This window comes from Vombatus ursinus, unplaced genomic scaffold (genome assembly GCF_900497805.2).
Source record: "Vombatus ursinus unplaced genomic scaffold, bare-nosed wombat genome assembly UNPS02010822.1, whole genome shotgun sequence".
Lineage (NCBI taxonomy): Eukaryota > Metazoa > Chordata > Mammalia > Diprotodontia > Vombatidae > Vombatus > Vombatus ursinus.
The window spans coordinates 1,949,515-2,011,949 of NW_020950600.1; the positions used below are offsets into that span (position 1 = coordinate 1,949,515).

The window sequence follows — 62,435 nt, forward strand, 5'->3', positions numbered from 1 at the left end:
ACACACCTACATACACATTCACACATACACACACACACACACCTACATACACATTCACACATACACACACCTACATACACACTCACACACACTCACACACACCTACATACACATGCACACATACACACACTCTCACACACACCTACATACACATTCACACATACATACACTCTCACACACACCTACATACACACTCACACACACCTACATACACATTCACACATATACACACACATACATATACACACTTATACATGCACACACACACACACACACATTCACAGTCCCAACCACTCTCCTGAGACTCCTCTCTAACATCACCAACAGCCTCTTACTTAATCCAGTGACCTCTTCTTAGCCGTCATCTTTATTGACCTTTTTTCAAGCAAAAACCGCTCTATTTGTGCTCTTCTCAGGATCACAGTATGCATTAAATGAGACTGTAATTAAAGGGCTTTGCTCGCTCCAAATGCCAGCTGTTATGATTGTTATTATTTTCTTGTTATGACTCTCCCCCGCCCCCCTCCTCGAGCCCTCCCTTGTAACCAATAAGGACGGTGCTCATGCTTTTTTTTTTCCCTCTTTCTTTTTCTTTTTTTTTTTAACTTTATTAATTTATTTTGATTCATCAACAATCACTTCCATAAGCTTTTGAGTTTTAAATTTTTCTCCCCCTCTGTCCCCACATCTCTCCCCAAGATGGCGCGCAATCTGATACAGGCTATACATATACATTCCTACTAAACATATTTTCACCTTAGTGATGTAGTAAGTAAGAATTAGAACCAATAGGAGGAACCACCAGAAAGAGGAAACAAAACTCAACAGAAGAAAAAAAATAGCAAATAGTCTGCTTCGATCTGCGTTCAAACTCCATAGTTCTTTCTCCGGATGTGGATGCTCTGGCTTTTCTACACCCATTGCCCACCACCTTTCCGCCTAGAGGGGGAGGCTGGAGCTGGTCTGCCTTTGATTCCATGGCCAAGTCAACCTTTCTATTTATTTACATTGTTGTAGTCATCACAACTGAGGCCACTAGATGGCGCGTGCAGTAGTAGAGTTCTGGGCCTGGAGTTAGGAAGACCTGAGTTCAAATGGAACTTCAGCAAGTCACTGCACCTTTGTCGGCCTCAGTTTCCTGATCTGTAAAATGGGAATAAAACACAGGGTTGTTGTGAGAATCAAACAATATTTGTAAAGCTCTTAGCACAGTGACTGGCACACAGTAGGTACTTAATAAATACTTGTTTTCCCATCCTATCATGTGCATTTTTTCTCTTGCTTCTGCTTAACTTTGATCTGTATTAGATCATACAAGTCTTTCCAAATTTGTCTGAATCCATCATTTCTCATAGAACAAAGATATCCAAGATATTGACCTTTCTATACCATGATTTTTCCAGCCATTCCTCAACATATGAAACCCCAACTTTGTTTCTAATTTTTTGTAATCACAAAAAAGTGCTGCTATAAATATACTGTTTATACGGGACTTGCACCTCTCTCTGTCTCTCTCTCTCTCTTTCTCTCTCCTCCTCTCTCTCTCTCTCCTTTCTCTTCTTCTTTCTCTCTTCTCCTTCTATCCATCTCATATATCTGTCTGTCCATACATCTATACATGCTATCTGTCTGTCTGATTATGTATTTTCTATTTTAAAATCTTTTTGGAGATTGTTGGAGATTGCAGAGTGGAGATTGTCTATTTATTTTAAAATCTTTTTTGGATCTGTACAGTTTAGTAACTTTTTTTGGGGTATAATTCCAAATTCTTTTCCATAATAGCAGGACCATTTCACCTACCTATCTATCTCTCCAACAATCAAAAAGCATTGATTAAGGCCTTATTTGGTACCAGGCACAAAGACAATTCCTGCCCTCAAGGAGCTCACAGCTGAGCTAGGGGAGTGACCAGAGCGCTGGACTTAGAGTCAGTTCAGATTTGAGTTCTAATCTTCCTAGCCTCAGACACACACTAGCTGTGTGGTCCTGGGCAAGTCGCTTAACTCAATTTCCACCTCTATAAAATGGAAATAGAAATAATAGGGATGTTGTTAGGCTCAAGGGACAGAATATGTGTAAAATACTTTGCAAACCATAAAGCACAATATAAATATTAACTATTATTACATAGGGGGCAGCTTGGTTAGGTGGTGTAGTGAGTAGAGTGCTGGGCCTGGAGGCAGGAAGATTCATCTTCCTGAATTCAAATCCAGCTTCAGACACTTCCTAGTTGTGTGACCCTGGGCAGGTCACTTCACCCTGTTTGCCTCAGTTTCCTCATCTGTAAAATGGGCTGGAGGTGGAAATGGCAAAACCGCTCCAGTGTCTCTGCCAAGAAAACCCCATATGGGGGCAAGAAGAGTCGGACACCAGTGAACAAGGGTCTGCGACGATGGGATGGCCATGTGTGCAGAGACAAGGGCCCCAGAGCACTGGGGTAGCGGCCTTCTGGAGAACATATTTCATTCCCTCAGGATCTGCGTGTCTCATAGTTCTCTGCTAGGCCCTAGCCACCCAGCCCAGGGCACTCTGTTGTTGTGACCCCGCCTTCCCCAGGCCCATCGACATCCACCACCACCCTCCCTTGTCTGCTGGGATCCTCAGCCTTGGGCTCTCGCACCTCCACCCCGAGCGAACTGCTGTCTTCTTGTCCCTCCATCCCCGGGCGCCCCACCTGCTGAACTGTTCTCAGGGATCAGAATCCCAGCTCTTCTTGTACCCTATAAGTGTCCACCCTGGGCCTTTCTTAGCCTCTCTCCCTTGGTGACTTCCTCTTTTCCTTTAGCTGCAGGGATCAATTCTACACAGATTACACAGCATCTAAATCTCTGCCCTGGTGCCTCATGGGCTTCCAGCCTCCCATTTCCACCTGCCTCCTGCACTGTCTCCACCTGGCTGTACCCCAGGCATCTCAAACTCAACACGTCCAAAATAGAACTTGCCACCGCTCCCCCCCCCTCCCCCCAAGAATTCCCGTCCCTCCCCTTAGCTTACTTACTTCTGCTGATGGTAACACCATCCCTCCTCCTCCCCTGCCCCATCTCTCCCTACTGAAATCCTTCTTTTCTTTCAGGGTTTTGTTTTCCATGCCACCTCCTCCAGGAAGCTTTACCTGATTCTTCCAGCTGAAACATCCTCGTATTATTCCAACCCAATGAGATGAAAAACATCGTACACAATGGAGGTACAAAAACAAAAGTTAAATGATCCTTGCCATTGGAGGCTCGTACAAGGAGATTGAGGTAAGGGGGACAACCTGTCCATAGATAAATAAATACGAGATAATTTCAGGAGGAAGGGAGAGAACTAACATCAAAGTGGAGGGAGAGGGGGTGGCATTTGGGACTGTTGGGCTGAGCCTTGAAGGAAGATGATGAAGATGTTGTCCTAACAGCTCATGGGCTACTTAGAGTACCTGAAGTAACCAAAGTGGACATTGGATGCCCAACAGAAGAATTCCTATTTTATGTAGAGGCAACAGGGGCCACTGAAAATTTTTGAACAGAAGAGTGATGTGGTCACACCTGTGTTCCAGGAACATTTGTATTTAATTAAATTATTGATTAAATATTATAGAATTACTATATAATGGTATAAGTTATATAAATATTATACAACCAAATATCATGTGATTCAATTAATTAATTAATTAATAGTTAACAGTTGTGTGGAAGCTCAGAGATGGAAAAGCCTGGAATATTGGAGACCAATTAGGAGGCCATGGCCATGGTCCAGCGTCCAGAGAGGCGATGAGGGGCCGGAAGGTGGAGAGTGGCTGGGTGAGTCAAGAGAAGGGAACAGATTTGGAAGGATTCCCTTCCTAGTTAATCAAGCATTTGATCAATCAATCAAGTAATCTACTATGAAGAGACCTTCCTATAACCTCATCACAGTATGCGGACAAGTCATTAATTAATTTGAAAGGACCATAGGACTTTGGGCTGTGACTCCTAGGACAAGTCTTGTGACTGGTTGAGAAGATCAAGTCAAGTGGTAAAGAGAGTGGGAGCTAAAGTCTTCTGAGAGGGTATCACCATTGGAGAGGGTGGAGGGGCTCTTTCTCCTCATCCTTCCCTGACCACTGACCTTGTTATTGGGAAAATGGGACCCATCCAGATTAGAGCAGAGAACATATGGAAGACAAAAACAGTTATCCCTTCCACATCTCAGGGGCTAGGGGTGCAGCACCCCACCACCTGGAAAATCCACGTAAAATGTTCTGCCCTTCCCTTGATATCAGAGAAGTTTGAATTTTTTCTTTTTCTTTTTTGGGGTATTTACAGCACCTTTCTGTAAAATTTGGGTTGAGTATTTGGAGATAGGCTATACTTCTGTAGGTCAATGTTAAGTAAAAATGCTGCAGCTTCTGCAAAACTCCCCCCAGATTCCCATTTCCAGTCATTTTTTATGCCTACCCCAGATACATGAAACTGCGATGAGGAAAGTCGAGATTTGGAAGCGATATATGGGTAGTTTTCCCAAGGGGAAAGGCTATGCTTCACTTCTCTCATCTCTTGCCTGGAAGTTGAGAGGCCTCAGAGCTAATACCCTGAGGGAGGCAAAAGGGAAGAGCCTCCAGGTGTATTCCAGACCGGGCAGCTCTGTTTGCTCTTTGCTGATCTTAAACAAAGGGGTATTCTGATATAGAAGTGCCCAGGCAGCCTGGAGATTTGGGGAAATCCCAAATCCCATCGAAGATCATTCCAGCAGCTGGAGGTGACAGCTGTGGTCACCAGAGTGTTAGTGGCTACAGGAAAAGCGCCCATAGAGGGATGTGGAACTGGATGTGTAACAGATGAAAAATACAAGATGGCAGCCACTTTGGGAAGTGAGACCCCTTGTGGCAGAGAGAAGTGCCCACTATACTGGCTTATGAGACACCCACTCTTGGAACCCAGGAGAGAGTTACACTTCACACCCCCCCGGGGAAATTCAGAGAACTCTAGGAAAGGAGAAAGGGACCCCCAGCAGCCGGGAGCTGTGTGCTGTCTACATGTGCACCTCATGACTTTGGTACTGGGTTTGAGGCCACTCTCCCGAGAAGTGTGTGTGTGCCGTGGAAGTGTGTGCCCCCAGCTTGGGAGGAATGTTTTCATAACTATTGATCTTGCGCTGTTTTCTTAGTAAATCCTTTTTCTAAAAGCGAAGGCAGTTCTCATGGTTCTCCTCACTCCTGTCTGACCACTCCCCCTCTCTCTCCTTTTTTCTGGATCCTCCTCCCAATCATGCCCTCTGACCAAGGTGTCCCTCAGGATTCTGTCCTGGGCCCTCTTCTCTTCTCCCTCCATTAGACTTCACTTGGGGATCTCATCAGCTCCCATGGATTTGATGACCTCTGTGTTGATGATTCCCAAACCTACCTTCCATGCCCCCAATCTTTCTGCTGATCTCTGATGTCACATCTCCAACTGCCTTTCAGACATCTTGAACTGGATGTCCAGCAGACATCTTAAATTCAGTATGTACAAAACAGAACTGATTATCTTTCCCCTGAATACTCCCCTCTCCCACCTTTCCTGTTAGAGGAGAGGGTGGCACCCTGCTCCCGTCCCTCCGATGCACAATCCTGGCGCCGTCCTGGACTCCTCACTCTCTCTCAGCCCCCACGTCCAGGCTGGTGCCAAGGCCTGGCAACATCACCTCTGCAGCATCTCTCTACTGATGCTGCCCCTGCACTGGTCCAGGCCCTGGTCACCTCCCACCTGCATTGTTTCAATAGCTTTCAGGTGTGGGGGGGGGAGGGGAGAGACGTTTCCGTCTGCCTCAGGTCTCTCCCCACTCCAACCCATTCTTCATTCAGCCACCAAACTGAGTTTCCTAAAGGAGGGTCTGACCGCATCACCCTCCCTATTCAATAAACTCTGGTGACTTCCTATTGCCTCCAGGAGCAAATCCAAACTGCTTGGTTTGGCATTCAAAGCCCTTCATTTTATTATTATTATTATTATTTGCTTTTTGGTGAGGCAATCAATCAGGGTTAAGTGACTTGTCCAGGGTCACACACCTAGTAAGTGCCAAGTGTCTGAGGTTGGATTTGAACTCAGGTCTTCCTGACTCCAAGGACGGAGCTCTGTCCACTGCACCACCTACCTGCCCCACAGCCCTTTATAACCTGCTCCTTACTTCCTTTCCAGTCTCCTTATACTTTTCCCTGACATGTTTCCTTTGATTAAGTAATATCGGCCTCCCTGCTGTCCCATAAACAAGACCCTCCATCTCTCAGCCCGACATTCTCTCTGGCTGTCCTCCAGTCCTGTAGCTTTCTCCCTCCTCTGCTCCAATCACTGACCTCCCTAGCTTCCTTTATGTCCCAACTAAAAGCCCACCTTCTCCAGGAAGCCTTCCCCAAACCCTCTTCATTCCAGTGCTTTCCCTCTGTTCATTATCTCCTATCTATCCTGTATATAACTTGCTTTTTATGTATTTGTTTGCTTGTGGTCTCCCCATTAGATTGGAAGTTTTCTGAGGGCAGGGGCTGTCTTCTGCCTCTTTTTGTGTCCCTAGTGCTTAGTTCAATGCCTGGCACATAGTAGTCTCCTTATAAAATGTTTATTGATTGATCGATGCAAGAGCTACAGAGGTAGGATTGATAAGATGTGGTGAGATTCAGTGAAAAAAATTTACATATCCATATATATGTATATATGTATGTGTGTATGTGTGTATGTGTGTGTGTGTGGGGAGAGAGAGAGAGAGAGAGAGAGAGAGAGAGAGAGAGAGAGAGAGGGAGAGAAGCTACTTTATGCAAAGTGAGGCAGGGGGAAATTGAGAAATGGTACAAACTAGTTCGGCCACCCTTCCTGATAGGGTTCTCCCACCCCACAAAATGATAATAGCCAGGCTAGCATTTAAGGTTTACAAGACACTCTGCCAATATTATAATTTAATCCTCAGGACAACCTATAGAGGCTATTGCTATTATTACACCTGTTTTATAGTTAGAGAAACTGAGTCTGAGAGAGGTTAAGTGACTTGCCCGGGGTCATACAGCTAGGAAGCGTCTGAGGTCATATTTGAACTCAGGAAGAGGGTGTTTCTGACTCCAGGCCCAGCATTCTCTCCACTGCTCTACCTAGCAGCCTCATAATACAAAATTCCATAATATTTGCCCTGTGTGTGGAACAGTGGATAGAGCACCAGCCTGGAGTCATTAAGACTCTTCTTTGTGAGTTCAAATCTGGCCTCAGACACTTCCTAGCTATGTGACCCTGGGCAAGTCACTTTACTCCGTTTGCCTCAGTTTCCTCAACTGCAAATGAGCTGGAGAAGGAAATGGCAAATTACTCCAGTGTCTCTGCCAAGAAAACCCCAAATGGGGTCATGAGGAGTCAGACACGACTGAATAACAGCAGATTTTGAGTCTCTCGGAGTAGCAGAAGGTAAATTCCAGCCTACTTTTCTCATCTTATAATGAATCGCTCTCTTTCACCCAGTCTACCATCCAGGTGAATTGACCTTCTTACCATTCCTTGCACAAGGCTTTATCTCCGACCTCCATACCTTTGCATAGGCTGTACCTCATGCCTGGAATGCATCTCCTACTTGCTTCTTCTTAGCTCAGATGTCATCTTCTCCATGAGACCTTTCTTCTTGATTTTGCCTGCTCCCCTCACCTCCCTCCTCAGTCTTTCCCTTGAAATTGCCTTGTACATATTTTGTATACTTATTTATGTGGGTGTTGTCTTCCTGGATAAAAATGTAAGCTTCTTGAGGGCAGGGACTGTTCCCTTTTTGTCTCGGTTCCCAGGGCCCAGGACCTAATAGGTATTTAATACACATTTATGGGTTGTCTAATGTCCCACAGCTAAGGACTCTGAGAGCTGAGACTTGAACCCAGATCTCTTGAAAATGATGGATTTGGAGTCAGAGGACCTAGGGCTGAAATTGAAATTGGCTATTGATGACTGGTACGAGTCCCAACTCCCCAGCAAGTGATCTGGCCTGGTTGGGCCTCCATGTCCTCTTCTGCAGAATAAGGGGATGAGGCTAGCCAGTTTCTAAGGTTCTGTGACTTCCAGCCTAGGGCTGGGGTGGCTGCCCTGCCCGGGCTCCGCCCTGCTTTGTTCAGTCTCTGGCTCCCCTCAGCCCTTGGCAGACCCGCTGTCTGCTGCCCAGCATGACTAAGGGTTGACGTGAGGCCTGATCAGAGGAGCATTGCTGCAGCGCAGATCCAGGGCGGAAGCCAGCTGGCTCAGAGTCCACTGCACCGCCAGGAACCACCCGCCTGGCTTTATGGGCACTGCCCAGGGGAGCCAAGTTCTGGGAAGGCTGTGGCCTGGTGCAGTAGAGGAGCCCAGAAGGGTCCATGGAGGAATTTGGGAGGGGCCAGAGGAGGAAGAGTCAGGCCAAGCAACAGTGGGCACAGCAAGGCCTGTCCTCACCAGGGGCCAGCTGTACGAGCTCAGCCGGGCACTCGCCCCACTGTCTTGGTTTCCTCATTTATGGAGAGAGAAATCACTGTCCCAACCCCACCTCCACCCACCTCCCAAGGACAGAGATGGAATAGGAGGTGGCCTTGTCTGAAATGTGCAGGCTGTGGATGTTTAACTGTCACCCCAAGCAGGGAGGGGCCGCGCACAGGTGTGTCCGAAAGGGCAAACGCCGGACAGCTGCAGAATCAGAGCCACCCAGCCGTGGGCTCCTGGAAGAGTCCCTCCCGCCCGGAAACACATAGACAACCACATCGTAAACACAGGCACCTACACACACAGATGACCCTCGCTCGGCTACACGGCTTCACCCCCTCCCCCAGACCATCATATACAGGTGCCATGAGGCCCAGAAGCACGGAACCCCAGTCTCAGCTGTGTGCATCTCAAGGCCAGTTGTTGGGTCTTTCGGGACCTCCATTACCTCGTTTAAAAACAGGGTAAATGGCATTTTTCAGGTCTCATCACCAGGAACCTCCAATTTATCCTATTCAGAGTTGTTTGCATGGTGTCCCTTCCATTAGACTGTAAGTTCCTTGAGGGCAGGGACTGACTTTTGCCTTTCTTTGCAACCTTAGAACTTAGCAAAGTGTCTGGTATACAGGAGGTGCTTAATAAATGCTGAATCTCAAATGTGGTTCAGTGGTTTGGAGTTAGAGATCCTGGGTTCAAATCCTGTCTCTGCCACTTTCTAGCTGGTGATTTTGGGTGAGGAACTTGACCTCTCTGGGGTTCAATTTCCTTGTTTGTGAAATGAAAGACTGGCACTGAGGTGTAGCACCCTGGGGGAAAAGTATTGGTTTTAAGAGTCAGAGATTATCGTCGTTGAGTCATTTTCAGTTGTGTCTGACTAGGGTTTTCTTGGTAAAGATACTGGAGGGTTTATCTTTTCCTTCTCCAGATCGTTTGACAAATGAAGAAACTTGAGGCAAGCAGGGTTATGTGACTTGCCCAGGGTCACACAGCTAGAAAGTGTCTGAGGCCAGATTTCAAGTCAGGTCTTACTGACTTACTTACTGAAGGGTACTTTACCCACTGAGCCACCTAGCTGCCCCTAGGCTAATTGTTCTTAAAGGTTCCTTCTAGCTTTCCACGTTAATCTATGACAGGGATTCTTCACCTAGGGTCCACAGACCTCTACAAGGTCCACATATAGATTTCAGTGGAGATCCATGAATGTGGAAGGGGGGGGAAATGCATCTTTATTTCAAGATAATTGATTCTATTTTATGCATTAAAATCATTATTCTAAGATCAGAGGTTCATGGGTTCTACCAGGCTGCCCAAGATGTACATGGACCACCCCCCCCCCCGCAAAAAAAAGTTGAGAACCTCTGATTTAGGCTATGAAACGAGGCAGCACTTAGAAAGGACTGACAATTACTGTATGGTCACACGCACACACCCTAGCACACACATATGTCCCACCACACATGACATGCCCTACCATGCATGCACATGCCCTGCCATGCAGGCACATGCCCAATCATACATGCATGTCTTACCATGCATGCACACAAATACCTGCGCATGTCCTACCACACAGTCCTACCATGCATGTACACGTCCTGCCATACATGCACATGCCCTAGCACACATGTACATGCCCTACCATACACACACATACCCTACCATACACGCACACACACACATTGGCACACATAGCCTCACCAAGCTCTCCCCTCTCCAGTCAGCCCCCATCCAATCATCCATACGCCCAGAGACAAAGGTCACAGGTCCTACTTTATTTCATCCGTAGACATTAGTGTTCAGCTTGGTCCTGCACATTTGGATGAAACTGAGCAGAATTAGCAGCAACACAGCCATGACCATGACAGTCTCAATCACGGAGTAGATGTGGACAAACTCAGACCGGGCGGGCGCCACCGGTGTGTTGTGGGTCCGGGTGGGATCAAAGCGCCCCACCAGCTTGCGGCCCACGTAGCATCGGTAAGTGCCAGAAGTGGACACCTGCAGGCGGCTGCCTCCGGAGGGGAGGTCCAGGATCGGGCCTGAGTTGTTGGGAGCCAGCTGCTGCAGCCAGGTTGGGGAGATGTTGTCAGACTCCCAGCTCACTGGCCTACAAGGGAAACACATCATCTGCCTTCCCACTCCTGATGTCTGAGCATCCCCACAGCCAGGGTTACCCCAGGTCTAGCCTCGCTCCCTCCATCTCATACCTGTGAAATTGATTTTCTAATCTAAGCCTAAGACTTTACATGTATATCCCAATTAAGTTTCAGCATTCGAGTCTTCCCAACATTCCTGGATTTCATCAGGGTATCCAGAAAGTCACCCAAGATCACATCAGCTCTGAAACTTATACCTCCTCTGTACCCCCGCCCCCATTCCCTGGGGTCCCTCCCTCCCTCTGATTGGAGAGGGGGGAGGGGGGAGATCTGAGCGCTCCTCCCATATATCCCATTTGAGGAGGGGGCCTAGAGGGCAGTCATTTCAACATTTCCCACAAGCTGCAGGCTGCACTTCTCCAGGACTTCTTCCTTCCCCTTCCCTCCCTGCTTTTCACTTCTTTTGATGCCTTGTCTTCTCACATTAGAATGTAAGCTCCTTGAGGGCAGGGCCTGTCTTCTGCCTTTGTAGCCCTTAGCAAAGTACCTGGTACACAGTAGGTGCTTAATAAATGCTTGTTGACTGACCACAGACTATCTATACAGCTCTTTTGTTAAGATCTGGAGTTTTGTTGGTCACCCCTTCACGATTCTTGTCCTCTGCAGATGGGATAATGTGCTGTCCCTGCCTTCAATCCAAGTCATTGAGAAAAAGAAAACTAAATCACACGGGCCTAAAGATGAGGGAATGCCACTGTCCCTCCATTACACTCCTGGGGTCCCTGCAGGGTCTGAGTGGAGCGAAGTGGAAGGAAGGAAACATACTTTATTTCAAAACAAATCAAAAGATCACAGATGCCTTTCCAGGCCATTGAGTCTAACCCTTTCTCTTTCCAGAGGAGAAAACGGAATCCAGAGCATTGAAGTGATTTGCTTCAGGGCCCACAGCTCCTAAGTGTCTAAGGCGGCATCTGAACCCATACCTTCCTGACTCCAGGTCTAATGCTGTAGTCAACTCAAAAGTCAAACAACCTCACAACTAATCCAGCTTCATTAGCTGAAGGTATGTTGAGTATACAAGATGGTCTAAGGGCTGGGGTGTGTCTCACAGCTAAACACGTTTCTGAACTCTAAAGAAGTTTGTGTTCTCCAGCTGTTTGGAAGGAAGGAGTGGAGACGAGGGGAAAGCTGAGGAAGGAGCAGCCATAAGGCAGTTTAGGGAACCCCAGGGCAGGAAAAAAGTTAGGGTTTGGTGAATAAGTCACCCAGAGTTGAGGTAATTAGTACCTTAGGAAAATAAGGACCAACTCTCAAAGGGAGGTGCCTAGAAGCTGCCTCCTAAGAGGCCGGATTTACCTAAAGGAGGAAAATGCCAGCTGGGGAAGGCACAGAGGTGGTCTGTGGGCGAGAGGACAGTTTGGGGGCAAGGTGCCTGGATCCTGTTACCTGTAGATGGTGGCAAAGGGACAGCTGAGCCAGACAGTGCTGTTTTCTTCCAGCTTGTAAGTCCCATAAAGCACCACGGTGGATTCAGGGCTGTTGTGCTCACAGGGGACAAAGCAGCTTTCGATCTGCAGCTCAGGCCCCCGTTGGAGCTTTTGTGGGCTAAGGTCGGCCAGCCCACAGGGCAGCCCATGGTCCGATCTCGTGGCATAGCAGAGGCCCACGCGCTTCCGTTCCCCCTGAACGCCACAGTGGTCACAAGCCTGCCAGGGCCCCCACCGGGTAAAGAGTGTCCACTGGGTGATATTTCCCACCGTCTGGTTCCTCAGGGGTTGTTGTTCCAGCCCACTGTGGCTGAGATAGAGCTTGGCCCCATCCTGGAAGTCCACGTTGTACACTGCCCTGGTGTTACCTGCCTCATCTTGGCAGCTATAGGTGCCTGATTGGTCTGTGGAGGTGTGTAGTAGATGGAGGTCCCCACTGACCTCTGGGACCACCAGCTTCTTCCTGGGGAAGGGATGGGATAGGGGCTGGAAGAACCAGGTGGAGTCTTTGGTAGGGCAAGATAGAGTGGTTGGGTTGGGGGTGATGAAGGCCAGGCAGGAGTGACCCCCCGGGGGACACCTAAGGGATTCCAAGGCCCCAAGCCCAGGAAAAGAAAGATAGAGAAACACCAAGATGGAAGGCATGGTGGAGTGGGGGTAGTAGAGGAAGCAGGGTGGTCTGGTTATTGTGAAGTCACAGTAATAGAACCTAGGAAGCCTGCCTCCCCTTCCACCAGCCTCTGCTCCCCCCGCCCCTTCCTCCCATGCTCTTCAGATGTAAGTGTCTTATAATCCACAGAAGTGTTAAAGAACACAGCCAAATAACAATAACAATTCATTTCTATTTCAAAGCACATTCCTCCTAGTTATATACATATATAGATAGATGGACATATATATATATATAAAATCTTTTTTTCTTAAATTTATTTAATACTTTATTTTCCCCCAATTACATGTAAAAGCAACTTTTAACATTCATTTTTTAAAACTCTGAATTCCAAATTTTCTCCCCTTCCTCACTCCCCACCCCCCTCATTCAGAAGGCAAGCAATTCTATACAGGTTACACATGTGTAGTCATGCAAAACACATTTCCATATTAATCATGTTTGTGAAAGAAAACATAGACCAAAAAAAAAACCTCAAGAAAAATAATGAAACTTATGCTTCTATCTGTATTCAGACACCATCAGTTCTTTCTCTGGAGATGGATGGCATTTTTCATAAGTCCTTCAGAGTTGTCTTGGATCATTGTATTGCCGAGAAGAGCTAAGTCATTCACAGCTGATCATCTTACAATATTGCTGTTACTTTTTACACAGTGCATTTCACTTTGCATCAGCCCATGCAAATCTTTCAGGGCTTCCAGTCTTTCCAGCATCCTGCTCGTCATTTCTTATAGTGCAATGGTATTCCATCACAATCACATAGCACAATTTGTTCAGCCATTCCCCAGTTGATGGGCATCCTCCCAATTACCAACTCCCTGCCACCAGAAAAGAGCTGCTATAAATATTTATAAGTCCTTTTCCCTTCTTTATGATCTCTTTGGGATGTAGACCTAGTAGTGACATTGCTGGGTATGCACGGTTCTATAGCGCTTTGGGCATAGCGCCAAATTGCTCTCCAGAAGGTTAAATCAGTTCACAACTCTACCAACAGTGCATTAATGTCTCATTTTTCCCACATCTCCTCCAACATTTGTCATTCTCCTTTTCTACCCTGTTAGTCAATCTAATAGGTACAAGGTACTGCCTCAGAATAGTTTCAATTTGCATTATTCCAATCAATAGCGATTTAGAGCACCTTCTCATATGGCTATAGATAGCTTTGATTACTTCATCTGAAAAGTGTTCACATCTTGATTGTTTATCAACTGGAGAACGGCTCCTATTTTTATAAATTTGACTCAGTTCTCTATATATTTGAGAAATGAGGCAGATAGGTAAAATTCAAATCTTAAACAAGTGCTTCTAGGCTACCACAGAGTCCAGGGAGGGGACCACATCCACTCTCTGTTCTGGACCCAAGCATGTGGTTTGACAGGGTTCAGTCCTGGGGAAGCCCAACTCTAATGAGAGAGGACTCCCTTTTCTCACCCTCACTTTCTCCTTCTTTGCCATGCTGTCTCCCATACTGGCAACCCTGGGATGATTTTACTCATATCTACAGCTTCCACAAAAAGAAGGAATCAGAAAAGTACTCAATGCTTTATAAGAATCAGAGATGGGACAGGTAATTTATTCCTGCACACAAAAGGAATGCTAAACACAGGACACATACAAAGGCAAACTTAAACTAGGATTCAGTGACAACTTATAACTAATGTTTCTATCTGCCAGGAGGCTGGCTGATCATCAGATTTCATCAGAACAGCAAGCAGTTAGCACGATTGCTCCTTAGGTGTTCTATGCACTTGTGTTGTGCACTCTTAGTACACGTCTGCTGCAAAAATGGCCAGACTTGGGCCAACTCTCTTTGTAGTGGCTGAGCTCTGCCATGCAGATGTATTCCCTGCCATGAGCTACTGCTGCCACTCTGGTGAATGCCACTGGCACCCGCCATTTTGGGGCCACTGCTACTGCTGCTACAAACCCCTGGACCTCTCAAACTCAAAAGGTTTCCTCCAAGCCCCGGATAGCTTCATGTCCAGTGAAGTCAACAACCATCCTTTATTTAAGCACCTACTATGTGTCAGCACTTTGCTGGGGATTCAAAGGTAAACAATAACAAAACCAACAAAAGTTTCTCCTTTCAAGGAGCTCACATTCTAACAGAGACAACACGCAAACAATTATGTACAAACCAAAAAAATAGGAAGAATAAATTAGTGATGATCAAGAGGACCCAAAGTTAAGAGGGTTCAGGAAAGGCTTCTTGCAGAAGGTGGGATTTTAGCTGGGACTTAAAGGAATCCTGGGAAGCCAGGACACAGAGATGAGCAGGAGAGAGAATTCCGGGCATGAGGGACAGCCAGTGAAAGTTCTCTGTCAGAAGTTGGGAGTGCCTTGTAGGAGGAACAGCTAGGGGGCCAGTATCACTGAATCACAGAGCGTTTGGTTAGGAATAGGGTGTATAAAGACCGGAAAGGAGGGTGGCAGATTATGAAGGGCTTGGAATAGCAAATAGAGGACTTCACATTTGATCTTGGTGATGACAAGAAGTCACTGGAATTTATTAAAAGGAAAAGGAAACAAAATAGAAAAAAGCACCCAGGATTCCGTGCACAAAACTCTCTGAGTGGAAAAATCCTCAAACCCGGTGCCTTTGTGGGCATGGTCACCATGATACCAAGGTGCAGAAAAGTCAGAGATTTCTCGCCTTCATGGGAGGTGCCAAATTTATATGATGTCAGCTAGAGAGTCAAAAGCACTGGTTTTTTAAAAAACATATTTAAAGGACTTATTGCAATTAAGTTACAACATTTTGATCATCAGTATTGTATGGAAGGAAGTATACAGATAAAACAATTACTTTGTTGGAAATAAAATTTGTGTGTGTGGCCAACTGCTGGTTGACTTGTTACTAAAAAGTACAAATGAAATTTTCTGTGTACTTAAGTGCTAAAAGTTACAAGCTTCATTCTCCTTAGTATTACATAAATTAGATTCTATAGTCAAGAACTAATATACATATTATTTCAGACTGAAACCATCATGAGACTAAGGGTGGGGAACCTGTGGCCTCGAGGCCACGTATGGCACTCTAGGTCCTCAAGTGTGGTCCACTTCTGGATTCAGTTAAAGGGCTGCACTTGAGGACCTAGAGGGCCACACGTGGCCTGGAGGCCACAGAGTCCCCATCCCTTATTGAAACCATTAAGTTACCTGCATAATTTGAACTACTCTTTAAAAAGTAAAAACATGTTTAGTATTTTTAAGATAGCCAACAGTTATTTAAGGTACCTGTAGATATTTCTAAAGAAAAAAGTATGGCTAATGAAAAGATGCCGTTTCTTAGTTTTCCTTAGCAAGACCATTGGTGGTAGATCATGTCTTAGTAGCTGTATTTGGAAATGCTGACCTTGAGAAAGAGTACAACCTCCCATTTCCTACTCTAATGAAATGGGAAACGTTCTGTTCTTTTAACTGACATGGCACTGTAGATTCCCTGCTATCACCGTGCATTGGGGAGGAAGTGGAAGGAGGACCAAGAGATCAGGGGCTTGCCGTTTCATGCTAATATGCTAAGTCCTCCCAATGTTGGACCACTACAAAGTACTCATGTGTTTAAACCAAAACCAGGAAGGTCAATTCTGATAATAGCTCCTGTTACATCATAGAAAAAGATATATAGGTGGCGCGGTGGATAGAGCACCGGCCCTGAAGTCAATCTGGCCTCAGACCAAACACTTGACGCTTACTAGCTGTGTGACCCTGGGCAAGTCACTTAACCCCAATTGCCTAAAAAAAAAAAAAAAGATATAGATAAAATAAAATACTATATGCAGGGAGCAAGCATATTATTTTCCTCATTCCACAAAGGAGAAAACGGAGGCCCAGAGGTTAAGTGATTTGCCCAATATCACAGTTAGTGTGAGGAGCAGAATTTCAATTTTTCAGCCCCACCAGGATATCTAAGGGGGAAAGCGATTGGTGCCACAGGAAAGGTCCCAACAAAGGAAAAATATTATAGCCATTCAGACGAGATCAGGACCGGCTTTCGGGAAGAACTAGAATTTCAGTTGAGCTATGAAGGAGGGCCAGAGCTGGGGGATGGAAGAAGGCATTCCTGGCACCCAGAATGGTGTGGGCAGAGCTTAGAAGGGTCCTTAGAGATTATTTAGTCCAAGCGTTTTGTGTTTTTTTCTTTGGTAAGGCAATAGGGGTTAAGTGACTTGCCCATGGCCACACAGCTAGTAAGTGTCATGTGTCTTGAGACTGAATTTGAACTCATGTCCTCCTGACTTCAAGGCCTGAGTTCTATACACTGCACCACCTAGCTGCCCCAGTCCAAGCCTTTTAATTTACAGATGAGGAAACTGAGGCCCATAGAGGTGGGGAGGGGAGTAAAAAAACTCCACCCACCGATGGCAGTGGGACCTTGGGACGAACCTCTAATTTGTCTGGAGGGGAAAGTCTTAGGCCATAGCGATGGAAAAGAGGTCAGCGCCAGATTTCAGAGGGTCTCAATATGGGACCTGGCCTTTGCTCTGGGGAACTAGGCATTCCAGCACCCAGCGCCTCCCCGTCCTCTCATGTTCTTCTTCGCCACATCCACCAGGTGGCAGGAAGAGCCGATCTCCCCTGGGTTCTGCCCCTTTGGACAAGTGAAGCCAGGAAACCTAGGAGAAGAGAGTTATTTATTCCGTGGGCCGGACTTGGCAAGAACTCCTTCGCACCAAAGCTGCCCCTTTAAGAAGCTCAGGTTCCCGGGCAAGGGGCGGAGGGGGAGTGGTGTTGACCTCTGGGAGGGACTCCTGGGAGCTGTACCATGAAACTAGGAATAGAGGGAGGGTACCCAGGAGGATAGTGGCCCACTTACCCTCAGTCCCCGACGGACACATCCAGAGTTTTACTTTGACGAGAATCAGTTAATCTGTTAAATTAATTTAATTAGGCGGAGACTCGAGAGGGAGAAGCCTCTAAGAAAAGTTGTGCGGAGAAAGTTGAGAGTGTTGAACTACTAGTCAAAGGTTTACCCAATCACTGTTTACCCCCATGGGATGCTCATTTGGAATCTCCCGCCCGATCCCTTTCCCTTCGAAGTACCTGGGTCGGTTCATTGTTACTGTAGGGGAAGACGGACAGGTGAGCAGCCAGGTCCCGCCCACCCTCAACAGGTGATTCATTCCTTGTTGTCCTCTTTCTGAGAACTTGAGATCTGTTCTTTCTGACTGAAGGTTAGTGGAAGTAGTAGTGGGGCGCCCTCCCACCTCTTTTCATCCATCAGTCATTTGGTGTCGCCCTCCCTGGGCTCGCACCTGGACCGGTCCATTTCCGGGGCTCCGGAGAGGGTGGGAGGGGTCAACCCCTCAAACCCCACCCTTCCCATGCTGGGTGTACCTGGGCCATTCCATTTTCAAAGTGGGACAAAAACGATTTTGGGGGGTGGGAAGTTAGGGACCCTCCTGAGTCAACTCAGAGGCGAAAGACCAGCCAAATATGGAGAAGCTGGTTTTAATTCCTCTTCTTTTAAATTCTCGCAAAGGGCCGGCAAGGAGGCAGGATGGGCAGGTGAGCCTGCGGTGCTTAAGTGTGCGAATGTGCCTCCCCCCCTCCCATCTCTAGCGATGGTACAGGCCGCCCCCCCGGCCCCGCAGCCCCCTCCCCCGGCGGCGTCCAGTCCCCTCCCATCCCTTCCATCTCCTCCCTTATCCCGCTGTACCTGGGAGTGGACGGCGCCGGAGGCGCACGCACCTTCCATGGCTCCGGCGGCCCCTGTGCCCCACGGGGGGACAAGTGCGCCCCCAACACCCCCAGGACTAGACCCACGACGGTGGAGTGCGCAGCCCCTGCTCTGGCTGCTGCTCCTGCTGACCCCCTGGTGCTCAGGTATCCGGCCGTGGGGCTGGGATTGTTGGGGCTGGCTGCCCGGGCCAAGGCCCCCTCCCCCATCGGTCTCCCAGGCCCTCCCCTTCCCACTCTCGGCCCAAGACGACCGATACCCGCTGTCCTCAGGGGACTTCCCGGGCGGGCGGGGCGGCGGGAGCAGGGAGCGGCCCGCCTCCACCGGGAGGCAGGAAGCGAAACTTCCCGCAGCTCCTGCCTTTCTGGGACAATGGGCAGGGGCGGGGAAGGGGAGCGATGCCCCTCGGGGCTGCAGGGTCTGGGCTTGGGGGAGGGGGAAGCGAGGCGGGTCGGCCGGACGATCGCTCGCTCGCTCCGTAGAGTTCCCTTCTTAGGGAGGCACACGGACTCAAGTGGGATAGAGGGTTACTGTAGCAGCAGGTGCGTGCGGGCTCTAGTGGGAAGTGCGGGCACTTGGCCGAGCCGGGCTGGGTGCGGTTCGTTGAGGAAGGGACAGCCTGGAGCCCCCAGGGTAGGAACAGCTACCACCTCTGCTCTCTCAGTCACCCGACGCTTTGCAAACTCGAGGAAAGCGCTTTCCTTCCGACACTGCTGGGAGGTGGAAGTCGCAGGACGAATCAATCAGCAAGTGTTTGGGATCGTGGGGTTAGAGCCGGTAGTTACTAGGGAGGCCATCTGGGCTAGTCCTCTCCTGGAAATGAGACCACTGCGGCCCGGGGAGGTTAAGTCACTTGGCCAGAGCCAGGGCTAGGGTTCGAGGACCAGATCCTCTGGCACTCTCCAGCATTTTTTTTCCTACCATCTCCTAATTTTGCAGGTATTATCATCCCTGTCTTTTACAGATGAGGAAACGGAGGCCAGAGCTCACAAGATTTTAGAGATAGGAAGAACCTTAGAGGTTATCCAGTTGGCACTTAATAAGTGCTTGCTGATGGAGAAAACAGAGCCAGAGGAGGTCAGGCAGTGATTGTCCCAAGGCCACAGAGGCGGCAGGTTGCCTCCAGATTCAATTCAATGTGCATTACTTTAGTGAAAGTGGCTCAAATAAGTATTCTCTCTCCAGCAACCTACCACTTGCTTCTCTTGGAGGTTGAAGTGACCTGCCCAGGGTGACTGCACGTGGGTATCCCCTCCAACACTGCTATCCCTAAATTAGAATCACAGGATTTTAGTGCTGGAAGGACCTCCTTGGCTATCCAAGGCCCCCAGCCTCTGTCTGAAGGCTTCCAGTGAGAGGGAAGCTCCCCTCCCTGCTCAAGCAGTCAGTGCCACTTGGGGACAGCTCTGTGGGAGGAAGATGTTTCAGTCGTTAGCCCAACTCTCACTCTTTGCTCCAAGTCCAGGCTCTCCTGTGACAGCCCTTCACACTTGGAAGGCAGTTCTTAGCTGTCCCCTGAGTTTTTGCTTCACCCCCAGTGCTTTCAACTGCCTTGCCTGTGAACTGAGTTCAAGGCCCTTCTCCATCTTGGTCCCCCTCCCCCTCTAGGTGTGCTCTGCCTTTCCAAAGTCCTTCCAATTCTTGTACTCAATGACAGCAACCATACTAATAGCATTGATACTGAGCCTGAAAGTTTGCAAAGTGCTTTACGTCTACTAGTGTGTTTGGTTCTGGGAGGGAGATGTTGTTATTAATCGAATCCCATCCCCATCCGTGCCTGGGCATCCTGTGAAACTCTTGTCCAGGTCTTTCCATAAGTTTGCACAGGGGAACCATCTGACCTTCAGGGGTCCTGCTCTGCTTTTTGGGGGGGGCGCTGAAGCCCACATCCAGTAAATCTTAGTGACATCTAAGACCTTGCCCTTTGACCATGTCATAGTGATTTGCTGATAAACCAGTTGAGAGTCAGGACTGGGTTCCAGTCACTAGTCCAATATTCCATGTTGTGTGACTTTAGGCAATTCATTACTTGGTGCCTCAGTTTCCTCCTCTGTAAAAAGCTAATAATCCCTTGCCTTGCATGTCTTACAAGGGTGGTTTTGAGGATCAAACGAGATAATGAATGTGGAAACATACTGAATAGATGTGAAGGATGATGATTAGCATGGTTGACTGACCGTCTTCCATTCCTCGCTGACCCCTGACTTCTCTCCTTGACCTCCCAGCTCCTGTTGGTTGCATCCAGGTCACGGTGTCCAACCCCTTTCATGTGGTGATCCTCTTCCAGCCGGTGACCCTTCCCTGCTCCTACCAGGTGTCAGCAGTGCCCAGCGCCCCCATCGTCCTCTGGAAGTATAAGTCCTTCTGCCGGAATCGCATTGCCGATGCTTTCTCCCCAGCCAGCGCAGACAACCAGCTCAACGCCCAGCTTGCTGCTGGCAACCCAGGCTACAACCCCTATGTGGAGTGTCAGGACAGCACCCGAACAGTGAGGGTAGTGGCCACAAAGCAGGGGAACGCCGTGACTCTAGGCGAATTTTACCAAGGGCGACGGATCACCATCACTGGGGGTGTGTAAGATGGAGGAGGGTGAGGATATGGGAGGAAGAAGAGGCAGGGGGTTGGGGGGGAACTTCTATATACTAAACAGGAAGGGACTTTAGTATAAACCCCACCCCGAACACACACACTTTTGTTACTGTGGAGGAAGGGAGGGCCTGGGATTTGTTGTGGCTCCTGGGTAGAGCCAGTCCCCCAGCTGAGTTTGCCTCTAGGGCTCAGGCTGTAGTGTCCTCTGAGCTCCATATTCACCCTGTGCCTCATACAAAGCTGCTCAGTAAATGTTTGTTGAATGAATTAATGAATGAAAGCTTGTCTGTTGGCTCTGCCGCCAACTGCTGGGTGGCCTTATTTGACCTTGTTAGGACTGTCCATTCAGCCCCACAGGTCCTCGAGTCCCTGGTGGGTCACCCCCCCCCCCATCCCCCTTGTGTACTTGCTCAAAGGTGCACTTGTGTGCACACACACACACACACACACACACACACACACACACACACACCCACCCACCCACCCACCCACCCACCCACCCACCTACCTCTTGGGTTTTCTTAGAGGGGGTGGGATAGAATCCTGGCTAAGAACACCTGAAAGTGACAAAGTAATGCCCTGCCTGGAGGGGGTGCAGTGTGAATGCTGTGGATCAGGCTGTAGAGGTGAGGTCAGAGTTCTTGCCCTGGGTTGTGTAATGGGCCCCTCAGGCAGGCAGACTAGTGAAGCCAGTGGTCCCCTTCTCAGAATAAAACACTGAGGATGGATGAATGAGGAAACCAATTATATTGAAATCCAGTTATAAAAATATTTGAAAAACCAAGTGTGTGGACTTCAGGTGAGGAGCTCCTGGCTTAGGGGGTTGTCTGTGCCCCTGTACCTTTACCTCTGGCTCCACCCCTGGCCTTCCAGCCCCAGGGGATCCAGCCTTGCCACCTCTGGTGGGTGGCTAAATGGAGGTAAATAATTAGTGTTTGTGCATCGAGGAATAAACAGGAAATGCTGAGGTTTAGACACATTGCCATCCTAGAGGCCATGGTAAATTGAGGCTTCCCCAAGCCAGGGAAGGAGTGGCAGGATGCCCCAGATGGACAGACAGTTGGACAACTGACCTGTCCATGGTTGATAGCGGGCCCCCTCTGCCCAGAGTAGACTGATGCCCTGGGGACGTGGCCATTTCTGCTCCCTCCAGGCACACTAGGAAAAATGGGAGAGTGCCAGGGTAGGGCTGAGAGACCAGGGTGTACAAGCTCCTCGCCATCCCCTTCCAGTTATTCCCTCAAATATCTATGTCTTCCTGCCACAGATGCTGACCTGACCTTTGATCAGACTGCCTGGGGAGACAGTGGCGTCTACTACTGCTCTGTGGTTTCTGCCCAGGACCTCCAAGGCAACAATGAGGCTTACGCTGAGCTCATAGTCCTTGGTAAGGGGGCAAGGGTGGAGGGATTAGGGCCTCCACACCCCGAATCCCTTTGGGGTTGGGGCTGGGGCATGGGTGGAGTATGGCTGATGGTGGGGGGCGGGATTGGGAGTCCCTTCCCTCATCTCCTGTCTGTCTGCCTGCCTGCCTGCCTGCTTTCTGGGTCTGACTCATGCTTCAGCTTCTCCTACCCTTGCCAGCCCAGTCACCCTTAGATTTATACACAACTGAGCACCATCTGCAGCAGGAGAGATGACCTCCCCTCCCCCATGTCACTGAGACTAAATGAGGAAGGAAATTGGGCATCCCTGAACAGCACAGATGATTCGATTTCATATCGAGGCAGCATGCGTTCCAAAGCCAGACAGATTGTTTTAAGAGGGGGAGGAGGAAGAGGGGTGATTCTCTGGTGTTTATGGAATGCCTGCCTGCCCTCCATCAGTGTGGATAAACAAGGAGAGCTGGATAGATCCCCTTCTCTTGCTTCAGGCCATGTGTGAGCATCCTGTCTGCCTGCTTTCTTTCCTTCATGCCTAGTTCTGCCTTTGGCCATCCATATTCATCCTGCAAAACTCCCCAGTCCAACCCAGCACCAAGCAGGGCTGGCTCAGTCCCTGAGCCTCAGCTTGCCCCTCTGCAGCAATGGGAACAGGCCTCATGCCCTCTTTGAGGTGGGGAGGGCCACAAAGGGAAAGCTGTGTGATCTTGCAGCCTGCAGAAGCAGAGGCAGTCTCAGGCAGGGACAGCTGGCAGCCTGGCCACTCAGTCTCCGTCTTCCCCAAGGACACTGGGTGTGTTGCTGTTACTGCATGTTACCCAGCTCCACCCAGCTGCATGCTACAGTGATCCCAAATATATATTGACATGCTGGTCCATATATATGTTGATGGGCTAAAGCACATATTTTATAGTATATGTGATTGAGCAGTCATAAAGCACCGCCATTTTAGCACAGGAACAGTGAGTACATGTAGTGCTTTGGAAGAACTCTGCCCAGGGCCAGGCTGGGGCATGTCCCGCTCCGGAGCTCCTGGGCAGCCTTCGGTCACTTGTCGTGGTGACAAGCTCAGCACGTGGCGTAGAGGTGGCATGCTTAGGGCCCTGTGTGACCAGACAGCCAGGAGCCAGGGCCATGGTGGGCTGGGAGCGGGGAGGAGAAGGGCTCCTGCCCAGCCTGGCCAGCTTCCTGCTGGAATAATCATGTTTCTCTTTTGTCCCTCCAGGCAAGACCTCAGGGGTGGCTGAACTCTTACCAGACTTTCAGATAGGGTCCATGGAAGGTACGGGGTGGAGGCCAGGGGCTCCTCATTTCCTGATTTTTCCTTAGAGCTCCCAGCCCTTCCCCACTGCTGGTCATCTCTCACCTCCTTATACTTAAACGCTTTTACTGTCCCGCCTCCTCCCCCACACCCCTTAGAAACAGAGACTGACAGTTCTCTTGGGCTCCAGGCAGTGTAGTAACTAGTGACTGTTGTGTGGGTGTTGGGCCCCTGGAACACGACGTGTGTCTCCCTCCCCTCAGCCTTCTGGGAGGCCAGCTGGGCTTTCCCCTCCGGACAGTTTCTTCAGCCCTGGTCCTGGAGAACTCAGGGGATGCAGGTTTGCTCAAAAGCGGCCTCAGCCTGAGCCAGTTAGGATAGCAAAGCCATCTGACTAAGTCCAGCAGAGTCCAGTGCAGGGTGTGTATGGAAGAACACAGGACCAGGTATGGGGAGGACCTGAATTCCAATCCCACCCAGCTCTGCCACTCACTATGTGTGACCTTGGGCAGGTCCTTAACCCCACTGAGGCTGTTGTTTCAGAGAGGATAGAGAGTTGCTTTGGAGTCAGGAAGACTTGGGTTCAAATCCTGCCTCAGAAACTTACTAGCTGTGTGACCTTAGGCAAGTCACTTAATCCCTACTGCCTTACTTACCTCAACTGGAAAATGGGGGTAGTAATAGCACTTACCTCACAGGGTTGTTGTGAGGATCAGATGAGATATTTGTAAAAGCACCTCAGAAGCATGAATGTGCTATGTCAGTGCTGGCTAGCTATTATCATCATCTGAAAAAAGGGGGTTATAACCCCTACTCTGCTGATATCACAGGACAGTGTTGAGGCTTAAGTTCAATTGAATTCAGCAAACTGTGGGTCAAAGACCCAAAACCAGTCCTGGTCCTCCTAATTTATGGTCTGCCAGAGGTCTTCAAAGGAAAACTTAGTGAATTCTTTTAAGATATTTTACTAATGCTCTTAAAAAAATCCAAAACATAATTCTCTCTTCCTTGTGACTCCCACACCTACCCCTCACCCCCTTGTAACAAGGAAGTGCACAGAAGCAAACCAAATCAACACAATGGCTGGATCTGATGAAAGCATGCCCCACTCTGTACCTGTGGCCCACCACTCTTTGGGGGGGCTCGCCGGTTACAGCGTCATTATGATGACCGTTGTCTAAGTGGTCCTTGGAATTGTCAAATCCACGATTTGTGTAAAAAAAAAAAGTTCTTAATTGTGTCTTTGGTTTTTTACATCACTATAGTTTCCCACATTATCCCTTCCTCTCCCTACCACCAAAAAACCCCCAAAACATCGGCGTAACTGATCAGTACTTTGGAAATTGCATGACTCAGTGAATGGTTATGAAAGCTCTGAGAAGGCTGGAAGGGGTGATTGACGTTCAGTGTGAACTGTCTGCCTGCTGCTCCTATGGGCTGATTGTGGCTCCCTACCCCTGTCCCTGCTTGCACTGCTCTGTGTGACTCCGCCCCTGCCTGACCCCTAGGACCTCAGCTCTGGGACCCATCCTCTTTTTTTTTTTTTTTGCTTTTTGGTGAGACAATTGGGGTTAAATGACTTGTCCAGGGTGACACAGCTATTAACTGTCAAGTGTCTGAGGCTGGATTTGAACTCAGGTCTTCCTGACTCCAAGGCCCATCCTCTTTGCCTTACAGATTGGCTCTTTGTGGTCGTCGTCGTCCTAGCTGCCTTCTTGGTCTTCCTTCTCTTGGGCATCTGCTGGTGCCAGTGCTGCCCCCATACATGTTGCTGCTACGTACGCTGTCCTTGCTGCCCGGACAAATGCTGCTGTCCTGAGGCCTGTAAGTACTGATTTGGGGGCCTTCATTGCCCCCACTGGGTGGAACCAGGCAGCAGCAAGGGTGAAATGGAGTATTGGAAACAGTGTGTATGTGTGTAATAGATGTGACTTTTCTGCATCCTGTAGAGAAAGGAGGTGTGGGTTTGTTGGGCTGAGGTCAGTTTCTGAGAGGAGGTAGTAGTATTTTTTGGTGGCCTGTTAGATTATAAAGTGGTTGGGGTTTGGGGGCTCATTTCAAGGATAAACTCCCAGACCATTTCTTTCAGTCATTTCAGTTGTGTCTGACTCTCTGCAAGACCCCATTTGGGGTTTTCTTGGCAAAGGTACTGGAGTGTTTGTCATTTCCTTCTCCAGCTCATTTTACAGATGAGGAAACTGAGGCAAACAGGGTGAGGTGACTTGCCCAGGGTCATACAGCTAGCAAGTGTCTGAGACTGGATTTGGACCAAGGGAGATGAGTCTTTCTGACTCCAGATCTGGCACTCTCTCCAGTATGGTGCCACCTAGCAGCCATTAGTAGGTGTCCAGAAGAGGAATGAGCTTTTTTCAATAGGTAGGGAGATTTTCTGTCCTGTCCTGGTCAGGCATGTTGGAGAAAACTGGATTCTTGATTCTGTGATTTTGGTTTTGTTCGCTTTTATACCTCAAGCAATTATAAATAACTTAAATAGTAGCTTAGATCATAGGTGTCAAACACGTGGCCCTGACCAGCTAGGTGGTCCAGTGGATAGAGTGCCAGGCCTAGAATCAGGAGGGCCAGGGTTCATATTAGGCCTTGGACACTTGCTAGCTGTGTGACCCTGGGCAAGTCACTTAACCTTGTCTGCCTCAGTTTCCTCATCTATAAAATGAGCTGGAGAAAGAAATGGCAAACCACTCCAGTATCTCTGCCAAGAAAATCCCAGCGGTCATGGAAAGTCAGACACGACTGAAACAACTCAACAACAACAGACTAGATTAAAATGTAATTGGGAAATATTTAACAAAATTATTAAAAATCCAATAAAACGGAAATGATGTTACATTTTAAAACAAGTCAATTTTCTGCCTGCAGGGCTGGGTTAGGTACAGCTTAGGTACGGCTTAGTGGCCCCATTTCTATTGTTTGAAACCCCGTTTTAAATTATCTGCTGGGGGCTGGGGGACTGTTATCCATTGATAATCCATTTCTTATTAGATACCAGTCCATCAGTAAGCATTTAGTAAGCGCCTACTGTCTACTGGGTGCTAGGGATACAAAGACAAAAAACAGAACAGTTCCTGTCTTCAAGAAGCTTACTTTCTTTCTATCCATGAAAACAATACATACACATAATATACATAAAGCACATAAGGTAACTCATTTGCATAGAGTGTTCACTCTTCACCCACCACCAGATCCTGCTGCCTGTTTCCGCTTCTCCCCAGTTACCAGTGCTTCCCCCCGCAAATCACCTTGTGTCTGTTTTGTATATTTGCACTCACGTGTGCATGTATCGTCTGCCCCAGCTAGTCAACCTGTCAGCTCGAGGGCAGAGATTTTTCTTTGTGTCACGCTATCCCCAGCCCTTGTAGGTCTTCAATGCTCGTTCCTTAATTGAGGAGGGGGGATCAGCAAAGACCTCTTAGAGGAGGTGATGCCTGAGCTGAGCTTTGCATGAAGCCATAGTCTTCCTTTTACTGGCGCCATTTTTCTTCCATTCCTAACACGAGTGGTGGAATGGATCTCTGATTATTTAGTCCAGCTGTCTAACTTTACAGAGAAGGGAAGTTGTTTATCCAGGGCCACCCACTGAGTCAAGACCTGTAGTGGCTGTTCATAAGAGCCATGTTCGTTTTCTACCACTACTGCCCATATTCTTAAAGGGCTTTTGTCAAAAAACTGACCTTCAGCCGGTGGCAGTGAGGACCTGGGTAGAGGGTGTTAGCCTCATTTCACAGAGGGGGAAAACCAAGGCATGGACCGTTGAAAGGTCACACAGTCATTAGGAGAGGCAGAATCAAGCCAACTAATTCCCAACCCCAACCAAACCCACTGAGTCAGCACGAAGCAGCTGTTCCCACTGCTAATTAGTAAACTGCTAATTGTAGCCTTTCCCCCAACCCCTCGTTAGCATCTTCCTTCCCCCTTACAGATGACTGCCAGCATCCCAGGCTAGGCTTTCTTTTTCCAGGGAACACTCTGGATCAGAAAGCATGGATGGAAATTGATGGGTTATCATACATAATTGAGAACCAGATTAAATATGGACCCATCCCCAAGTCCATTTGGCTTGAAGAAACTGTCCCTTGCCATCAAGAAATTTATATTCTACTGTGTATGACCTTTCTCCCAGTGTATGCTGCTGGTAAAGCTGCCACCTCCGGAGTCCCAAGCATTTACGCACCCAGCGTCTACGCACCCAGCACCTATGCTCACCTCTCTCCAGCCAAGGCTCCTTCCCCTCTACCCATGATCCAAATGGCTCCTGTCCACAACGGCTTCGCAGGGGATTTTGACCAACAGAGCTCAGGTGAAGACTGGGGAAAGCAGATGCCTTTATGTGTTAGGAGAAGGGTTTGGGGCATAGATTGGGTCCTTGGGGACAGGACTTTGATGAGGGGGACAGAATAAGCTGAAGATCTAGGTCTCTGGGAAGGCTATGAGGACAAGATGCCCAGGTCTCAGGGTGATGGGGTGGAAGAAGGGTGATAGGAAGATTGGGCAGAGGGCAGCTGGATCCTGACCATATTTCTCCTGCAGTTGGTGGCCACAGCTCCCAGGTGCCCCTTCTCCATGACACAGACAGTACCAGAAACTCAGGTGAGAGTCAAACGTTCAGGTATCAGGGGGTAGGGATGACACTGGGGTGTGAGACCCAAGGGAAAGAGCCTCTGCCATCACATCTCCCTGCTCACCCCCACAAACTCCTCCCCTGCCCTTTAGAAGTGCGAAGTGGTTATCGCATCCAGGCAAACCAGCAGGATGATTCTATGAAGGTGTTGTACTACATGGAGAGGGAGCTTGCTAACTTTGACCCTTCCCGACCTGGCCTGCCTAATGGCCGTGTGGAGAGGGGTGAGTTGTTTGGGAGTGGTGGGGCGGGGATTGGGATCCCTAGTCCTAGGGAGGGGAGGCTTGGGTCCCCTCTGCCCACACTACTGATGCTGTCTAACCCCTCTCCTTCTAAACCCCCCATCTGTCCTTGCCCTTCTAGCCATGAGTGAAGTGACTTCCCTTCACGAAGATGACCGGAGCTTCCGGCCCCACCGAGGCCCTGCCCTCACCCCAATCCGAGATGAAGATTTGGACTATCGCTCCCAAAGAAGCCCAGGATGGGAGCCCGGGCGAGAACGAGAACGTCCCCGGGATCAGAGCGGGGGCTGGGGAGCCAGGCGGCCCCGAGCCCACTCCGTGGATGCCCTGGATGACTTGGGCAGGCCCAGCTCCGTGGAATCGGGAAGGACATCCCCTTCAGAAAGGAGCCGGGGCCGGGCTCATGCACCCCCTCGAAGCCGCAGCAGAGATGATCTCTACTCCCAGTCTGGAGACCCCTACTACGATGATTACAGGTCCCGGGGCAGACCCCTGTTTGATGCCCGTCAGGACCCACACCGGAGCCACAGCCGGTCCCGAGACCCCGAGTATGATGGGCGGTTCTTGGAAGATGTACTGAGAAAAAAGGAGGTGGGGGAGAGGAGGCGACCCCCGAGGGAAGAGGAGGAAGAACCCTATTACCCTCCAGCCCCACCTCCCTACACCGAGACGGAGTCACAGTCTTCCCGAGAGAGGAGGCTCAAGAAGGTGAGTGGTCCCTGGGCTGGTCTGGCTCGGGGAGGGGGAGGGGGTGGGGGCGGGACTAGGTCCGAGCCCTCAACTGCTCTCCTTGTTCCCACAGAACCTAGCCCTGAGCCGGGAAAGCCTGGTGGTCTGACCCGACGCGGTTCTCCTCGACTTTTGTAGTTTTTGTATGTTTTTTTAAATGTGTCTGGGGTGGGGCAGGGGAGGGGAGTCTCTTCTGATTGCGCTCAATAAAGTTTTTAACCACTTGGCTCGGTTCTCGCTGTCTCGTTTTGGGGCCTGGCGGAGTGGGGAGGAGAGGGCAGGGAAGGTCACAAGGGAGATGGACCAGCTGCTTGGGGTTCCAGCGCCCGGACCCTGGCTTCGATCCCGACCCGCCCGGGCCTCTGGGAACAGCCCGTTCCGGCTTCGCCCCGGCCCCGCCCGCTGCGTGCGCGCCGCGGCCCCGCCCAGACGTGCGCATGCGCCTCGTGCATTCCCTTCACAACACTTCACCCCCTCCATGAACCCGCGCGCGCGCCCCTAGACCCTCCAGACCGACCCCTTTCAAGTCCACTACCCTTGTCCCCAAACCCGAGCCCCTCCGTGCCCTCGGCCCCTCCCAGCCGTCGGAGCGTGTGCCTCGGCCCGCAGCCTCCGCCACGTTCCACCGCATCCCTCCGCAACGTTCCATCCAGGCCCGCGTTCCATCCGTGGAACGTAGTGTATCCCCTTCAGCCCCTGGTGCCTCGGCCTTCCTAGCCGCCCCCCACCGCGCCAAGGCCTGGGCCCCCACCGCGGCTCGGGCGGGAGCGCGCAGCGGCGAGAAGCGGGGCCCGCGCCGAGGCCCAGGCCGGCGCGCTCCCGGCCCGTCGGAGCCAGGCAGAGCGCGCGCGCGCGCTCCCCAGGGCGGCCTGCCCCCCCCCCTCCAGCCCCCGCCCGCGTCGGCTCCGGGCTCGCGCCGCCGCCGCCGCCGCCGCTGCGCGCGCGCAGCTCTTGCAAAGAAGGGGAAAAAGGGGGAAAAATAGAAAGCGGCGGTAGCAGCGAGCGATCGGCGGCCGTGCGGGGCCGGGGCCGCGGAGCAGCCGGGCGGGAGGAGCGGGCTGTGAAAAGCGAGCGCGGCGGGCGGGCGGGCGCGGGAGGGAGGCCCAGGCCCAGGCCGCCGCTTCCCTGGGCCTGAGCCGGGGCCGGGCCGGGGCAGCCGTCGCCCAGGGCGGGCCGAAGCCGGGCGGGGAGCGGGGCGCGGGGCGCGGGACGCGGAGCAGCCGCTCCGGCCGCAGCCCCGGCAGCCCCAGCAGCCGCAGCCCCAGCAGCAGCCTCGGCGGCGGCGGCGGCGGCGGCATCTCCTCCTCACATGACCCCACTGTTTGTCCCCGTGATCAGCGCGAGCGGCTCCCGTGTCTCCTCCGTCCCCTCCTGCCGCGCGGCGTGAGCTGCGGGCTCGGGGCCCCCCCGGCCCCCCCCCCCCCCCCCTGGACATGCTGGACCCGGGTCTGGACCCCGCTGCCTCGGCCACCGCTGCTGCCGCCGCCGCCGCCGCCGCCGCCAGGTAAGGGCCCCGAGCCGGCCCCCGGGCGGGCCATGCTCCGGAGCGAGCTCACGCCGGCCGGCCGGGCCGTGTACAAGATGGAGGCCGCGGGCGGGCGGGGGGTGCAGGGGAGACCCCTCCGAGCCCGGCGGGGAGGGGGTTGCAGGGGAGATCGCCCCTCCGCTCCCGGCAGGGGGCGGCCGCCGCTCCCCCCGCAGGGCTCGGGCCGGGGGGGCGGGGTCCCCGCGGGGCGCGCGCTGCCCCGGCCCCCCCGCTGACCGCTGCCTCCGCGCCCCCGCAGCCACGAGAAGGGACCCGAAGCGGAGGAGGGCGTCGAGCTCCAGGACAGTGAGTGGGGGCTGGCGGGGGGCGCCGGGGAAAGCTGGGCGCAGGGAGGGGGGCGCCCCGGGAGCTGAGCCGGCCTCTCTTTGCCCCCAGCCGGGGAAGGGCCCGGGGCCGAGGAGCAGACCGCGGTGGCCATCGCCAGCGTCCAGCAGGCGGCGTTCGGGGAGCACAACATCCAGTACCAGTTCCGCACAGAGAATAATGGAGGACAGGTGAGGGAGGGGCGGTCTGCGCGGCGGGGTGGTCGGGGGGGTGGGGGGGGGTGCCCTGGTGCAGCCGGGGCCGGTCCACCCGGACCTCACCTCGACCAGGGCTGACTCGGTGCCCTCTGCTGCCCCCTGCAGGTAACATACAGAGTGGTCCAGGTGACGGACGGCCAGCTGGATGGCCAGGGAGACACCACGGGCGCTGTCAGCGTGGTGTCCACAGCCGCCTTCACCGGGGGGCAGCAGGCAGTGGCTCAGGTCAGCTGCGAGGGGGAGCAAGGCTGCCGGGGCGGGTGGGGTCCGGGGAGGGGTCTGGGGAGGGGTCCGGGGAGGGGCTGGAAGGCCTGGCCGGAGCCGCCGTCTCTGGCCCAGAGCCTTCTAGACTTGTCCCAGCGACCCCGCCCCCGGGATTCTGGAGCCTGGATTGGAACCCGGGTTCTCTGACCCTCTGCCCTCTCCCTGCCCACCCTTCCATCGAGGTGGGGGAGCCAGAACAGGAGGGGAGATGACCCCTGCCCAATAGAGCCCCAAAGCTGAGGACTGGGAGGCAGGGTACCCTCAGGACACTAGTGGCACTTTGAGAGGGAGAAACAAGGGCGGCAGAATACAGGGCTGGGAGGGCAGTGGGAAGGGAGGGGAGGATGGGGAGGCAGCTGTCTGGTTGTTACCTCCGTGGGGGCAGGGGAAATGACTGGAGAAGAGATGACCAGTGGGGCAGGGTGAGCATCTGCCCGTCCTCGCTCTCATCCCTTAGGCCGTGATCCAGAACCCTTTCAGCAATGGGGGCAGCCCTGCGGCAGAGGCGGTCAGTGGGGAGGCCCGCTTTGCCTACTTTCCAGCATCCAGTGTAGGGGATGCCACGGCTGTGTCCGTGCAGACCACGGACCAGAGCCTTCAGGCAGGAGGTATGGAGCCTGGGCCGGGAAGGCCCAGAGGATTCTGGGCATGGGGGAAAGAACATTGGGAAAAGAGACTGGGGGGAGTGATCACAGGGCAATGGAAAGAAACATCTGTAAGGACTCCTAGTGAGTGGGGGGCGGGGAGGGAAGGAAATAAGCTTTTATAGGGAGGTAGGTGCTGTTATTCTTCACGTTTTACAGTTGGGGAAACCCGAGGCAGGCAGAGGTGAAGTGACTTGCCCAGGGTCACACAGCTAGGAAGTTCTGAGGCTAGGTTTGAACTCAAGGCCTCCTGATTTCAGATTCAGAGCTCTCTTCACTGCACCACCTAGCTGCCTTACAACTGTATCACAAGAAGAGACTGTAATTCAACCTCCTCATGTTTCAAATGAGGAAACTGAGGCCCAGACAGGTGTGTCAGCAGAGCTGACCAGCTCCTAGGGGTAACCTCTAACCCCGACCCCAACCCTGCCTCTCCTAGGCCAGTTCTACGTGATGATGACGCCTCAGGATGTGCTGCAGACGGGAACGCAGAGGACGATTGCTCCTCGGACCCACCCGTATTCTCCGTAGGTGCCGGCTGCTTGGGTGCCGAGGGGAGCTGAGGCTGGCACGACCGGATTCCTTGAATCCAGGAATGAGGGCAGGGAGAAGGGCTGACAGCTGTTTGCAGAGGGACAGGTGTGTGTTTCCTCTCTTCTTCCAGGAAAATGGATGGGACGAGAACCCCCCGAGATGAGAGGAGGAGAGCCCAGCACAATGAAGGTGAGGGCAAAGGGTCCCTGTCTGTCTGTCAGGTTGTGGACTGCGGTCTCCCCTCCTCACTGCCCCTCAGCAGAGCCCGTCTAGGGTGCTGGGGTAAGGGGGGTGGATTTCGGGTCACTTGGCATGGTGGGAGGACAAAGCTGGGGAATCTGGGTGGGAGGGGGCTGAGGCCGGGATGGGAGAGAGAGCCCAGGGAGCCGTGGGGCTAGCGCAGCCAGGCCTCCGGCCAGTCAAACCTTTCTGGAGCGCCGATTCTCCTGTTCCAGCTCAGAAAGTGACAGGGCCTCCCTGTGGTTCCCCCTGTCCTGGCAGCCAGGCCCCGCAGAGCCGAGCCTGCCGGCTTTCTCTCCAGGATCCCCCGTAGCAGCCGTCTGCTGCGGGCAGGCCTCCCCCACCCCAGGGAAGGATCTTAGAAATCCTCGGTCCGCTCGAGGAGGACCGCAGTGCTGACCTCTGCCCCGAGCCCGCTTCACCCTTCGAGGCCAGCTGAAGGCCCCCCACCCCTTCCTGAAGTCATTCCTGATGATATCGTTAGCTCCACCCTGACCTTTCCCTTTATGCTTGGAAGCTCCTTGTGTGGTGCTCCCCAGCCTCAGTAGGTGCTCATTGACCACTCTGCGGAGGTCATCGCTGCCCGGTGGAGTGGGGGGCGAGGAGGGGGGTGGATCGTCTTCTCTGTCTTTCGCCCCCATCACCGAGTGCTCATGGAGCCCTCCCGGGTGGGAATTCCTTCCTCCCTGCAGTGGAGAGGAGGCGGAGGGACAAGATAAATAACTGGATCGTTCAGCTCTCCAAGATCATTCCAGACTGTAACACAGACAACAGCAAGACGGGAGCGGTGAGTGCTGTCCCTGCCCCGCCCCCATCTTCGTGCCCCTATCCCTCGGGCTCGTCCTAGTAGCCAGAATTAAGGTTTGCGGAGTGCATGGTTGGGGACTACATTCCCTCAGGCCCTTGGGGTGGACCGTTACCTGGATGTGGTCAGTCTCTGCCTCAGGAGGGCAGGAGAGGAAGTTTACCCAGGACCTGAGGGGCTGCAGGGCATAATGAGGGCCCCAGAGGAGTGGCCCCTGGGAGGGGGGGATGAGGGACCCTGCCAGGCTCGCCTGGTCCCGGGGCTTCCCGCTACCTGCTCTTAGCCACGTTGCCGTCTCTGCCTTTATGCCCTTCAGAGCAAGGGAGGGATCCTGTCCAAAGCCTGTGACTATATCCGCGAGCTCCGTCAGACTAACCAGCGGATGCAGGAAACTTTCAAGGAAGCCGAGAGGCTACAGATGGACAATGAGCTCCTGAGGCAGCAGGTGAGCCGTGCAGGGCCCGCAGATCCGGGATGGGCAGAAGCCTTGGGCGGGGTGGTGGAGACACTGAGAGGCTTCCCCCTCCTGGTGGGGGTGGAGAAAGTAGGAAGCTGGGGTGTTGGGCGCCAGCCACCTGCCTCAGCCTCTCCCTTCCGTCCCCCCGGCCAGATAGAGGAGCTGAAGAATGAGAACGCATTGCTCCGCGCCCAGCTGCAGCAACACGGCCTGGAGATCGTCGGGGAGACGTCCCGGCAGTGATGCCCTTCCCCGCCCCTTTCCCCCCCGGTTTTCGGGGACGGGGTTCTGGCCCCCAACCCTTAGCACAGAGAGGGAGACGGTCTTCCCCCTCCCCCAGCTGCATTTTTTATAGTAGATTTTTAACAAAAATGGGGAGAAAAAAGCATTTCCATGAATACAGCACCCCCACCCCCACAACAAAAACAAGCCCACCGACATGCCCACCTTTTCCCATCTCTGTCTGTTTTCTCTGACTCACTCTCTTTTCCTCTCCTCTCCCCTGATGCCTTCACTTTGATTCAGTCATGCCACCTAATGGCTCCTGCTGGGCTTCCCTTTCCTGCCTTCGCCTTGGTAGAGGGGGGCAGGACACAAGGAGAGAGATCCCTTATTCGTCCCCTGGACCCTGTCCTGCTTCCCTCTCTCTCTCTTTCCCTGGAGGTACAGAGACAGAACTGCTAAGAAGAGGGGATGCCTTTGGGGGGGGCCACCCCATGGCTAGGGGCTCTTTGGACTCGTGCTCCGGCCTTCCCACCTCCCCAGCTCACTTCCCGACACCCTTACCCCTTCTTTGGGTGTGTGTGTGTGTTTTAATTTCTTTATGAAAAAAAAAAAAAAGACCAAAAAAAAAAAAGAGAAGAGAAAGGTATTTAAACTGCAATAAACTGGCCTGTGCGGCCCCCGCCTCAGCTGTTGGTGTCCCTTCCTTGATCCATCCTTGGGCGGAATAGCCGTCCTCTTTATGGGAGAGGGGGAGCGAGGGCCGGGATATGATGGGGTGAAGGACAGGGCTTAGTGTTAGTAAGAGAAGGCTCAGGCTGATTCCAGGGCTGTGGTTCAGCCCCCACCCTCACCCAGAGGCAGTAACTCTGGCCTTGAGCCCCCCTCCTTACGGAAAGGGGAGGGGAGGGATGATTCCCAGCTTGGCCCGTCTTTCTGTCGCCTAGGGCCCCAGCTCTGGCGCCTCCACCGTGACCCCTGCCCTCTGCCCTGCTGATGATGAAATCTGCCCTGAGGTGGTGGGACAGGCCAGACCGGGAGGGGAAGGGGTGGTCTCTGGTAGCACCCATTACTTGGTGTTCCATCCTCATCCGTGAACTTGCCTCCCACCATTGTACCCCCAGATCCATTTGCCTTATCCTCTATGCCATCAGCTGCCCTGGAGTGTCCCGTGACCCCTGGGCTGTGTGGCCTCCCTCCCTGGCCTGTGTCACTAGGGTCATTGCCCCAGCCCCGGACGGGTGGCGAGGAATCTGGCGCCTTTCAGTCTACCTGGATGTGGGGGGAGTTGGGGCCAACCTGAGCAAACAGGCCAGGTGGGGGGGGGCAGGCACCGAGCAAAGTGGCCTTCGTTTTCTTGGGGGGCCATCTGGGCAAAGACCCGCTCTCCTCTGCTGGTTGCCATATGGGAGTCTGGATTTGGGTTTGGAACAGTCCTATCAAGTAGCCCTCATTTTCACTTGAGGAAAGGGGCTCGGAAGTGAATTGACTGAGGTCTGAGATGGGAGAGTGTGGATTGGGGAGGGATGAGGGCACAGAAAACTTACTTCACTAACACCCTTCCTCAGTAATACTTCACATTCATCCAGTACTCTAAGGTTCCAAGTGCCCCTGGGAAATAGGTGATGCAGATGTCTGTTTACAGAAGAGACCGAGGGTCAGAGAGGTTTAGAGTGTCACATATGATGTCGAGCTAAGAAGCATTTATTAAGCGCCTATTTCATGCCTGGCACGTAAGCATGTCATGTCCCGCCAGCATTTTTCTTTCCAACACCCCTGCTTGCTAGACTCAAACCCAACACCAGAAAGAGAACTTGTCATTTCCCCCCCACCTCCTCAAACCATCCCTGTTCCCTATTTGCGTTCCCTCCAGTTAAGACCTCAACTCTGTACTCTGTGCCTCATGTCCACTCAGTTGCCAGAAACCCATTAGATTGGAAGCTCCTTAAAGGCAGAGACCGTCTTTTGCCTCTTTTTGTATCCCCAGCGCTTAGCATGATGCCTGGCACACCGTAGGAGTTTAATAAATGTTTTCTGACTGATGGATTTGTATTCAGATGCCCACAGTTTGAGTCCCAGCTTTGCCACTTGGTTTGTCTTGGCCTTGGCTTCTTTGTCCATAAGAGAAGCAGAGTGGACCAGGGTTCCTTCCCCCTCACGCCGCCATCACCGGCATTTAGGGCCTCCTTCCCTCTCTTGCTGGCTCTGTTACCATTCCCTCCTAATCGTTACCCCTGCCTCCAGTCTCCTCTTCAAACTGTCCTCCATCCCGGCCGCCAAATGGATATTCTTAAAACACACTGTCCCTGCCCTGTGCTACGAGTTCTAGTGACTCTAAATGTTTGTCTACACATTCTACTATCTAAACTGCACTACCGGCTGTTCCCAATACAGGCCATCCCAATGTAATCTCCCCTCTCCCTGCCTTGGCACAGACTGTCTCCAATGCTTGGCATGGTCTTTTTCTTCATGTCTACCTGATCAACCCAAGGCCCTCCTTCTACAGGACACCTTCCCTGACCTTTGAAATTCAGGGCTCCATTGCTCTGAAATCATTTTGGGTTTCTTATTCATTATGTGTGTGTGTGTGTGTGTGTGTGTGTGTGTGTGTGTGTGTGTGTGTAACTGTAGAACATGTTTTCCCCCAGTAGAACAGAAACTCTTTGAAGGTAGCAGCTGTTTTGTTTTGCTTTTTGGCCTTTCTAGAAACTAAGTTAGTGCCTGGCATATAGTAAATGCTTAATAGATGTTTGTAGAATTAAGTGATTTATCTAGCTAGTCAATGTCAGAACCACCAGGATTCAAACCCAGGCCTTCAGAGTCCAAATCCATCAATCTTTCTATTTACAGTATTTACACTCATTGACTAACTAAACCTGACCCCGGGGACCCCAGAGGGAGGACTGGTGTGAGGAGGGGTAAGGATAAGGGGGTCATCTTCTTATGAGGGGTGAGGATGGAACAGTCACCTCGGTGCTTAGTTAGGAAAGGCTCTGTGGAGGAGAGGGATGGAATGGAGGGGAGAGGGATGAACAGCTTAGCCAAGGGATTTCTCTGGCTGAGCTCCTGGGGAAGCTGAACCTGTCGTAAGCTCAGTGAAAGACCCAGAGATTAGTCAGAAGAACTTCCTCTAGTCCAAAGCCCTTTCACAGATGAGAACACTGAGGACCCAGATAGGAAGTGACTTGTTGAAGATCGCGGCATCAGAGGTAGGGTTTGGACCCCAGACCGCTGACTCCCAGTGTAGGGCGCTCCCCCCCCCCCCCGCCCCGTGCCAATGTGAGCCTGTGAGTCTGTCTTTCTAGGGCTCTGGTGCCATGTGTGTGACCCTGACTGCCCCACCCCCAATACACACCTCCTCCGGGCTGTGGGTGACTCAATCATTTGTTCCCCGGGGCTGTTTTCCCGCTTATCTCTCTCCCACCCTTTGATGACACCACCTTCTTGGAAAGTAAGTTGGGCCAAAGGGGAGGGGGCTTGGGCCTCGAGCCTCATAAAAGTGCCGGGCTTGGGAGGCCGGACAGAGCCCTGAGCTAAGCAGACATACAGATATGGCACTGACCACTCAAATCCAGACTGCCTTTCTCTTCCTCCTCCTCCTCTCTAACTTTGTCTGTCCTTCTGTTCTCCCAAGAAAGGTAAGAGCCCACGGGCGCCTGGCCCCGGGAGGGGAGTGGGATTGGAGGGCCAGATACCTAGACTGGATGGGTGGCTGGGGGGGGGGGTCTCCCGAGGCCAGATATCTGGGTGTTGGGAGGTAAAAAGGAGGGTGTGTTCTGCACATAGGACAGACTGTAGGAGAGAAGAGAGGGGATGTGTGTGTGCGTGTGTGTGTGTACTTTGATGGGGGCTCCGGGCTGGGATCTCCTTCCTCAAGATCTGGGGGTTCTTCACAGACTCAGGACCTTGAGCAGATCCCCCTCCAGGAGGCAGCTCCAGCTCATAATGACTTGATGGTGAGTGATTTCCCCAAGAATGGCAGCCCATGCCCCCCGCGCCAGTCCCACTCTTCGGCTCCTCAGCCCCATCCATCCACTGACCTCCTCTTTTTCCCCCCCGGCAGCCCCTGCTTCAGAGGACAAAGAGATTCGACAGCCACTTTCCCATCTGCTCATACTGCTGTAATTGCTGTCGCAACGCAAAATGCGGCTTTTGTTGCCGTGTGTGACCCGAGCCCCTCGATGGTGTCATCTCCCTCTTCCCAAGTTCCCTTTCCCACTTCATTTTCTAATTTATTCCCTCCCCCTCTGTCCCTTCCTGTTGTGACTGTCTCAAAATAAAATGGTATGTTTTCCCCAAAAAACTCCAGCGTTTTTTCCTTTTTCGAAAACGTCAACTCCTTAATTTCGTCTCACCCTCCAAGCGCCCATCAGAGTCCTGGAGCTTCCTTCCCTGTCCTCTTGTCAGCTCTCTGAAGAGAAAACAGCGAGAGGGGTGCAGGCGGCAGGAGGAGAGGGTGTACTCCATCTCAGCCCCCACCCCACCCCAAATGTAAAGTTTCAGTTCTAGCAGGAGGGCCGGGAGGTGGAGGGGGGGAGACCTTCCCTGGTCATTCTTGGCAATGAGGTCTTTGCACCTGTGTGTTGGGAAATGGGCCATCTTTAATGGAGGCAAGGGCATGAAGCGGAGAAATAACTATCCCAATGGAAAAGGTCCAACTCTGGGCCTTGGGCCCCCCAATATGCCACTGGTTCCTCCTCTGGACTCTACCTTCAGCTCTCCAGCCCCTTCTACCTTGACCTTTCCCTACTCCCTAAACTTTCTGGGTCACTAAACCAGGCCTCCTTCCAGTATTCTGAGCACAGTAAATCCTTGTCACCCGCAGGATGACCGCCCATCTTCCCCTCAGTTCCCACCTCCCCACTGCAGCCACGATTTTTGGGAGGCCTGCGCTTAAGAGCCATTTCCATCTTTCTCTTCCACCTTCTGTCTCCACAACAACAGATCACAAGGGTCTGGTGTTTTCTATAGTGTATTAATAAGGGAGCCGGGCCCAAGCTTCTTGAGTTCCTCCCTGGCCCAGGGAAGATAGAGACTTTTTATTCCCCTAACTAACGTTCTCGGTGGTCCCCAGCCCTGGACCTGATGGATTCAGCTCAGTGGCTCATTCTTCTCATCCTGGGCTCGCTGTCAGCCAATCAGGAAGTGGCTTCACAGAGCCCTCCTGCACTCTCCTGATAGAGTGGATGTGACTGGCTTCCTAAAGGTTGGACAATGGGCAATGGATGCTGGTTTGTCCTCCTGAGCTGGTAAAGGACTAGACGATTGGCCTGGGGACAGGCTGTGTCTCTGTCATCCAACCTCACAGTGGGTTGCTCACTAGAAGGCGGGTGCCCAGATGAATACATGGCCCACCCCGATTTTCTACCATCTACAGAGATGGTAGGAAACACGGTAGATCTTGCTTATAATCACACACTTTAAGACCATTTACTAATGAGGGTGTGGAATAGTGAAAAGAATGGGGGATCTGGAGTCAGAAGTCTTGGGTTCAAATCCTGACTCTTCGATTTCCTACCTATATGACCCTGGATGAATCAGTTCTCTGGGCCTCAGAATCCTCCTGTAGAGTGATCGGTTGGACCAAATGACTCCCAAGGTCCTTTTCAGTTCTCAAGTGATAACTCCTTAATCTCATCTTCCTGGGCCTCTATTTCTTCAGTCCAGCCTCAGACACTTACTAGCTGTGTGACCCTGAGCAAGTCACTGCACCCTCTTTGCCCCAATTTCCTCATCTGTAAAATGAGCTGGAGAAGGAAATGGCAAACCACTTCAGTATCTCTGCCAAGAAAATCCCAAAATGGGGTCATGAAGGGTAGGACATAGTTGAAATGACTGAATAACAAAAATAGTTACTTTCTGGGGGCCCTTCTTGCTCTAGACCCACCATTCTAATTCTATTTCTCTGGGCAGGCGTTTTATAACCCCTGTTAGACTGTAAACTCCTTGAGGGTAGAGACCCATTATCTTCATATTTTATCGAAGCCTGGTGCAGTGTATTACTGACCATACTAGGCACAGATAAAGGTCTGTTGAAAGCAAACCTTCCTTGTTAACCGAGGCACAACTAGAGAAACCTGTCTCTAGGCCCTTGGTATCGTCCATGAAACGCGGTCATATGTTGGTGTGTTTTCCAATGTGAGCAAACAGGTGCTACCTTAGAAGGTCCGCCTGATGGGAAATGAGAGTGAAAGCTGCTACCTCTGTCTGGGAGCTGAGCTGATAAGCCTGGTCAGGAGGGCCCAACGTCTCCTTTCTCCTCCTTCACTCCTCAGCACCCCAGACTGAGAGTCAGAGGTCCTGGGTTCAAACCCTACCTCTGCTGCTGTGATCTTAAACAAGTCACTTCCCAAAAGCTCAGTCCACAATAATTCAGGGGATGAGCAAACATCATAGCTAGCACAGCTCAAAGGAATATGGAATCAGAGCTGCTGGAAGGTCATTTTATTTTACAGATGAGGAAACTGAGGCCAATGGAGGAGAAATTACTTATCAAGGGCACACAGGTTGTTAAATCCAGGATTCGAACCCTGGTCCTCTGACCCCAAATACAGCACCCTTTCCACAACCTCTGTCTTACCTTTTTTTCTCCACCCGATCTCTCCACCTCCCAGGACCCTGGCATCTGACTCCCCAGTTCTGCTCCCCTCAGGGACCCAGACTATGACCCCCTCTCCCCTTCTAGGGCATGGGAGTTCATCCCCACCCCCTCCCCAGTTGCTTCCTCAATGGGCCTTTGTCTCAGTCTCGGGAAAGGCACGGGCAGCGTCTGACATCATGGAGCCGGAGGTGGGGTGGCAGGACCGGTTCCTCCCCCCCAACCATCTCCTTTACCCCCGGGTATTTCCCCACCCCTCACTCAGGGATTCCCTCTTGGGGAGATGGCATCCCTCCTCCCTCCCTGACTTTGGGGTGGGTGGGCAGGACGGAAAAGCTGGAGTGTTCATACGGCTTATAAATCCTGCAGTATATCCACGAAGCCCAAAGAAGTGCATGGCTGGCAGGCTGCCTGGCATCCTGGCCACTGGGATTGGAGTCCCAGAGCCTCATACAATGATAATTACCTCTACGGTGGCCCCCATTTCAAAGGCTTGAGTTGGGAAGCCAGCTTTGGAGGGGGGATAACAAAACTGGTCAACATTCTCGTAGTGTGTCAAGGTTTGCAAAGCACTTCGCACACACAGTATCATTTGCTCCTCATAACAACAGCCTTGGGAAGGATCTCCATTTTACAGATGGGGAAACTGAGGTTCAAGAGCCAGGTCTGACCTGAATCCAGGTCTTTCTCTACTCCAGGTCCAGTGTTCTTTCTACTGCCCCAACACAGCCTCTCACAGGGGAAGGCAGCTAACATGGCAGGCGATGAGTACTCCTTTTCCCCAATAAAGTCACTGCTAGGTTCTCGCCCATACCTCTTTAGAATGGCGGTGACAGAGGCTTCTGCCCAGAGAGGTCCCTTGGCCTTGGGAGCAGCTATGAGGGCTGCAGCCTGCTAAGGATTTCACTGGGGAATGAGGTTCCAGAGGGGGAGGAGCGAGGGAGAAACAGGAAAAGCCTATAAGCCATCCTCTCCTCCACACATCCCTACACTCATGTAGGACCTAGGCATCCGGCAGCCCGGCCTGAGCGCCAGCTGTGACAAGGGCCCTTTTGTGCCCCCCCTTCCCTGGGCAGGGAGGAGCTGGGTGCTGGAGGCAGGCGGCCCCTGGCACCCTGGGTGTATATGTGTGTGTGTGTGTGTGTGTGTGTGTGTGTGTGTGTGTGTGTGTGTGTGTGTGTATGTGGAGGAGAAGAGGAAGGGCTGGTCCTCGAAGGCCTAGACCCTGAGACAGGGGAGGGGGAACTGGATGGGTGGACAGGCTGAAACTGAGGGGACAGGAGAGAGGTCAGCGCAGTGAATCCTGAAGGCAAGGGAGCAGGGGCTGGGCAGGGCTGGATTCATTAGGCTGGGAGTGAGGGTGAGGGGTTGGGGGTGGGGAGCTGGTGAATAACAACGGTTCCCAGTAAGCTGAGGGGGATTGAGGGATGGGGGCTAACAAGCCAATGGGATGCTTGGGCCAGGACCCAGTCTGAATCTTGGGGGGGTGGGGGGAATGTTTTCGGATGCCTGGGCTTGGATACGTGTTTCTGCCTCCACTCATGACTATGTCCGAGTAACTCTGTCTCTGTGTGTCTGTGTCTGTGTCTTCGGGGATTTGCACATGTGAGTGTGTCTTCGAATCTGTCTCTGCGCTTATTTTTCTGTGTTTCCAGGAGGGTGAGTGTTTCCTCTGTTCCAGGCACCGGGCTAAGGGCTGGAGTGGGGATATTTCCTGTGTCGTTCTGTGGATGTCTGTGCGTGTATGAGCTGTCTCTCCACGTGTCTGTCTCTGTACGTGTGTGTGGGTACATAAGAAGGGTGGGAAGAGGGGTTATAGTTATAATGGGAAGACCACAGAATGTGGGTTTGAATTTTGGCTCTATTACTTACTAGCTCTGTGCCTCAGTTTCCTCTTTGGTAAAATGAAGGGGTCTCTTCCAGCTCCAAATGCTATCACCATAGGACATGGCAGAGTTTAGGAAAGGGGACATCAGGAAGTCCAACCCCAGGGACTTGCTACCCCCAGGGAAACAGCCATGTTCCACTCATCAGTGCCGGGTGTGGGGAAGAAGTGCTTTCTTTCTCACACACCTCCTATCCCAGAAGCCCCCAGGGGCAGAGGGGGTAGCTGAACCCCCAGAGGGAACAGCACTCCTTTGTGCCCGGGCCAGGGGCCAGGCCTTAGCTGGGGGGTGGGGACACCGGGGTCCGTGGGGAGGCAGAAGGCGGCAGGAATGCTCCCGGCATTTGGGGAATGTCAAGTTCGTGAAACGGAGTCATTGACGGGATGGTCTCCGTGGACCCAGGGCCCCACTCCCTCGCGTCTCCCGGGTCCCACCTCACCTCCCACCACGGGGGTTGTAGGACTTCTCCTCCCGTGCTCCCACACCCCCCAGTCAGAACTGGAGCTGCTCTCCTTCCCTCTTGCCTCCCCCGTGGCCCCCTCCCGTCCAGTCGGAGCTGCAGGGTCTCCCCTGCTCTGGCTTCCTCACGCCGTCGCCTCTCCCCTCTCCCTCCCACCTGGGGGTGTCCCCAGGACTCTCCCTGGTGTTTGGGGAGGTGGGGGGGGGGAGCGAGTGCTGTCATGATGCAGGAAACTCTTTCCACCCCCTCGCCACAGCCCCAGCTGTTGCCAGCACTGATGAGGGAATGTGTGTGGGGGCCCCAGGCGTCCAGGCACATACTATGGGCCAGGGGAGAGGTAGCCGGCCACCAGGTCCCATCCTTGGGGGTGGGGGATGGGGAGGGGAGCGTGCAGAGGTGACAATTGGACTGGTCGTCATTTGGGGACAGAGGACGGGGAGCAGATGGCTTTGGGCTTCTCCCCCTCATTTTCCCAACTTCCATTTCAGGTCAGCTGGCTCGCAGCTTCGGGTTGGAATAAAGGATATTCTTAATCGACTCGAAGGACCCGGAGAAGATCTGATCTCTAAGGCAAGGTGTGCCTTCTTCCCATCTCCCCCGGCCCCACCCCCCATGATTCCTCCACTCTCCTATTTCTGTATCTGCGACACTGTGCCCAGGGCCTCGTATACAGTAGGGGCTTAATCAATGCTCGTTGGACTGAATGGAGCTCTTTTCAAGGATCCCTTTGAGCCCGGGCACACCTGCCTTTAACCCTTTCCTCTCTAATCCCCAGCTGCTGCCCTCCCAGTTCTTCCTGGGGAGCACCATGAGGTACCTCACTGCATTGCCTCTGTTTTGGATTATGATTGCAGGTAAATGCAGGTAAAGGGGAAGGGGATGACTAGCTGCCTTAGGGTCTTGAACCCTGGGGGTGGGGGTAGGGATGGAATGGAGGGGGAGGGGGGCGCGGCAGACAGCTAGGTCCCTGAAGAAGAGCAGGGCTGAGATGCGTATGTGAATGTGTGTGTGTGTGTGAGTGTGAGAGTGTGTGTGTGTGCACGAGCACAGACCCAGGGTAAGGCTGCCTGAGTCCTCGGAAGGGAAGATCTGGGACTGGATCGGTCTCCAGCCTGGCTTTCCTTCCTCCCTGAAGCCTCAAGGGGTGGTCAGTGGGGAGCCTGGATGCCCTCATCCATCTCGGCCTTCGAGAGGACTTGTGTCTCCATCCCGTGCCGATTTGATTTTCCTGATGAGCTGCGGCCTGCTGTGGTCCACGGCGTCTGGTACTTCAACAGCCCCTACCCCAAGAACTACCCTCCGGTGGTCTTCAAATCCCGGACCCACGTTGTCCATGAGAGCTTCCAGGGTCGAAGCCGGCTCCTTGGGGACCTGGGTCTCCGAAACTGCACCGTGCAGCTCACAAACCTCAGCCCCGAGCTCGGGGGCAAGTACTACTTTCGAGCAGACCTGGGAGGTTACAATCAGTATACTTTCTCTGAGCACAGCACACTGGACATCATCAGTGAGTAACCCACGCCGGTGCATGTGTCTGAAGGCATTGGTCAGCTGAGTCTTGGGGGCTTGGGGGAGGGAGGAAATTCTGAGTCCTTGTAGGAAGATGGAGGGAGATAAGGGGTCTATTTGGATCAGTGGAGGCCCAAGAGATGGAATGATCACATTCCCATGATCCCTAAGCTTCCTCTAAGTTCCAAAATTCTACCCACAGTGACTTCCTGTCACTCCTAACCACAAAAGGCTTGGTCGATCCAAGAGAGTAACTAATAGTAATAACTAGCATATCTGTGGCGCTTTACAGTTGCCCAAGCCCTCACCCCAGGCTTTGGAGACAGATGCTATTCTGATTCCTCTCAACAGGCTGAAGGGACTTACCCCTTACATACCTACATCAAAGTGTCTGTCTTAGACTGTAGAGAAGGACCAGTCTGTGCAATTCCCGCTACACCGGGCTGGGGTCATGTGAAATTAGACCCAAAGAAATCTCCAGTAGCGGGGGATTGTGTTGGTGAAGAAAGCCGGTCAGTCGGTCAATGAGCATCAATTAAGTGCTTATGGTGTGCCAAACACAGTGTTAAGCGCTAAGGATACAAAGAAAGGCCAGGACTAGACCCTTTCCTTAAGGATCTCCCTTCTAAAGGGGGTCAGGAATAATGAAAACCAGACGGGGAGGGGGGCTCAGCTGGTCCTCAGCTAGGAAGAATGAAGATGGGATTTATTTATTTATTTATTAAAAAAAAAAAAAAAAAGATGGGATTTAAAGGCAGGGCTTCCTGCCTCTAGGATCAGAGCTCTATCCATGCTCCTTTTCTGTTCCCACCTACAGGAGTCCATTCCTGGCCCCCTTTCATCTACCCCGACCCAACTCCCCAGACTCAGACCACTTACTAGCCTCAATCCCAGAATCTCAAAAAAGAGTAGAGGGTCGGGGAGGGGAAGAGATGTTGAACTGGCCAAGCTGAGATCCACCCTTAGATCCATTACTCCAAACTGTTGCTTTCCCAGAGGTCCCATAAGATTCCTTTGAGACCCACGTTCTTCATTAGATTTCCAAGACTCTAGACCAAGAGTCCAATTACACGAAAGAGAGGGAATTACACAGATACGTCCCTGCTCTGCGGTGGTAGGCATGAAGGAGGCCATTAGCTTCTAGTCTAAGACAGACAAACCAACACAAATACAATCTGCATCCAGGACAGAGTGGAGGAAACACTGAATCAAGAAAGAGATGGACAGAGAATGGGAATGCTATGTTACTTAAGTAAAGGGTCAGTGCAGAAGGGCGTGGTGGTTCTTAGGGAAGGGTAGGTGTATGAATGAGGAAAGAGAAGGAAGAAGAACGTCTTGGGACACTTGTCAGGACAGCAGGAGAAAAGTTATGGGTGCCTCTATTACTTGGCAGATACCCCCAGTATTGTGGTGCCCCCTGAAGTTGTGGCAGGCACAGAAGTGGAGATCGGCTGCATGGTGCCCGACAACTGCCCTGAGCTGCACCCGACGCTGAGCTGGCTGGGCCATGAGGGTCTGGGGGCTCCGGCTGTGCTGGGCAGAATGCGGGAGGATGGGGGCACCTGGGTGCAGGCATCCCTGCTGCACTTTGTGCCCACTCGGGAGGCCAACGGGCACCGGCTTGGCTGCCAGGTCACCTTCCCCAACACCACCTTCCAATATGAGGGCTACGCCAGCCTGGATGTGAAATGTGAGCATGGGTACAGCCCCTGGAGGTGGGGTGGGCAGACCTCTGGGCCTTAAGGGGTCCTGAGGGATCAGAGTCTGAAGAGGGAAGTGGAAACTTTTCCGTGAAGTCCTGGGCCCTGGGGGAGAGGGGTGAAGATCCCAGGGGTCTGGGAGAGTAATGGTGGGATTTACAGATCAGATGTCTGGGTCCTGGGAGGGAAGTGAGGCAAGGAAAGTGCCTGAGTGTCCTGAAACTTCTCGGTGTCTGTCTCTGCTCTCAGACCCTCCTTTAATCGTGGAGATGAATACTTCCGTGGAGGCCATTGAGGGGTCCCAGGTGACCTTGCTCTGTGGGGCGGACAGTAACCCAATGTCTCTGCTGACCTGGATGAGGGACGGGGCTGTGCTCAGAGAGGCTGTGGCCAGGAGCCTGGCCCTAGAGCTGGAGGACCTGACGCCTGAAGAGGACGGCATCTATGCCTGCTTGGCAGAGAATGCCTACGGGCAGGACAACCACACCGTGGGACTCAGCGTCATGTGTGAGTCCCCTCTCCTGGACTCCAAACCCGCTCTCCCTGGGGATAGGGATTCGGGGCCAGGAGATAAAAAGAGAAGAGGGCCGGGCAAACCGACAGGTTCATATCTGGGGGAGGGTCAGGGACAGACTCCTCCCTTAGCAGCTCGGAGGTTTTCTAAGGAAATTAAAGGATGAGGCTGGGGATGAGTTGGAGCTAAATGACAATGGTCAGAAACATCAGGGCCTGGGGACAGAACTAGTATTATGGGACAGGTGTTTGAATATCAGGCTAGGTTTGTGGTTATCCTAAAATTAGGCATTAAGTTAGCATTTGGGATCTGGACCAAGTTAGAGCTGGGTTTCTGATTCCCAGCACAGGGTGGTAGTGTGTGTGTGTGTGTGTGTGTGTGTGTGGAGGATGCAGTTGGGGCAGAATCCCAGCTCCTGGGCTCTCCTCCTGCTCTCCTGTCCCACACTCCTCCACCACTCTCAGATGCTCCCTGGAAACCTTCTGTGAATGGGACCATGGTAGCTGTGGAGGGTGAAGCCGTGTCCATCCTCTGCTCCACGCAGAGCAATCCAGACCCCATCCTCACCATCTTCAAGGAGAAGCAGATTCTGGCCACGGTCATTTACGAGAGCCAGCTGCTGCTGGAGCTGCCAGCTGTCACCGCTGAGGATGACGGTGAATACTGGTGTGTGGCTGAGAACCAGTATGGCCAAAGGGCCAGTGTCTTCAACATCTCCGTGGAGTGTGAGTCATCTCTCCCGTTCTGCTCCCCCCGGCACTGTCGGTCTCCCCATCGCCTGGGGACGGTGCCTGGTTAGCGGTTGATCCTAGAATCCAGGGCTCCTCTAATCTCATGGGTCTGTCATGGGGAACTCAGGGAGAGGGGTCTTATGTGAATCCAGTTCCCTCCACACAGCATTTGTTAAGCACCAGTGTGGGAATGCAGAGCCAAAATGAAAAAAAAAAAAAAACAGCCCCTGTCCTCAAGCACCTTACGTTGTACCGTGGTGAGGGGTGAGGGGTTGGAGTGGTACAGATGCAGTGTTTATACTGAAAAGTAAATAAAATACCATATGGAGGGAGAGTACTAACAACTAGAGGAATCAGAGGAGGCTTCCTGGAGGAAGTGGTACCTGACATGGGTCTGGAGTTTAGGAGTGAGGGCATTCCAGCCTGTATAAGATATAGGGGTGGGATTTGTGGAGTAAGCGTGAAAAGGCAACCAGGAGTCAAATGGCTTTAAATGCTCAGCTGAGCATTACACATTTTTATCCTGAAGGCAATGGGGAGCTGCAGAAGCTTCTAGAGCAGGGGAGTTAATACATCCCCAAAGTAAAGCAAGCCCCTTGCGAATCAGCACAGAGAGCTCACATTTGTCCTGACTTTAGGCCGATCTGTTCAGGTTGAGGCCGTATCACCGAGTACATGTGAAGCACAGTTTGGACTTCTCTGAGCCCCAGTTTTTTCCATACGTAAAATGGAGGAGTTGGTTCTGATGACCTCGAAGGTCCAGCACTTTCTAGTTCTAAGATTCTGTGACTTTTTCCTGTAGACAATGGGGACTCTTTAGCAGGAGAGGAAATCGAGTCAGCCTTGCGTGTTAGGAAGACGAATCTTGGTGGCCTGGCCAGGCGAGGCTGGGGTGGAGCGAGTGGAGACGCTCAGGAAGTTAGGGACAGGCCGCTTTTGGGAGGGGGCTGCTGTTAGGGTCTGGCTTTTCAGAGAAGGGGGAGCAGGGTAAGCAGCGCTACCGCACCCACTTTTGCAGTTACCCCTGTCATCCTCCTGGAGTCCCACTGTGCGGCAGTGAGGGACACGGTGCAGTGCGTCTGTGTGGTCAAGTCCAACCCAGAGCCTGCAGTGGCCTTCGAGTTACCGGCCCGAAATGTGACGGTCAATGAGACGGAGCGGGAATTCGTGTACTCTGAGCGGACGGGGCTGGTGCTCACCAGCATCCTCACCCTTCGGGGGCAGGTGCAAGCCCCACCCCGAGTCGTTTGCTCGGCTCGGAATCTCTATGGCACCAAGAGCCTTGAGCTGCCCTTCCAGGGAGCCAGTGAGTGAGCTAGATTGGGCGCTGGTGGGAGGCAGAGGGAGGCTTCCCCAGCTGGTCCCTTATCCACGAGGGGATACACACCTCGTCCAGGACCCAGGCTTCCTCCTTCCCCCCCTTCCCCTGTCCCGCTCATTGGGCCCTTGTGCCCCTTCCTACCTACACCTTCCCTGCACCATTCCTTCCCCTTTACTCTCTGATGGGCCTCGTGGCTGTTTGCTTCTCTCCTGGCTATAGACCGACTGATGTGGGCAAAAATTGGGCCGGTGGGAGCAGTGGTCGCCTTTGCCATCCTCATTGCCATAGTCTGCTACATCACCCAGACGCGCAGGAAGTGAGAGTGCTGGGGCCAGGGGGCTCCTGTCCTGGGCAGGGTGGAGGTGGCTTGGGGGGGGGGGGCTGGGGAACATGGGGGACATGGAAGGTATTTGGCTTTAATGTGATGGTGGTAATGTTCTTATTAAGGCCCCTATATGGACAAGCCTGTTGGGAGGGACGCAGAGAAAGTAGGGAATATAGCCACTGCTCTTAGGAATTCCTCTTTCGGAAGTCAGCACCGAAACAAATGGGGTCAACCAAAATAAATCCGGTGAACTCTCAATTGATAGAACACAGAGGGAAGAGTCACACAAATCATCCTGAAATCCCAAACTGTCTTGAATGCATCCATTCAACAACGTGTATCAAACACTTATTATGTATCAAAGTAGGTGCCGGGCAAGAGGGACCCAAAGACAAAATGAAAACCTGTTCCTCGAGGCAGTTAGGTGGCTCAGTGGACAGAGCACAGGACCTGAGTTCAAATTGCGCCCCCAGACACTTATTGGCTGTATGACCCCGGGGCAATTCAATTAACCCCCTAGCCTAAAACAAACAAACAAACAAACAAAAAAAAAACAAACCAAAACCTGTTTCTAACCTCAGGCTGTTTACATTTGCCGTTGGTTTTGAGGAAGTTAGGGAAAGGGCCCAAGAAAAGCTTCTTGCTTCCTGATTGGAGCCTTGACATCTGCAATCCTGTCCTAACAAAGTGATTGTCCAAGTTCAAACCCCATCTACTTCCTTGGGGCTTTTACTGGATATCAGTTCCAGATCACCAGGGCTTGTGAATCAGGCCAGGCCCTGAAAATGGGTTGGGAAGGAGCTCAGATGGGTGGAGCGTTTGATGGCCAGCCTCTTTCTCTTCCTCATGACGTCTGGAGCTAAGGGGATAGAGCAATTTGCTTGTTCTCATTACTTACCACCAGGGGGAAAGGGAGGATGGCCTAAGGCAGTCTAGGGTCCAGGGAAATGACCAGAGGGAATTCACACCGATACTCCCACTCTAAGCCGGAACCGAGAGCTCACTTGGTCCCAGAAGTCCTGGGGATGGGAGGCTAGAAAAGGGAGTCTATTTCCTGCAAATTGAACGGCCTCGATTCAGGAGAGGACAAATGATCTGCAGAGCTGTAACTGATAGGAGATTTTGTCCCAGGACACCGATGGGGCAGGAAGGTGTGCTTCCTCCCCAGATGACCCCAACACCACTGCTTCTTGTTTCATGGTCCCGTCTCCCCCTCCCGACCCAGGCCCAGTTGCTGCAGAGCACCCCGACACCCCACAACCTCACCAAGGGTGCTATTGCCGTGATGCCCTTTCTCACAGGGCCTACCTCACCCTACCCCAGCCCTTGAACTCGAGTGACTACATTCACGTACCTCCACCAACTGTTTTTGCCCCAGATAAAAATCTTTCTAGTTATAGCTCTGGGAACAGGTGTGGGGACTAGAACGTGGCTAGAGGGGTAGGGGCTGGACAGCCTGGGGTTCCCTATGGGCCTGACGGGTGCTGTCCTCCTAGGAAGAATACGACGGAGAGCCCCAGCTTTGCAGGTGGGGAGAATCCCCCTGTTCTGTTCAGCAGCGACTTCCGCATCCCAGGGGTGCCTGAGAAATCCGAGGTGAGGACCCGGGAGTAACAGACACGGGGGAGAGGCATAGGGGGTGACAGGGGAAGTCAGGCACTAGATTGCCGACCTGTGTAGGGTCGAGGACAAGGGGGCTCTGGCTTCTGCTGGGGGAGGAGGGAGAGTGGGAGATGGCAAACAGGAGGCCTGGGGCGTGTTGGTGTCTGATGGGCCAAATGGCTGCATGTCGAGGGGAGCAGGGGACGGAGCCTGGGTTGTGCTCATGGGGCAGGGGGAGGGGGATGTCTATTGTCCCCTAGTCTCCCTGGACTGTGACTCCGTTTCCTTCTCTAATAGTCCAAAGAGGTCTCTACCCTGGAAAGTCACTGAGCGCCCCAGGTAGGTTGCCTGTGGCCTCAGTGTCTCCGTTTCTGGGACCCTTTGGGGGTCCCGGGGTCTATGTGTGTGAGTGGGTGCATGTGTCTCCGGAGTTTTCAGATTCCTAACGATGAAGCCTAGCCCCGCCTGGAGGGAAAAGGAGGGAGGGAGAGAGGGAGGGGTAGGGAGCTGGACACAAGCCGCCCTGTTCTCCTCTGTCTAGCTGCAGCTTCTCACTACCGTCTTTGTCTCTGTTGGAGCTCTCAGGCCTCATTGTCAGGCATCACAATGTCCTAAGCACCCCCTATGTATAAGGCTGTGAAAGGATGGAGGGGGGCTGTGAAGGAAGGGGGGAGCCATTGTCCCCACATAAGGGAGTCACCCCCGCCCCTCCCAGGCAGGACTCGGGTAGGGAAAGGCCAGGCAAAGCTGCCCGGTGCTGAGGACAATGCAGTTGTTGAGGGAGGATCCAGAGGCAGTGGGTTGAATCAGGGAAGGCTTGCTGGAAGAGGGGGAGTGGGGCAGGGTTGGGAGCTAGCAGAGAGGTGAGGGAGTTGTTGAGGGGCCAGAAAAGCTGTGGGGGCTGGGCCCTAAACCAGCACAGCCCAGGCGACACTTTGAGGAATAAGAGGAAGTGAGGCTCAGCGGGCAGGGGATGGGGGGCTGGAGAATCTGGGTTTGACTCAGAGCAACAGGAAGTGATTGAGATGAGAAGAAATCCCGCCAGCTCTGGGTAACCTGGGCGAAAGCCCGGCGCTGGAGGTGAAGGGAAGACTCCCTGTAACTTATGGTCACCCCCTCTAGAGCGAGAGGCGCCTGGGCTCCGAGAGGAGGCTGCTGGGCCTTCGGGCGGAGCCCCCTGAGCTGGACCTCGGCTACTCCCACGTGGACCTGGGGAAGCGCCCCACCAAGGACAGCTACACCCTAACCGAGGAACTGGCTGAGTACGCAGAGATCAGGGTCAAGTGAGGGCCCAAGGGGCTGCCTGCCTCTCACCCTGCCCTCGGGACCCCCTCCCCCAGAATCTCTCCCCACCACAGCCACGTGTGGTTTCTAGGGCTGGCTTCTAGCTCCCCTTCCTCTTCGGGCGAAGGGAGGGGAGCAGAGGGAGGAAGGGGACCTCGTGGTCTCGCCTCCCCCTACCCCCACCCTTCTCCCAGATCCTGGTTCTGCCCTCTCCCTCCCCGCATCATGGCTCCCCTCTAACCTCCATCTACCTTGTTCATCAGTCGAGAGGGGAGTTTCTGTCTCTGTTATTTATTGGAACCCCGCCCCCTTCCTTTCTCTGATGTGGCCCCAGGGTCTGTACAGAAGCAACACTCAATAAATGTCCTTGAGGCCACCTTTTTGCGCTAGTTTCCATGATTTTCACCCTTTCCCACAGGCTTGGGGAAAGGGCTACGGCCAACCGGGGCCATCAGCGTTGAGGGTGGCAGAATCTGGTATCGGGGGAGGTGGAAATCCAAATAAAGAAGAGATTAGTGGTACCCACAATCCGGAGGCTTCTTGACCCTGCCCTTGAGGAGTTCCTGGGCTTGAGGGGGCAGAGGTGGGGGAAGATAATATAAGACACTCAGCACTGAGATGGGCATGGAATTAGCGCCTCCTAAACACATTGGGCCTGGCCCAATCAATCAACAAGCACAGATCAAGTACCTACTATGTGCCAGAGCACAGGAGCACCACAAAGATGCTGATAAACACTTAGGAAGTTATGTTCTCAAGGGGTGGGAATGAAGTTATGGAGACAGACTTACCAGGGTCTGAGAGGATCCAGATGAAGGAACCCAGAGTCCTTCCTCGTCACCCTCCTTTTCCTCTTCCACCCTGTTGCCCTTCACAACCAGAAGAGACTTCAGCCAGTCTGACCCCCTCCTTTTAGAGAGAAGGGAAAGATTTGTCTAAAGTTCCCCGGGATTGTCTGCATGGCCTCATGTAGATGGTGTTGCTTAAGTAGCATCTCAGAAGAAGAGAGGGATTGCATGGAGGTAGAGGTGAGAAGGGAGGGCATTCCAGGCAGGTGGTATGGCTAGAGCAAAGGCACAGGGACAGGCAATGGTGTCCTGTGTGAGGAAGAGAGGAGAGGCCGATTGGATCGGGCAAGGTAGGTGGGGGCCATGTAGTATAGGGCTTTATATTTTATCTTAAGTGATAGGAAGCCGCTGGAGTTGATGGAGAAGGGGAGTCATATGGTCAGATCTTCATTTTAAGGAAAATTACTTGGGTGGCCACACGGAGGAGCAGCTGGACTGGGGAAGGGGCTGGAAGCCAGGAGACCAATGCAGAAGCTATTGCAATCATCTAGGCCAGAGCTGACGAGGGCCTGAACTAACATGGCGGCTGTGTGATGGGAGGCGTGGTGCGGTATAGATAGAAACAGTGTGATTTAGGAAGTGATTGCATACTCGGAGCTGAGGATAATGCCTCGGTTGAATGCCTGGGAAACTGGAAGAAGGGTAGCACTCTCAACAAAAGTAGGGGAGCTTGGAAAAGGGGAGGGTTTGAGTGGTGACCATGGTGGCTCTGTCCCTGTCCTTCCCTGCCTCCCTGTTTATTCAGTTTTGAGGGGTCTAGGCCCTGCCACCTGCACCAGTGAGGCCTCTCATCTTACTTGCCTGCTTAAATAAACTAACTCAAAAATCTTGTTATTTCTGGCCTTGGGTTCTTCATAGGATCACAGATTTAGAGAGGGAAGGGACCTCAGAGGTGCCCTAACTTAACCCCTTCATTTTACAGATGATGAAACTGAGGCACAGAAAGGTGGGGTGATTTGCCATTTGTCCATTATTCGAATGTCACATGGGTAAAAACCGGAAAGACTGAGATTCGAACCCAGGACCTTTGCCTCCTCATCTGTGCTGCCTCCCATTGCTCTTACACATGTAAAAGTGAGACTCGATTGGGTAAATCAGTCAAGTGCTCCCCATCCCATGTAAAGTAATTGATAAGATGCAAAGCTTCCCCCCCCCCCCCCCGTTCCTTCCCAGGTGCAAATATGTCTCAAGCAATCTATCAAAGACTTTGCACACTCGATCTAAACTAAAGCGTTGATTGATTGATTGGTGGATTGATTGACACTGTTCTCTCCCCTCCTTAAGATATGAAGTAGAGGGGTCTCTGATGGTTTAAGCTCTCCTCGGGAAGGGTTCCCCACTCTCTCCAGCCTGTACCTCCATCCGCCACCCACTGTCCTGGAGAGATATACCATCATGTCCTCTCTCCCAGTGAGGCAAGGAGGAGGCCTAAACAGAGGTTCTCCCTTCTCATCCCTCTGGTTCTTTGGGGAAAGGCATGGAATTAAGCAATTTGGTCTTTAAAAGTCTTCACTCCTAGGCTGGAGTAACCAGAGACAGTATCAGGAGGAATGTCCTAAGCAACTATGTGAGGTAACGGTTCCATAGAAGTTGATGAAACAATAGCAGGGGATGAGGAAAGGACGGAGCAGACCACCCGGCTGGAGGCAGGCACCCTCCTTTGTGATGCTCCCTCATGTCTACAGTCCCTTGTCTTGGCCAAGGACCCAGGTGTTCCAACGTATTTATTCATTCATTCAACAGGAATTTATCAAGTCAGAAATGGCACTGTGCCATCTCTGGGATATAAAGACAAAAAAACCAAGGGATCCTGCCCTTCTGCATTCTACTGGGGTTGGGTTGAGGAGTGGAGAATGCTTCATACACAGACTATGGAATTGGTTCTTGAAAGCCCAGGACTAAATCACAGAAAAGGAGCTGATAAGTTGATGTTAACTGTCAAGGTATGGGAAAATGGGCAGTCATTGTCTAACCAGTCTCCTCCTACCGTCCAAGTCAGAGAGAAAGGGGTGGTAGTGCTGTTTATACTAGGAAAAGGATAAGAGAGGGTTAGGGCTTGACCCACTTAGCCAGTTGCTGCAAGGCTTCTTTGTGGCCCTTCTCATGAAGGGTAGATATGCTCACTGATACCTAGCTGATAGGACACAGAGAACTGGTGGTCAAGAATCAGGAAGGTGCATAACCAGTGTATCTGATAAAGGCCTCATTTCTAAAATATATAGAGAACTAAGTCAAATTTATAAGAATACAAGTCATTCCCCAGTTGATAAATGGTCAAAGGATGTGAACAGGCAGTTCTCAGACGAAGAAATTAAAGCCATCTTTGATCATATGAAAAAATGCTCTAAATCACTATTGATTAGAGAAACGCAAATCAAAACGACTCTGAGGTACCACATCACACCTATCAGATTGGCCAACATGACAAAACAGGAAAATGATAAATGTTGGAGAAGATGTGGGAAAATTGGAACACTAATGCATTGTTGGTGGAGTTGTGAAATGATCCAACCATTTTGGAGAGCAACTTGGAACTATGCTCAAAGGGCTATAAAAATGTGCATACTAGGACTGTATCCCAAAGAGATCACAAAAGTGGGAGAAGGACCCACATGTACAAAAATATTTATAGCAGCTCTTTCTGTGGTGGCAAGGAATTGGAAATTGAAGGGATGCCATCAATTGGGTAATGGCTGAACAAGTTGTGGTATGCTATACCACATACTATTAATGGTAATGGAATACTGTTGTGCTATAAGAAATGATGAGCAGGCAGACTTCAGAAACACATGGAAAGACTTGTATGGTCTGATGCTGAGTGAAGTGAGCAGAACCAGGAGAACGTTGTGCACAGTAATAGCCACGTTGTTTGATGACTAACTTTCATAGACTTGTCTCTTCTCAGCAATGCAAGGATCTAAGACACCTCCAAAAGTTGCGTGATGGAAAATGCTATCCATATCCAGAGAAAGAATCATGGAGTTTGAATGCAGATTGAAGCATACTATTTGCTCTTTTTTTTTTCCTTCTGTTTTGTTTTGTTTCCTCTTTCTTGTGGTTCCTCCTATTGGTTCTAATTCTTCCTTACAACATGACTAATGTGAAAATATGTTTAATAGGAATGTTTATATAGAGCCTATATCAGATTGCACACCGTCTTGGGGATTAGGGGGAGAAAAATTTAAAACTCAAAAGTATATGGAAGTGATTGTTGAAAACTAAAAATAAATTAATAAAAAATACATAAAAGCTACAAAAAAAAAAAAAGAGTCAGGAAGGTGGACTCTTATGCTGCTGCTGAGCTTACCCAACTGGACCACCAAGTTAGAGACTAAGCCCTGAAAGGGCTAAGCCACTCAGCTTTGGAGCTCCGGATCAGTGGGTATATGAAAGTAACCTCACATAGCTAGCTGCATACTCCGACCATCTTCCTACCATGCCCCTCATCACCTCTAGCCTGCACTACTGCAGCAGCCTTCTCACTGGGCTCTTTGCCTCAAATCTCTCTGTATTCCAATCCAGAGGCAGCTGGTGATATAGCAGATGGAGCACTGGGCTCGGAGTAAGAAAGAGCTGAGTTCAAATCTGACATCAGACTAGCTGTGTGATCCTGGGCAAATCACTTAATCTCTGTCTGCCTCAGTTTCTTCAACTACAAAATGGGAAGAATAACTGCACTTAACCCAGATTGTTAAGAAAATAAAATTAGATAACATTTGTAAAAGTGCTTTGCTCAGTACCTGAAACATAATAGTCTCTTTATAAATACTGATTTCCTTCCTTGCCTTCCATCCTTCACACAGCTGCCCAGGCGTTTTGCCACCCTGATGCTCAAAAAAGTCCAATGTTTCTTCCTATTATCTCCAAGATCAAACATAAATTCCTTTGTCTAGCATTTTTTTCAGTTTAAAAAAGTTTCTATTGACATTTTGTTTCCCACATCACCATAATAACCCAAGCCCTTCTTTCCCCTCCCTGAAGGCCATCCCATGTGACAGAGTATTGTTTTTTTAGAGAGAAAAGTCAGGATGACTGGTCAATGCATTGAAGAAGTCTAAAACCATATGCAGTGTGTAACACTGTTCGTCTTTCCACCTTCACCAAGGGGCATTCCGGGTGTGTCTTCTCATCTTTCTTCTTTCCAGTCCCATCTGATCTTCTGGTATTTTGGTGTGTCGTTCTTTTCACTTGCATTTTTGGGGTTACTGGGTATGTTGTCTTCCTGGCTCTGCTCTCTTCACTCTGCATCAGTTCGAGACTTTTCCCCACTTCTCTGGACTCATCACACATACCATTTCTTACAGCACAGTCATATTCTATTACATTGATGTTTCACAATTTGTTTAGTCATTTCCCGATCGATGGGCATTGACTTTGCTTCCAATTCTTAACTAATCACAAAAAGAGCTGCTATAAATATTTTGGAGTCCACGGGGACTTTTTTTTTGGTCTTATCAATGGCTTCCTTGGGGTATGAGCTCAGTAATGGGGTCTCTGCTTCAAAGGGTGTGGATATTTTAGCCATAGGGAATGGCTATTAGTTTTATACCTATTTATTAATTGTTTATATATTTTGCATACTTATCAGAGAAATTTGATACAAAGATTTTTTCCCCCATTTGATTACTTCCCTTCTTGTCCTAGATGCATTAATGTGGTCACTACAGAAGCTTTTCAGTTCCAAGTTCCCTCTTCCACTGTAGACATAGTATTAGGTTCCTTCAGTCACTTTAATCTTTTTTTTTTTTATGGTGACCCTGATCCTCCTGGATCCCTTCACCTCACCCCTGATCCCCCCCTTTCTTTTGATATTCCCCCTTCCTCTCCTCCCCTTCAGCTAGTCCTGTTCCTTAGTTTTTTTTAATTTCATTTTTTTTGCTCGCCTTTCCAAAAAATGATTTATCTCACTCTCTTCATTATCCATCTTCTCTTTCTGTCCACTCTAGACCCTCATTCTGTGATTCATGACCCTTATAATTGCCTGGTCTCTCTCTTTTCTCTTTATTCTTCATGCAACCAAAGCTTCCAAAGGATCCATTCTAGGCTCTGTCCTCCAGGCACTTTCTGCAACCATCTTGTAGGACTTGACCCCAAAGATTACCCTTTCCCATTGTATTTCACTTCCAGAATAATGCTAGAATAATGCTAGAGACTATTATGTTTCAGGTACTGAGCAAAGCACTTTTACAAATGTTATCTAATTTTATTTTCTTAACAATCTGGGTTAAGTGCAGTTATTCTTCCCATTTTGTAGTTGAAGAAACTGAGGCAGACAGAGATTAAGTGATTTGCCCAGGATCACACAGCTAGTCTGATGTCAGATTTGAACTCAGCTCTTTCTTACTCCGAGCCCAGTGCTCCATCTGCTATATCACCAGCTGCCTCTGGATTGGAATACAGAGAGATTTGAGGCAAAGAGCCCAGTGAGAAGGCTGCTGCAGTAGTGCAGGCTAGAGGTGATGAGGGGCATGGTAGGAAGATGGTCGGAGTATGCAGCTAGCTATGTGAGGTTACTTTCATATACCCACTGATCTGGAGCTCCAAAGCTGAGTGGCTTAGCCCTTTCAGGGCTTAGTCTCTAACTTGGTGGTCCAGTTGGGTAAGCTCAGGTGTCAGAGAGAGCACTGGCCCATAGTAGGCTCCTCCTCCACCACGTCCCTGATTATGCAGCTCACCATTGATCTACACCTTCTCTTGTTGACCTCTTTTTCTACATTTGCCTTGAAATTGCCTCCCTGTATCCATGGGCTTTCCACTTTTCCAGGGGCCAGCTGCCCCCAGGGGTTCCAAAATCTCCCCCTCCCAGGACAAGCAGATTTCTGAAGTACCAAACCTCCCAGGTCCTGTCTCCTTTCACTGACCATCTCTCTTTACCCATAGGGGAACCCCTCTCAACTCCAAAGTAAGGCCTCCTCCCCACCCCCTTTTCAATCTTTCTCTCCTCTGCTTCACCCACTTCCCTGTAGGCTCTTCTCTTTCTGAGACCACAGAAGCCACCTTCCCCTCACTTCTAGCCCTTGATCTGACCCTAACCACTTTTTTCCATCTCCCTGCTCCTCTCCCTCTTTTATGTACGCTCCCATGTTGTGATAGAGTCCCCTAGAGAAGCATTCATTTGTAGGGAGAGTGTCTCCATGTTCCATCCATAATGCCCTCTGTCCTCCTCTTCACTGTTATCTCTGCCAGATTTCCATCTTCATCCCTCTCTCTTTGTGTACATTTAGAAAGAAGTCTCTTTGTTGTCATCCATTGCAGTTGCTGTCTGCATTTATTCACTCCTCCTACCTTTATGTTGTTTGAAGTGTCCAAGATGCAAATAATCTATTTGGTTCTGGTTTTCTTTCTAAAAATGTTCCAAACTTTTCATCTTATTGAACATCTACCTTTTGTCCTGTATTGTTAGGCTCAGATTTACAGGACAGATCACCTTGGGCTCCAGTACTCTTCAGAATACATTATTCCATTCTCTCCTCCTTTTTCTAGTGGCTGTGGAATAGTCTTGCATTATTTGCATGTCATTTCCTTTGTATTTGGAGGTCTTTCTCCTGATGGCTTGAAGAACTTGTTTCTGAATAGAATTGTTAAATTTAATCACTATGAATGATTTGCAGCCTGTGAATTCTTTCAATTGGAATTTCATTTTCTGTGTTTAGAAGTTCTGGGCAATTCTCTTCTATTTTTTTCCTTCATTGTGGCGTTAAGGTTTTGTCTCCTGCTATGTTTTTCTGATTTATCTCTTTGCCTCCTGTCTTTGGGTTTAGTATGTTTTACTTGCACAGTGAGCATATTTTCCCTTAATGCTCTTGTTTTTTGTTTCTCTTTTTCTAGGTTGTCTTTTACACCTGTATATTTGCATTCCCAGTCTCTTGTTCTCTCTTTTGTTTCTTTCTTGAGGCTTGCCATTGAAGATTCAAGTTTTTCTAGTCTGTTCATTATTTTTGCTGTGCAAGACATAAATTCTGCTCTCATAATTCTCACTTCTCTTTTAAACCATTCAGGAACAGTAAGTTGTGATTACATGTTCTCCTCAACTTCCACAGGCTTCTCTGTCTTATCAAGTGCAGATCATTTTCCTTTATTTAGCAGAATTTATTCATACATGCTTGAACTCATTTACTAGCTTTGGAGGCCACATTTCCTTTTATTATTAATGTTTGTCCTGTTGATTTATCTGTTTATGCTCAAGGTCTTTGAGTTTTTTTCTTCCTGAAATCTTTAGTACTTTCAGTCTTTTTTCCCCTTTATTTTCCTTATCACTCACTTTCTGACTCTCTCCCCTCTGACCATGGGCTGGATCTCAAAATGTCTCAACCTCTACCCATAATGGACAATTCACAGTTCACCAGTGTAAGACTCTGGCACAAATAGCGTTTGAATGGTCAGAACTAACCCTAGCTGGACGCTATGCTCTTTCCTCAAGCTTAATGGAGCACTGCACAGCTTCCCACATGCAAGATGACCTGTCTGCTGTCTCCATACCTCAGATCTCTGGCCTGGAACTAGTAATTTAGAGTCTATTTCTCCCAGCACTGGAAGTTCAGAGCTGTGCAGCACTGGTGCTTCAAGTTTGTAGCCCCTGACAGGCTTTCACTCCTAAATGATTGCAGCCAAGCTAACTGTTGAGGCCAGAGCAAACTTCTGCAGCCTGGAGCTGGGGTCTCCATAGTTCAGGAAAGAGGCAAGGGGGGCCAGGGTGCTGGGGTGGATTTTGATGTAAGCCTGTATTGTGTACTTGAGTCTGCTAGTGAAGCCTCATGACTGGTGGCGTGGGGGGGGGTGTGCTACTGAGCAAGCTCAGGGTCAGTGAGTGTCATTTCCTCTGTGTGTGTGTGTGTGTGTGTGTGTGTGTGTGTGTGTGTGTGTTTAGCTTTCATTTGAATTCTGTGTGAATTAGACCATGGAGATAGCTGAAGTTGCTTTATCTTTGGCACATAATTTCTGTTTTGGAGAGGTTTGAGAAGGTATGGGGATTAGAGAAAATGTCTTGTCTGCCATCTTATTGCTCATGTGACCCCTGTTTAGCATTTAAAACTCTTCGTGATCTAGTACCTTCCTCCCTTCACAGTTTTCTTATGCCTTACTCTCCTCCACACACTCTACATTCTCGCCACACTGGCCTACAGTTGAACCCCCAGTTGTTTGAACATAACACTCCATCTGGCTCTCTCTGCCTTTCTGATAGCTGCCTCCCACACCTGGAATGCTTGGCCTTCTAACCATAGGCTTCTTATGTTCCCTGACTTCCTTCAAGACTTAGCTCAAATCCCACCCACTCTAAAAGACTCTTCCCAGTCTTCTAATGTTTTCCTGTTTCAGACGTCTTGTATTTATGTAGTTGTTTACTTTTCACCATTCCTATTAGAATGCAAGCTCTTTGAAGGCAGGGATCTTCTTTTTGTATCCCTAGGGCTAAGCAAAATATCGTAATGCCTGCTTGCTGACTTGACCCCTGTTTTTTATGTCTTGCTCTGTGAATAGTAAACAAAGCAAAACTGCCTTTGCTTCTGGAAGGGGCATGTCCATCTAAGCTCCTCTGGTTCCATTCATCAGTCTTGTAACTTCTCAGACCAAAGCACTTTTCTCTGGCCTTGATGACATGAAGTGTGTTATCTTCTGCTGTGCATTCTTCTGGAGCAGGGGCTGTCTCAAATTTGTCATTGTAGCCCCCAGAACTTAGTACAGTAAATATCAGTAAATACTAAAGTGATGTTCTCTCCTCCTTCCCCTTCCTTTCTTCTTTCCTCTCTTTTCTTTCCTCCCTCCTCTTCCTTCCTTCTGATGTGGATATAAACAGCACCCTAAGGGTTAAAGAGAATATTAAAGGTTGCTTTTCCAGTACTTTGTGAGGCCCCTCCTGAGCATTCTAAAGTTTCTTCCTCTTATCTTTAAATACCATAACATAAAATTTCCCGTCTTATTTATCTTGTGGTTATCTTTAACCACCACAAGACCCTAAAACTACATCATCATTCTACATCTATGTAAGCATAACTCCCCCAAATATCGGTGTCTCAATTAGCTTTCTTGCTAATGAGATCTGTGCTGCTTACAAGTTAAATAAAGCTCCCAATGAATAGTTACAGAGAAGGTCTAAGTGAATTCTTTCACACCCAAACTGCTCTCTCAAACCCGACCTCAACACTTCTTTCCTCCCTCTCTCTCCTTCTTTCCTTCTTTTCTTCCTTCCTTCCTTCCTTCCTTCTTTTCTTCCTTCCTTCCTTCCTTCCTTCCTTCCTTCCTTCCTTCCTTCCTT

The 62,435-nt window shown here is 51.1% G+C and overlaps 5 protein-coding genes across 11 annotated transcripts; 4 read left to right on the forward strand and 1 right to left on the reverse strand.

The window, feature by feature from the left end:
* Positions 1–10,178: 10,178 nt before the first annotated feature.
* On the reverse strand, positions 10,179–12,630 carry FAM187B (family with sequence similarity 187 member B). Its single transcript, XM_027855307.1, has 2 exons — positions 11,945–12,630; positions 10,179–10,509 (listed from the first exon to the last, which is right to left on the reverse strand). Exons 1-2 carry the CDS (start codon positions 12,628–12,630, stop codon positions 10,179–10,181), a joined length of 1,017 nt encoding a protein of 338 aa, XP_027711108.1.
* A 5,291-nt stretch (positions 12,631–17,921) lies between these two features.
* Positions 17,922–29,401, forward strand: LSR (lipolysis stimulated lipoprotein receptor). Of its 7 annotated transcripts, none has more exons than XM_027855516.1 (10): positions 17,922–18,163; positions 20,561–20,905; positions 22,192–22,311; positions 23,532–23,588; positions 25,245–25,391; positions 27,706–27,882; positions 28,113–28,172; positions 28,296–28,427; positions 28,567–29,153; positions 29,248–29,401. In XM_027855516.1, exons 1-10 carry the CDS (start codon positions 17,980–17,982, stop codon positions 29,281–29,283), a joined length of 1,845 nt encoding a protein of 614 aa, XP_027711317.1. In that variant the 5' UTR covers positions 17,922–17,979; the 3' UTR covers positions 29,284–29,401. The 7 variants fall into 7 exon arrangements, with proteins under 7 accessions (XP_027711317.1, XP_027711321.1, XP_027711319.1 ...); XM_027855517.1 differs by lacking the exon at positions 17,922–18,163 and adding an exon at positions 18,302–18,481; XM_027855520.1 differs by lacking the exon at positions 28,296–28,427.
* A 71-nt stretch (positions 29,402–29,472) lies between these two features.
* On the forward strand, positions 29,473–35,096 carry USF2 (upstream transcription factor 2, c-fos interacting). Its single transcript, XM_027855308.1, has 13 exons — positions 29,473–29,615; positions 29,677–30,112; positions 30,171–30,468; positions 30,513–30,678; positions 30,959–31,005; positions 31,096–31,214; positions 31,347–31,466; positions 31,963–32,113; positions 32,589–32,676; positions 32,814–32,872; positions 33,616–33,710; positions 34,045–34,173; positions 34,339–35,096. The coding sequence occupies exons 1-13, from the start codon at positions 29,473–29,475 to the stop codon at positions 34,426–34,428; spliced, it is 1,941 nt and encodes a 646-aa protein (XP_027711109.1). The 3' UTR covers positions 34,429–35,096.
* A 2,822-nt stretch (positions 35,097–37,918) lies between these two features.
* Positions 37,919–38,710, forward strand: HAMP (hepcidin antimicrobial peptide). Its single transcript, XM_027855554.1, has 3 exons — positions 37,919–38,045; positions 38,304–38,363; positions 38,471–38,710. The coding sequence occupies exons 1-3, from the start codon at positions 37,959–37,961 to the stop codon at positions 38,573–38,575; spliced, it is 252 nt and encodes an 83-aa protein (XP_027711355.1). The 5' UTR covers positions 37,919–37,958; the 3' UTR covers positions 38,576–38,710.
* A 4,923-nt stretch (positions 38,711–43,633) lies between these two features.
* Positions 43,634–52,771, forward strand: MAG (myelin associated glycoprotein). The gene is made up of 11 exons (XM_027855515.1): positions 43,634–43,688; positions 43,840–43,926; positions 44,127–44,205; positions 44,487–44,855; positions 46,251–46,547; positions 46,807–47,064; positions 47,536–47,796; positions 48,821–49,108; positions 49,343–49,439; positions 50,945–51,044; positions 52,173–52,771. Exons 3-11 carry the CDS (start codon positions 44,160–44,162, stop codon positions 52,335–52,337), a joined length of 1,881 nt encoding a protein of 626 aa, XP_027711316.1. The 5' UTR covers positions 43,634–43,688; positions 43,840–43,926; positions 44,127–44,159; the 3' UTR covers positions 52,338–52,771.
* The last annotated feature ends 9,664 nt before the right edge of the window (positions 52,772–62,435 follow it).

Bases quoted from the DNA above. Each gene is read 5' to 3' on its own strand.
- FAM187B (XM_027855307.1), bottom strand. From the start codon at position 12,630: ATGCCTTCCATCTTGGTGTTTCTCTATCTTTCTTTTCCTGGGCTTGGG. The intron at 10,510-11,944 runs GTAACAGGATCC...TTTCCCTTGTAG, and splicing joins CCCTTTGCCACCATCTACAG to GCCAGTGAGCTGGGAGTCTG.
- HAMP (XM_027855554.1), top strand. From the start codon at position 37,959: ATGGCACTGACCACTCAAATCCAGACTGCCTTTCTCTTCCTCCTCCTC. The intron at 38,046-38,303 runs GTAAGAGCCCAC...GGTTCTTCACAG, and splicing joins CTTCTGTTCTCCCAAGAAAG to ACTCAGGACCTTGAGCAGAT. The intron at 38,364-38,470 runs GTGAGTGATTTC...CCCCCCCGGCAG, and splicing joins CAGCTCATAATGACTTGATG to CCCCTGCTTCAGAGGACAAA.
- USF2 (XM_027855308.1), top strand. From the start codon at position 29,473: ATGGACCAGCTGCTTGGGGTTCCAGCGCCCGGACCCTGGCTTCGATCC. The intron at 29,616-29,676 runs GCCTCGTGCATT...GCGCGCCCCTAG, and splicing joins CCGCCCAGACGTGCGCATGC to ACCCTCCAGACCGACCCCTT. The intron at 30,469-30,512 runs GCATCTCCTCCT...CCCCGTGATCAG, and splicing joins CGGCGGCGGCGGCGGCGGCG to CGCGAGCGGCTCCCGTGTCT.
- MAG (XM_027855515.1), top strand. From the start codon at position 44,160: ATGAGGTACCTCACTGCATTGCCTCTGTTTTGGATTATGATTGCAG. The intron at 47,065-47,535 runs GTGAGTCCCCTC...CACCACTCTCAG, and splicing joins CGTGGGACTCAGCGTCATGT to ATGCTCCCTGGAAACCTTCT. The intron at 49,109-49,342 runs GTGAGTGAGCTA...TCCTGGCTATAG, and splicing joins GCTGCCCTTCCAGGGAGCCA to ACCGACTGATGTGGGCAAAA.
- LSR (XM_027855516.1), top strand. From the start codon at position 17,980: ATGCTGGGTGTACCTGGGCCATTCCATTTTCAAAGTGGGACAAAAACG. The intron at 22,312-23,531 runs GTAAGGGGGCAA...TTGTCCCTCCAG, and splicing joins CGCTGAGCTCATAGTCCTTG to GCAAGACCTCAGGGGTGGCT. The intron at 28,173-28,295 runs GTGAGAGTCAAA...CCTGCCCTTTAG, and splicing joins AGACAGTACCAGAAACTCAG to AAGTGCGAAGTGGTTATCGC.